At 44.5% G+C, this 70,744-nt stretch overlaps 5 protein-coding genes across 5 annotated transcripts in view; 2 read left to right on the top strand and 3 right to left on the bottom strand.

The window, feature by feature from the left end:
• Positions 1-15,363, bottom strand: part of LOC142790844 (uncharacterized) — a 15,449-nt gene extending 86 nt beyond the window's left edge. Inside the window, exons 1-7 of the mRNA XM_075885374.1 lie at positions 15,222-15,363; positions 11,848-11,898; positions 10,363-10,407; positions 7,284-7,334; positions 4,482-4,544; positions 3,090-3,146; positions 1-119 (exon numbers count right to left, since the gene is read on the bottom strand). The exon at positions 1-119 is cut by the window's left edge and continues 86 nt beyond it. Coding sequence (XP_075741489.1) covers positions 112-119; positions 3,090-3,146; positions 4,482-4,544; positions 7,284-7,334; positions 10,363-10,407; positions 11,848-11,898; positions 15,222-15,297 — 351 coding nt within the window. The 5' untranslated portion in view covers positions 15,298-15,363 and the 3' untranslated portion in view covers positions 1-111. The remainder of the gene's footprint in view (positions 120-3,089; positions 3,147-4,481; positions 4,545-7,283; positions 7,335-10,362; positions 10,408-11,847; positions 11,899-15,221) is intronic.
• A 4,377-nt stretch (positions 15,364-19,740) lies between these two features.
• LOC119167874 (uncharacterized) lies at positions 19,741-34,970 on the bottom strand. Its single transcript, XM_075885373.1, has 6 exons — positions 34,789-34,970; positions 28,845-28,895; positions 27,062-27,112; positions 24,209-24,271; positions 21,999-22,061; positions 19,741-20,003 (listed from the first exon to the last, which is right to left on the bottom strand). The coding sequence occupies exons 1-6, from the start codon at positions 34,865-34,867 to the stop codon at positions 19,996-19,998; spliced, it is 315 nt and encodes a 104-aa protein (XP_075741488.1). The 5' UTR covers positions 34,868-34,970; the 3' UTR covers positions 19,741-19,995.
• Positions 34,971-39,044: 4,074 nt separating this feature from the next.
• On the top strand, positions 39,045-49,707 carry LOC119166803 (thioredoxin-related transmembrane protein 1-like). The gene is made up of 8 exons (XM_037418165.2): positions 39,045-39,216; positions 39,561-39,676; positions 39,786-39,831; positions 41,677-41,805; positions 43,991-44,036; positions 44,607-44,708; positions 46,809-46,934; positions 49,486-49,707. The coding sequence occupies exons 1-8, from the start codon at positions 39,074-39,076 to the stop codon at positions 49,582-49,584; spliced, it is 807 nt and encodes a 268-aa protein (XP_037274062.1). The 5' UTR covers positions 39,045-39,073; the 3' UTR covers positions 49,585-49,707.
• A 13,761-nt stretch (positions 49,708-63,468) lies between these two features.
• LOC119166802 (coiled-coil domain-containing protein 97-like) lies at positions 63,469-67,497 on the bottom strand. The gene is made up of 4 exons (XM_037418164.2): positions 66,734-67,497; positions 65,060-65,178; positions 63,751-63,868; positions 63,469-63,655 (listed from the first exon to the last, which is right to left on the bottom strand). The coding sequence occupies exons 1-4, from the start codon at positions 67,348-67,350 to the stop codon at positions 63,547-63,549; spliced, it is 963 nt and encodes a 320-aa protein (XP_037274061.2). The 5' UTR covers positions 67,351-67,497; the 3' UTR covers positions 63,469-63,546.
• A 341-nt stretch (positions 67,498-67,838) lies between these two features.
• The window catches only part of LOC142790835 (arginine-hydroxylase NDUFAF5, mitochondrial-like), a 12,999-nt gene continuing 10,093 nt past the window's right edge, over positions 67,839-70,744 (top strand). The window contains exons 1-4 of the mRNA XM_075885360.1: positions 67,839-68,198; positions 69,047-69,087; positions 69,687-69,750; positions 69,848-69,895. Coding sequence (XP_075741475.1) covers positions 67,941-68,198; positions 69,047-69,087; positions 69,687-69,750; positions 69,848-69,895 — 411 coding nt within the window. The 5' untranslated portion in view covers positions 67,839-67,940. The remainder of the gene's footprint in view (positions 68,199-69,046; positions 69,088-69,686; positions 69,751-69,847; positions 69,896-70,744) is intronic.

Raw genomic sequence — 70,744 nt, 5'->3', positions numbered from 1 at the left:
AGCTTAATGTCATCGCTCTAGGAGTAAACCACAGGTGTAGATTCTTCTGAGTTTCATCCATGTAAAGTTCTCAAATATTTACAGGGACTTTTCATGCAACTGTTGGGATCCTCAGCGGCCTGAAGAATTGTAAGATTGAAGAATTATTACACATTCACAGTTTTTACATTCGTTTTTGTGGCATACATTTAAGCTTCTGGTTCCCCAACATAATCATCAGCTTAAAGTTTCATTTTCGCCGTTTAAATGCTGGATGCACGTAAAATGAAAGAACTCCCGGGGAGAAGTGACGATGAAGTATTTGCTCATTTTTTTATTTTTTTGGCATCTGCTTTATCTTTTTTTTTTTGCGTAGCAGCAGCTGGTGAAATTCGTAAAACGAAAGAAAGGTAAATTGTATTTTGTGAAACCCTGAAGCAGTCTGCCTATTTATGTACATTGTCATCATAGAATGCTGTTACAGTGACACATTAAGAGCTAGAAGATTATAGTGCGACGAACCACTCTAGAAAGGGATCCCCGACATTTTTCATATATATTCATTATCTCGTCTCTTCGAGTGATACTTGCGTGACTTTAGAGACAACAGGTTGTACAGACATTCGCAGAAACATTACGCTACAAACAATTGCGCCTTCAGTACCGACAACTGCATACCACTGCGTGCTAGCCCTTGTCTTTTGACACCACTGCACCTACGAGGTGTTCTGACATGCTTACAAAAGACCAAACTCCCCTATACTGAGTTTTTAATATTTTACTTGGAAAAATTATCGTAGTACATGGTATGCCGTACACTTGGCCAAAATGCAACCTTTCCGTAGGTTTATTTAGCAAAGCCCTAAGCTTCCACCCTTGATAATCGCTATTGGCTTGATGATACGATTGCGTTATTACTTAATCTTAAAGCAGCAGCAAACAGAGTCGTAATAATACGTTACAATCACAGGCAACGTCATTTAAATGTGACAACTGATCCCGTATAACTTTTATTGGTGCAAGGTTAATACATGAGTTCGTTTTCACATGGAGGCAAACATTCGTTTGTCACATTATGATTCTATCAAAACTGGGTCATGCTGCAAACTTTATCAGATGTGCTGTAGTTAAATGCGTGCACTCTTGTGCTGTTTGTCTATACTTGTTTCATGTGCCAAAACAAGTAAAATTCATAATCACTTCCATGCCTGATGTATGCACGATGTGTGCACTTGCATGCATTATCACGTGCCAGGGTTGTATGTGGTGATCAATTCGTCGTTTTATTCATTTGTAGTACAGTGCGTGCCGTTACTGGGTTTAATGAGAGTGATATAACAAATTACGGTTACTTTTCTATAGGCGCGCCCATACGTGTCACATGAATACATGATAAACTACGATTGTGGACTTCTTTTTAATCAATTCAAACTGTCAAAACTAGCCTACCTTTGCCCTATGAAGCCCACAAGAACTGAATATTTGCATACGTCGATCGGTAACTTGTATAGCGGAGAAATGAATTCATTTCTACCGGAATAAACATGAACAGTAACACAACTTACTTTTCAAGCTTAACATGGGCTCATAAAAACAATAATCGTGCAGTTATTCTGAGTGCATCAAGGCGCCTGTCCTTGCAAGCAGGACTGTTATCCATGACATACCTTAGTGGTTCACTAAGTTCATTAGTTTTGTATTTCTGGCGATGTGATCGCCTAAACATAAGTGATATACCACATGGGTCTCCCTTTCATTATTTATTCAAAATTCCAGTCATGTCCCTATTAAAAAACTTTAATAATAATGATAGAAGAAAGTAGATGAAGGAAGAAGGCAGGGAGGTTAACCAGAAAGACATCCGCTTGGCTACCCTACACTGGAGGTTTAGGGAATTGGACAAGAAAGATGAGGAAGAGGGAAGAGAAGTTGAAGAAAAAGGAAGAGACAGGCAGTAAATCCACTGCAACGTGTACAACTCCACCACAGGTCAAAGGCTTTTACACAAACCCGTCGTTCTCGAAAAGCACAAAAGGGCTTTCACTGCCTTGTGGGCTGTCGAGATATGTGGGTGGTGCTGTAATAGCACCTGCACATGAAGTGACCGATCATCCAGTCACCGCAATACGTTGTGGGTTACTTGTCTCTCTCAGACAAATCGAGGTTGGCGGAAGTAATAATAATTGTTGGGGTTGAAAGTCCCAAACCCACGATACGATTATGGAAGACACCGTATTGGAAGACTCCGGAAATTTCGACCTCCTGGGATTCTTTGACGTGCACCTAAATATAAGCACACGGGTCTCAAGCATTCTCACCCACGAGCCTCAGCAGGGAGGTACAAAAGGGGACACATGCCCCCTTCAAGCCACACCAGTACTTGCACTCACCCAAACTACACCAGTGCTCTCCCCCATCCCAGCATGATGTGAGACTGGTTCGCACCAACTCCCCCACCCCCCCGCCTGAAGAGAAAATCCTGCCTACGACCACGTTTTCGCTTACATTGGAAATGCGGTCACCACGGCCCGAATTTGATCTGGCGATTTGCGGGTCAGTAGCTGTCCTCAATCACGTACTATATAAGCATTGATGTTCATTTGGAACAGGTATACCCGTATGTCGCAAGAAACCTCTGGCCTGTTTGAACGCGTCTTAGTGGAACATTTTTGCGCGTGTGTGCGTGTATCCGTGTTTTTTTCTTCATAATTATTTTTGATCTGTTTCTCTTTCAATCCCCGATTTCCCAACCCCAGCACAGGGTAGCGTATCAGATCCTAGCATCTGGTTAACCTTCCCGCCTTCCTCTTTTCTCTTTCTCTCTCTCTCTCTGGTATCTCTCTCTCCATTGGCACAGTACCATGTTGCTGTGAGCGTGGGCAGACAAGTATGAATTGGCACATACGAAAGCTTGTCACATAATTTTGGCTAAACTGTCACCGTTTTTGTGCCGCCATCTTTTTTTCAGTACAGGCGGACGAAGAACATGTTTATTTATGCTTATTTCAATGTAAGTAAATAAAATAACGCGACAAATCAAATACACCATATTGTGCATCGCCCAGTCATTCATGTAGGCGCCAAACATAACTGTCCATATTGATACTCACTGGAAGTTTGATTCTTCTGACTCTGATTACTCAGCACAGTTTGTGCTATAGTGGCCCCTATAAAAATAGTTGAAACGAGTAAGTTATTTGAATATGACAGCACACGCGACATATATTGCGCGCCGTTTGTAAATGGTTCTCGTAAATGATTTCACACCATCAGAAATATTACACTATCTTATGCCACGCTTCGTCCTTGCAAACACCTGACCCACCTGACCCACCTGACCTACATTTAAATCTAGAGAAACATAACGGGGCCGTTGCTAATTTGATTAACATATACTTCTGAGTCTTCCACTCGAACATACAAGAACAGTTGAATATATTGTGCCGCTGTCCTGAAGTGAACATTCCGTAATTTTCATTCATGTTCGATATGAATAAAATCAAAATACCAGCTATAATGCGGATGTCACTTGATAATGCTTTGTTTTTATTGTCTGCATTATTTCTTTGCTTGATTTAGTTTTCTGCGCACGTGATGTTGCTGACCACATAAGATGTTAGACTTGTTTTCTTAGCTGCAAATTGCTGAGGTTTTCTAGGCAGTGTTGATTTGTTTTGCAGCATTGAGCTTAATCAATCTTGCACGTGCACAATAATTATTCTGTCACTACATCTTCCAAAATAAATGGCAGAAAATGAACAAATAGGAGCATCATGAAAGGGAAAGTACAAATTATACAAAGCCATAATACAGGAACATATTTTTAAAAATAAACAAACAAGACTTGATTGGCAAAAAAATAATAATAAATACGACATGGCAGACGCTGTTTCATGAAGGCTAAAAATGCTACGTTGCTATCATTCAGGATAAATCTACTTACATGAGTTGGGTGCCACGTTAGAATTTCCAAGTATCTTCTACAAGAAGTTTTATTGCCTGAATCACTTTTTTGTTATTTCATTTTATCACACAGTTTGATAACTGCGGACCGGCAACTCAAGTAAAGTTCTCGCGTGCTTTAAAGCTCGCAATAAGAGATTCGTCATTTCTAGTTAATAAGAAAAACGTCACAACGGAAACCCTCCTAAGAAAACCCTCCTAAGAAACCCTCCTAAGAAATATTTATTCAATCACTTCACCACGTTGTTGGTAGGTCAAGATGTTATTACAGATGTCCATAGTACAGAAACTGTAGCCTGAATGAGCCGAAAAAAAGCGATAAAACATAGCGGTGTGTTTCGATAGTGTATGTCTCAAATGTCAAAACATTCTGCCGTGAAGTTATCTATATGCTTTTATGATTCAAAGATCACTTGCAAAGCCCCTTTTACACGGACCAAGTAATGGTCCACAGTATTTTCTAATAACAAAATAAATAATACCTATTAAAAGTTACAGAAGGTTAGCCGTTGTGTTAATAATGTGGTTGTCATACTCACCCGTATTCCCAAGTTGACTTACAACGTTCACTGCTCCATTTGCTCCATGCGCTATAGCTTTTCCTGAAGTCATATACAAAAAAAGATCAACATACGTGCTCCTTTTTCAAAACACCTTTGCAAAAGAATATATATTTTTTAGGCATGCAGTAAAAGAAGCCAAGGTATTTCCGAAGCATTTTACTGCTGAACAAGTTGTTTTTCAAGCGCCAATCATTCCTAACGTAGACCAGAACTTTCGTTTGTATGAGGCAGCAATTTTTGCTGAAGGAAGGAAGGAAAATAGGAGGGAAAGAACGGCAGGGAGGTTAACCAGCCTGTAGGCTGCCGTTTTGCTACCCTGCGCATAGGAGGGGGATGGGGGAGATGAAAGATAGAGAGGAGAGAGGGAAGAGAGATAAACACAGCACATTCGGCAGCACGCGCGTGCACACTCAGTCATAGTCCAGTTTTGTCTTTTGCGGTGTGCGACATTGCTGTTACAGCCGCTTGTTCAAGTTCGTGTCACGTAGGAATTTCAACAGAGCTTTTGTCGCCTTCTGTTGCAATGTCTTCTCTCGGACACTTGACAGAATAGTGTCCACAGCCATTTGGCTGTTGTCGATGCGCGCAAGAACGGATGCCAGTGACTGTCTCTGGATGTCATACAACGGACAGTCGCACAGGATGTGGTGTAGCGTCTCTTCGCAATGACAAGCATCGCAGAGAGCGTTGTCGGCCATTCCTATGACAAAGGAATAAGATTTTGTAAATGCCACTCCTAGTCATAAGCGATGAAGAAGGGTGGCTTCTCTTCGGCCGAGCCCAGTGGGCATGCGGAGTTCGACTGCTGATGCGAAGAACGTGGGATTGTGACTCTCGCCTGAGATGCACTTGTGCGTACATTTACGTGTGGGTTCAGAGAACCAACAAGCATTCTTTAGCGCAACGGAAAGGATGTCGGTCAGAGCGTATAATCATGTAATGGTAACAAGGAACACGCCACCGACCATTCAAAGGGCCCCTAAGCCACCCAGAAGATAAGAAGACCGAGAGCATGGCTCTCTCCCGGCATTTTCAGCTCTTGCGGCACAATTCGTGACGTCTGCTGTTTGTTCACGTGACGTCAAAATGAAACAAGCTTTCAATTGGTTCGTACAAGAGCGATATCTGTTGTGGATGGTTGCCTATCCTGCTTTGGCATGCGCACGATTGCCGTTCTGCCTTGTCTCGCAGGACCATCGTGCGAGATAAACTGATTTCAGTTCGTTTTTTTTTTTCAATTGCGACTTATTGTGTGGAGATAGCAGGGTGTAGTCGAAAAGCACAAAATTCTTGTTGGCTCAACTCAGACACCTGGACATACCACGTGTTTTACGAAGAAATAAGCGGCAAGAAGGAGATAGGAAGGCTAGTGAAAACAGGGGCGTAGGCAGAAATTTCTTGCGGGGGGGGGGGGGGGGGCAGTGAGGACACTTTTTTGAAGTAGTCATTTTAAACGCGATAGTCTTTCTTGGTGACCTTTCACGCAAAAATTTTGGTCTGTCTGTCCATTTGTCTGTTGCTCCAACCTGAACGGTACCAGGCACGTTAAACGGCACCGGAGGAAAACCTAAACGGCCGACCCCATCCGCAGCGCCCACCAATGTTGCTCAAGGTTCAGCGTTCATACTTGTGCGATTGTCAATTGAAAAGCAATTATCGCACATATTTGAGGCACCATAACAACACGTATATATTCTGTATGTGCATCTTTTACTAGAAAAGGCATGCATAAGTTATTCTAAGGGCTGTAGCGTTCATCACGCGGCACTGACCATGTAACGCTTGCACAAAAAGGGAAGTGTTTCCAACGCTTTGCTAAGGCGACCCGGTGGTAGCACCTACCCGTCGCCTTGCGTTCTACAACTTATCACCTCTGAGACGGGCGCGCACGTCTGTCTCAGAGGTGATAAGGTGTAGAACGCAAGAAAACAATACGTAGAAAACAATATGCCCTTCGCTTCTAGGTGCCTTATGTGAGTGCACAATGTGCCTTGTGAGTTCTTCTGACAATTATATGACATTCGAAAAATTCCATTGCCGTAGCCATGGGCGTCGCCGTTTTTTGCCGTCAAATTCACCATCCAAAGTGACGCTGACACCAACGGCCACCTTTTGCGTCTCATGAAACATCTGAAGCTTTCGCCTTGATAATCTGCGTACGGTTGCAGCATACGAAAATTGGCAGCCGTGGCCGTAGGGGTCGGTATGTAATGGCGGTACCCATAAGTAGTGTCTACATTCTAAAAAAATATCGCTTAAAAAGGCTGTCTTTCTGTCCCACAACAATAATCGTCATCAGGCTTGTGTGCGCTTCCTTTCTTGAAAACTCGGTGCTGGCCGCTTTTCTATCGAGAATGCAATGTAACCCTGATAATGGGCGTGTCGATCGTGACCGGAATGTACCGGGCGCGGGGCGATAGCGCAAGCATGGAACGCAATATAGATGAGGATTATTGTTGTGGGACAAAAAGACACCCTTTTTACTAGCTCTTTTTTTAGAGTGTATAAGTAAAGAGCATGTCATATTGCCAAGAGTGTTTCATTTTGGTGCGCTCAGTTTAAACCAACGCCTCCTTTCTTTATTTCAATGCCAATGCAAACGCCAGTGCATGCATGCACGGCTTACTTGAAATTAGTGACACAAACACGATGCTGCCTTGAATTGTAGGCCTGGATGAAATCAGTTACTTGCAACGAAGCGAGGCCCTTCCTTTCTTATTCTTTCGTCAACTTATGTAGGTGCTTACCATGCATTTAAGCAGCATTCTATGTACTCACCCACACCTCTCACCCTGGGCATTTTCACACGTGGGACCTTCACTTTCGGAACTGAAATATCAATGAGACATACGTCATGTAAACACTGTGCTTACAAATTCTTGCCCGTAAAAATCATGGAGCGCTGAATGGGCAGCATTATTTCATTTATTCGGATGTGCGTTCCTCCGTTGTCAACCTTTATATATTTATTTATAGTCATGAGACGTCATATCGGCAAGGAGCTGGGTCATCATACGGCTACGACTAAGACTTGAGCTCTTCGATCGGTTCCCCTTCTCGCGAAGCCATTTAAAGTTGATATCAACTTAAGAATGTACGGCTGTCCATCAGTAAAATGCGCGTCTAACTAACCGCATTCATTGCAATGATGCTATGGTTTAGAAAATCCAATTAATGCAACACGGATGCGCTTGAGGCCCCACTCGCTGCATAAAGACTAACGTTTAAAAGATCATCTAAAAATCGCACGATCTCCCACTAAAGGGAACCATGAGTAGCATGCAAAACAGCAAATGGGCCGACTTAAAGTTCCGTTCATCGCGGGCACCTTGCCCGATGTTAACGCGTCTTTGCAAGTGCGGCACACCATGAATTCACTGCAGCTTCTGTTGCTGGTACTCGTCCCTCCCGAACTCTTGTTGAAGCACGCCACAAGGTTTCATCGCCACGCCACGCGGGAGCAGGTGGGTTCACCGTGCGTCTTCTCGTTCCTTGACGCTGTCACGAGAGTAAGGGGGAGAGGCCACAGCCTCTTATCCAGCCCCTCACACAGCCCGATTCGCTCGCAGGATTTCAAGCTGTACGGTTGTGCCCTCGCGATCTCCGACATCAGCGTAGCTCCCGCCGACTGGTTCGCTCTCCGCGGTCTCCTGGCGCCGTGCAGGTCTCGCATTGTGGCGCCCCGCCCTTGGACTGCTTCGACCGGATCCCCACTGTCCTATCTCCTTCTTTTTCTCTCTCGTTGGCTGGCTTCTTCTCCGTATATTTTCCTTCTATTCTTTTTATCCCTCCTTCCCCCCACCCCTATAAGGCACTGCGCCGTGTCGCCTGAAGGCAGACAGAAATTAGGATCCTTTTTCCTCTTCATTCTAACCACTACCACCACCACCACACAGCCCGGAAAGCGCTAGCTCGCGAGTGGGTGCTGGCAGTGCTTGGACCGGCTGTTGCGCCTGCGCAGTAAGGGTGGTCACGCCGCACACCGGATTGAACTCGCCATAAGCTGATACACATCTAAATATTACCAGTGACTATTGTGCCAGTATATACACAGCATCAGCTACGGACGGACGGGTGGACGAGTGCGCGGACGCATGGACGGGCGGACTAGCGAGCCAGTTCACGCAACTCAAGCGCTAGCCCACTATGGTAACACGTCACTCCCGGCCGCATCCAGGCTTTCTGCTTTAGAATGACTGTCAGTTGGGCGGGTTGGTAAAGGCTTTCTCCGACAGCTGTGCGCCATGTGACGTCACTGCTGCTAGGGCATGCGCAGCGCGGCTCTCGATAGGTTACGCGAGACGGATCAAGCTCGGCCAGTGTAGCTCACGCTGCAAAACTTTGATAAAGACCGACAGCCGTCAAAGCGATTTTCCTCTGATGTTTGTTCCTTCGAAAAGAAGCTATTTTTGTACTGCGAGTCATGGTAGTCACCTTAGCGTCGAAAAGAAGCTATTTTTGTACTACAAGTCGTGGTAGTCAACTTAGCGTCACCTTCGCACCTGGATGCAATCGAAGTTTGCTATTGTGCCGACCTTGACGTGTATACCATAATTGGCAGATACGCGGAAGGTTAATCGGGAAGGAAATGGCTATTCGGCAGAAGCAAGTTGCAACACGGCACTGTAGCGCTGAGGCATTTGGAAAAAGCGCAGCTCAGCCTTGTGGGTGTAGGTTGTACTCATTGTTAGGTCACAATGGACAAATAGGTCACTTTAGTTTAGAGCGCAGCATAGACAGAGAGATAAAATGAAGAAAATAAAGATGGAAAGCGAGGGTAAAAATACATAGACACGGAAAGAGAGAAATAGAAATAGGAAGTGGTAAGAAAGACACAAAAAAACTAAATGACAGAAAAAAAGAAAGAGATGAAGACAGGTAATATCTCATTATGGTTTATTGGGCGAGTTGGAGATACATGATTGTTTTGAAATGAGAGCGTGTTATTTAAACGTGGACAGAAAGACAGGGACTAGCGCTCGTCCCTGTCTTTCTGTCCCCGTTTAAGTAGTGCGCTCTCATTTCAAAACTGTCATCAAGACAGGAAGAGAAAATTAAACATAAAATAAGAGGGCTAACTAGCTCCGCACTTCCTAAAATACGAAGCTGTTTTTTGTTTTTTTGTTTTTTGACGAACAGGCTGACTACACGGAACCTTGGCCACATACAGCTTCAACATAAAAAAACAAAACAAAAAAGTTATAGCTGGCTCATCTCTCTGCTGATATCGTGCTGTTTTGCAGTACAAGGACGCGAGTAGAATTTGAAAAAAAAAAGGATTCCACAACAGCTTTGTCAAAAAAACCGGCGTGGTTGGTAAAAAATTATACATTATGCTAATTGAAACTCAATGCCTCCACTGCTTACGTCAGAAAACCAGACATAATGAAATTGTGGGCTTGGAGCAACTTATAGCGTCGCACACCGAAGAAGGCTAAAAAAAAAGGCAGCCTCACGGCTTGTGCAATGAGCTTTATTGCTGTAAAAGCGATATCTGTGCTACGCCAAGCAACCCCGCAGCCAGGCTTTTTTTTTTTGGCGGGGGGGGGGGGGGGCGCATTTGTTAAACGCTTTGAGCAACGGCTATTTTTATCATTATCCTCGGTAAAACACCCCCTCCTACCGAATTTGGGGGGGGGGGGGAGTTGCCCCCTCCCCCTGGCTACGGATCCGACGCCAAGCTTATTTGCGCACCTTCTACAAATCACTGAAATCAACGCTATGCTACTTTGAAATAGCTTTGGCTAAAGTCATTTACCCGCAGTGCATTAGGACCATTCTTTCTATTCTTTAGTCAATTCAACACTATATATAGTATACGCTTATCGCGCATGAAATTGAGACTATATGCACTCACCTTTGACTCTCTTCATACCCACACGTGATAGCTTCATTTTGGAAACTGAAAATATTGGTGAAGCGTGCGTACCATAAATGCTCTATTCACGAAAACTCGCACTTCTAAACCATTCAGCATGGTACAGACAACAGTATTCGTCTGTTCGGATATGCATTTCCTTTTGTTCTTCGTACCTGCATATTTTCTATATTTATCTTTCATTTTGAGACATATGGAGTTGTAACTGTTATATCAACATGGAGGACTGTCGTTATAGCTACGACTAAGAAATATTGGGTATACTTCAATAACAGCGGTAGCACAAAAAAGAATGGGACACAAGACTGCAACACGGAGACACACACACACACAGTGCTTTATATGTGTCTCTTTGTTTGCTTTCCTGTGTCCCATTGCTACTGTTGTTTTTCAAATGTGCCGTACCAACAAGCCCGCCTTGCAAATTTAATAAAAATCCAGCTTCTCGATCAGTTCCCCTTCTTCTCATACATTCATTGTCACCTCAATTTACAGTGCTGCAAACGATCATTTATCGAACACTTTTATGTGAATAAATTCCTCAATATACCTATCTTTCAACATTTCAACATTTAATCGTTATACTTTACCAATAGTACTCCTTTATTTTTTTAGGCGTAATTCTCCAGATACCTAAAGCTAAAAGGCTAAACTAACCACAATAAAACCATTCAGTGTCAAGCAACGGCCAAATATTCACAGAATAATTATTTTAAATAAATTTTGTTATGCAGGTAAAAATATATGACAGCACAAATGACGTTGGAAGGCAAGAGACTTAGAAATGGCACGCACAGAAAGGGGGTGGGGCAGTTGTCAGTCAGTTGTTCTTTTCAAGAAAAATGAACAAATATAGAACTACGGATATATATAAAGAAGTGCAATGCACAGCAAAGCTACACGTAGAGATGAAGACGTACGTCCTATTTTTCTAAAACATGCACTTAGGCACGTGACCAGAAACTCTGGCTGCCTGGAAAAATGGCAGGCATGAAACAGCAATGTCATTATTTCCCTCTGCGAGCGTACGTCTTTCTTCTTGGCATTACTACAAGGGGGTGGAACGTTAGCGTAACAATTTAACAGTAAACAGAAAGCGAACGCTTAACGCATACTTATTAACAAAAAAGCGCAGTTTGCCTAGCTCAAATAAAACATACATGGTGTAACGATGCCACAAATATTCTGTGGTTAAACACTCAAAATGTTCTCATCTAGTTCCTACCATATAGACATGATTTCTTCAAAAACAGAGATTGGACAAAATACGTTCGTGCGACACCTTAGTTCGCTTTTGTTGTTGTTTTTTCGGTGCACTTCCAAAGGCTTTCTTTCGCCGACACGGAAGAGGCGATGTGGGGTCCTCGTTGTCAACACACCTAAAAATTTTAGATGAAATTTCACGGCGGTGGGGATAGCGAAAATTTTGCTTAAAATACCATGAACGTGTAAAACTGCACTCACCACGAAGTTTTGCACCCTTCGATAGCTTAACTTTGGGTACCTTTATGCGCACTGTAAAGAAACAAATATCGGGATTAAGAGTAAAAGTAACATAACATAAGTAGATGATGAACTGTATTTTATGGAATCACACTTCTATTAGTAACTTATGGAATTCAACATTCCAAACTGCCGTATGATTATGAGATACACAGTTTTAGAGGGCTCCGTAAATTTCGACTACATGGGGTAACTTAATGAGCACCAATGCCGGCACAGGGACATTCGCCTTCATTAAAATGCAGCTGCCGCGGCTGGGATCCGATTCCTCGACCCACAAATCAGCAATCGAGCCCCATAACCCATACACCACCACGGCAGGTACGGAATAAACTTTGAGCACTCCATAATTGAAATACGTTGCGCTTTTGAAGTTTCGATCACACTTTTGCGTGTTTAGAAAAATATGTTTAAAGATTTAGAGTATACTTGGCACTCTATTATGGGAAGGCATGAAGTTCATAGGAACCGTAAACTGGTCAGAACATGTATTGAGATAGCCCCACCAACGGAAACTTTGTCTATTGTGTTTTTTAAAGCGATCCCTGTTTCTCCCTTTAAGCATGAATTTACATTTTTATTTGTTCACTCAGCACAACTTTTCGCGCCTCGCGCGGCAGTAATTTTAAACACACTTGATGGAGATCGCCTGACTTTTTACTGGTGTACACTGTTAGCTCTCTATGTTAGCCTTGAACTGCAGTACCGTTTATTAAGTAATTTTTGAACTTAAAATATACCAATATTCTTCGTTTGTAGTGAGAATAACAGTGAAAGCACCCTCTCTTGTATTATCCGACGCTCAGTAAAGGGAGCATAAACGTTGTTAGCTGAAAGCCTAGTGGAACCTGCCGTAGAGTTTCCTATATATACTCTTGGGGCAACTCAGGCGTTAGCTTGTATGGGAGCTGCAACGCATGACGCTCCAGCGAGCACGGGAATCATGATGGGCAGTACACGTATTTGTCTTCAATTTGTACTTTCGGCTCCGTTTGGCTTCGCCTGGCTTGGAGACGCTTTGCACGAGGCGACAATCGGTAAGGTTTAGCAATTACGCTTCACCACTGTAACCTTTTAGGCTCACCAATTCAAATCAAGTCACGAAGCTCAAATTGGTTTGCTCTTTTATTCGAAATATTATCCAAACGCGGCAATAAACAAATCCACAAGTCCATTCGAAGCCCGCAAGCACGAGGACTAGGCAAATTTGTGTACTATCCATCATTCCTATGGTGGCTGAACGATCGCAGCGTCAGAGTTCATTCGATCGAAGCGCCATAGTTAGTTTTAGGAAGTTCTATGGAATCTGCCGATGAATTACAGACGTGCTAGGAGTACCTCATGGCTTCTTCGAACTAAACCCCGAGGCCACGAGCATCTGCCTTTCGAGGTGTTAAAAGGACCTATACCTGACGGTGAGTATTCGGGAAACTTAGTCCACCGCTTTGAAGCATAGAGCACTTTAGGGGTTCGGTTTATCGTGTTCTGACGTATTCTTTTTTTTCTATATTTTCTTATATTATAGGTGACTTTTTCAACTGAAATACGAGTGTTTCTAACGAATTTCCACAGATGCATATTCGTATAGGTCACCTACGTCAGCAAAGTATGCTATAGCCTATTAAATAGGCCAGTATACCACGCAAGAAGTTCAATAAGGCCTCGACTGATTTTCTGTCGGCAGGCGAAAAATTTGGTCGGACTTTTTGTTTAGCGTTCGCGCCTGATGCACTCAGTAGTGGTACCTGCCCAGATCTTGTGGCGCATGCGCATCTGAGTAGTTTTGCGCGATGGTGCACAAGTAAACGATAGTTTAAACAGCTTCGTTCTTACAGGTGTAGAAGTGTACGACTATTCCTCTGTCTGTTGTTGTCGTCACGCCTTACATTTTTAAATATGCAAGAAACACAGCGTTTCGCGGATGCACCGCCTCTTGAAATCGATAGCTATGGTTGTTGATGCTTTTAATTCAAACCATTTTATACCGACTCAAGTTCTTTTTGCAGGCAATCCTGTGTTTGCTCGGAAAGTATTGATACAAGAGATTCAGTTTGACCGCTTTTTTCCTTGCTAAGGATTTTTTAAAATCTTTATTCGTTTGTAGTACATACCACAGGCCTTCAACTATAGCTAGTATAGAAAACAATAAATAGAAAGAAAACACTTCCTCCGATAAAGCGCTTCTTTTTAACATCGACGTCTTGCAGCACGTCACTGCAACGCTAGTCTGTTAAAATTCTGATTAGGCGCTTCTATAAGTGGTTTCACCTTTATTGATGGTTTATTACTCATTGAAACAACTGAGGTACATGAACCCATAACAGATATGAGAACGGTGCCGGCTAAAGACCAAAACGCAGAAGAGCTTGATTCGGGCTTGTTCTGCTGGAGTTGTGCTCACAGCGTATTTAATGGCTTTCATATAAATATAACTTCACAAATTACTACAGCAAAAGCTCGTTTATTCGCAATTGAAGGGGACTACGAAATTTTTATAATTAAGTGTAATAGTTCCAATTAGCGGGTGGATGCTGGAATGGGCAGAAATAGCACCACGCTGCGCAGAAAGAATCTAAAGAAGCCCCTGTGGGTGTTCTGTTGTGAACTAGGTGATATAACGCATTTGTGGCAGGTGATGTCGTATATCTGCCGTATATCTAAATATTACGTCCATAGAGCTCTAACATGAAGCAGGACTAGTTAACCAGTCAATGGTATGCCAGAAACAGGCGCCGACGTGCATTCATGGGAGCAGTGAGCCTTAATGTGAATATATGACGCTATTTTTGTTCTAAAACACGTTGACTGACATGGCATAGTTAACGCAACCAAAATTTATTGTAATCAGTAATTTGCTTTTGCTTGTTTTTTTGTCGTGACTCAATGAGCATCGTTTACAGCACTGCATGCCAGGAGCTCCAGTACAGTGTCAGAGTTCTCATCTTCTGAGAAAGGCTGCTGTTTTGTTGTTTTGCATCACTAGGGATGTTGGTTTGGTTTTGAAACGCCCTGTGATCACTTTGAGCCGGCTTCTGCGGGAAGCAATGCAAACGAGCGGCTCCAATTTGAATTAATCGTCTGAATACGTACGCGTTCGAATTATCAGCCGTTTTCACCACTAGAAATACACAGGGCTGTGCCGAGAACAGGGTGGCACTTCAAATCAACTGCAAGTTTGAACGCGTTCAAATTAACCATGTTTTACTGTAGTACTTTTTTGAAGTTTGAACGCAGTAAAGGGAAACCCAAGCGGACCTGCTTCGCTGCAGTTGGAGCACTTCTAAAGATTGACGTATCTATCAGGTGCCAAAATATGGCATAAAGAGTGTACTCACTTCCTCCAGCAAGCTGTACTTCCAGGCATACGAAGGCGACGGCGACCACAGCAAGGGCAAGAAGGGCTATCCTCATTGCTCCTTGCTTTTCGAGAAGGATCGGGCAGTATTTTCGCGAACGATTTACGCATGGCGCTGCGAAGGCAGCTTGACGGCAATAGACAGTATGATTACATATACATGGGCGTCCACGATGTTTCGCTGGAAACAGCACGAGTATTGTTCTTTCGTCACGTGCTATACAAAATATGTTCTATGAGCAGGTGGAACAATAACAATTGAATATCAATCAAAACTTCTAACTCGGACTTCCTTTCGAAGTTCTTAAAAGTTCTTCAACTGAACCTCCTAGCGGCTGGAAATCCTCCCCGTCAGCTCACTGATCCTTCGATACACCTAGCACGGCTGAGAGGTAGGCGAATTGCTTCAAATTTAGGGTTGAGAAAAGCATGAAAAGACAGCCACAAAAGAAAGCCACTCGGGCGGCGCCCGCATACCATTCGCACATTCTGCGCCGCGTGCTCTAGTGAGATAGGTGACCGCTAGACAGCCGCGCCTGTTTACAGCACTTAGAGTAACTGCATATGATGCCTTTAGGTAGCAGAGTAGCGCATTCATTTTCCAACGCCGCTAGCAACCAAGCACAGGGGAGAAGCCAGTGCACAGGCCGCACCGCCGAAAGCCGTCGCCGTTCACCTGGAATCTGTCAAGTGACCGTCGTGCGCTCTGTAGCTCGTTAGCTACGAACTGGTGCTTTTGTTTGGTTTAAATAAATGTCCTTAAGCTTCGACAGCAAAGTATTGGCGTGGATTTGGCACTATTTTGGAAAAACATACTAAAATATTCAATGCTTTAGAGTTAGGGCATTTCCACGCCCTACCCGCACAGCCACAACGCACGTGCCGAAATCCTTGCCGCACCCAAGCGGAGAGTGCGTCGCCGATTCGCTAATTTGCCCCCCGCTTGGGTGTGGGTGTCCCCGCACGTGCGTTGCGGCAGGCAGCGCGTAGAAAGTCCCTTAGCAGGACGCTTCTTTAATCTCGGAAGACCTATATTTTGTGCTTGGGAGTTGTCGCTTATTTTTCATAGGTGCCGCGGCTTCATATGGGGCAGCGGCGGTGCATGATATTCGGTACTGCACTATGACTTTGCACTTTGCGTCACCGGACAAACTAAAAAAATGCTTTTGAATTTCTAAGGCACCGTCTCTAAAGAAGGTGTTCGTTCGTTCATAGCCGGTTGCTGACACACCAGACACGTCGACTGGCGATCGGCGACGCGCTTCGTCGATCCACGATAGGCCTAAGCAAGTCGCCTGCAAAAACAGAGCGCGGCTTCGCAGCGTAACTATGGTTGCTAACAAGGCGAAATCGCGGACCTATGCGCTACTCTGCTCCCGTAGGGAGCATATAGAATTACTGTAACAACACTCGCGTTTGGCACACGTCTTTTCTCTTCTCTGGGAGTTCACTCAATCAACACCAACGTTGGTGAACACAATTCGTTACCGCTCCGCAGCATGAATAGCCCAGAAGCCAAGGCGGCAGCGCGGTGGGCTCACCACCAAGACCTTGCGATGAGAGCCCGGAGGCCGAGGCGAAGGGAACTTGCCGTCAAGCAAACCAAGAGCTGCAGGCCAGAATCAGAAGCAAAGCGAGTGCAACATCAAGCAAACCCTTTATATGATGGTTGAAGATAATGTACAGAGGATTCATGGGTTACCAAACCATCTCCGAGCAAGCTCTTCAAACATCATTCCCTTTGTGGACACTGCGGTGGTTTTTAGATGCGAAGCAGGTCTTTGACTAGCCTGTGTAGCGCTGTCCCGTACGTCCACATGAACCCTTTGCCGCAGTTGTTGGAACGATGCCAAGTATGTGGTGGTAGTGGTTAGAACAGAAAAAAGGTGCCTAATTTCTGCAGCCCGGTAGGGAGCATGGTGCAGCGCCTCCAAGTAGGTCAACACGCAGCTGTGCGTTGACGTCACTTTCTCTCTCACCCGCAGCAACTACCAGCCTCTTCGCCCACTCGCAACACACTTTTCCCTCGCTTCACCCTCTTCACCACCCGCAACGCTCGACCGCACCCATGGTGGTTATTTGCGATGAAACTTACACGAAACCCAACCCACCTCCCGTGCCTTGGTGTTTCAAAGAAACGTTTAATTGATCAAACACTGCATCGTGTTTCGCTTCAAGCCGTTCTTCCAGCACCCGCGTCGACGCCCGTCTCAACCGGATCAACACCGTGCGCACCGCTGCTGCTTTGCATGTCATCAGGGTTCCCTTCAGGGAGATGGTCCATAATTTTTTTTAACACAAAAGTGTTCTATGCCGGAGTTCACAATGGCTCCGCTGACGTATTTCTGTCAAGGTTATGCGTTGTAGAATGTGCCCTAACAGAATACAAAGAGAAAGAAACGAGAAGAAAAAGTTTTGTCGCTGGACGTCGAACCTACGACCTCTCACTCCCCAGTGCAAACCTCGGCCACAGAGCGTAAGTTGTCCAGCTTCTTAACGGCTAGCTATTCATATACATCATCTATACCGTTTGTGGTCCTCAGAGCTTTCAGCAACTCCTCAGAGCTCAGCAACTCCTCAGAGCCGTTTGTGGTCCTCGGAGCTCAGCAACTCCAGTCCGTTTTCACCATCAGTAGTGAAACGGCGTGAAGGGCGCACTTTGAGTGCCCTTAAAGGTCGTCCCACGTACTATGCGTTGCGATGTGCGTGCGTCTCCATGGGGCGTGGTCAAAGTGCATATAGGTGTTCTCTAGAGTAGTGGCTCACTCACGTGCGAGCTTATTTCAGGATTCTGGTGCTTTGTACCTTTTCTGTTTCCCCCACAAGTTTGCTTTGAAGTTACACGGGTCAAGTCAGTTGACCTAAAAACCGAAAAACTTCACCACCTTTTAATACAAAAAGGCCACGACATCGTCTTTCAATGGTTACCTGGGCATTGTGGTATAAACGGAAATGATACTGCAGATCATGCTGCTCGCACGTCACGTTAAGAAGCAAACAGCGTTCCAATTCCGCTTTCAAGAGCGGACGCGGCGAGGCAGATTCGTCAACCGGCCCGCAGTCTCACACTGGCTGAGTGGAACACACCAAGCATACGACGTACAAGACTGCACGAGCTTGACCCTTCACTACAACTCCGGCCTCCACCCGGCCTACATCGACGTGAAGCTCTGCTTCTCTATCGCCTTTGGCTGGGAGTTGCTTTCACGAAAGCTTACACCACGTTAATCGGAATTACTGACAGTGCGGTGTGCGATGTTTGCGGCACCGATGAAAATATCGGTCACCTGCTGTGCCACTGTCCTAGATTTGCCTCAGACAGACAAGTACTTGCCAACGCAATGCGGCGACTGGATGATCGGCCTCTTTCTGTGCAGGTGCTATTACAGCAACGTCCACATCCCTCGGCAGCCCACAAGGCAGTGAAAGCCCTGCTGTGTTTCCTTAGAAAGACAGGCTTGTGTGAACGCCTCTGACATGCGGTGGAGTTCTACATGCTGCAGTGAAATTACTGTCAGTCTCTCTTTTTTTTTTTTTTGCCTCTCTTCCCTCTTTCCCATCTTTCTAGTACCCTTTCCTAATCCCCCATTATAGGGTAGCCAACCGGATGTCTTTCTGGTTAACCTCCCTGTCTTCTCCATTTTGTTGCTTCCTCCTCCTCCTACAGCGGTCGAAAAGAGCATGAATGTCATTTCTCTCGCTATCACGGCGGCGTTTTCGAAAGGAGCACGCTGCTCGCTCACGGAAAAGTAAGAATTGTGACAGTTCTTCACGCTCGCCTTTTGTATACTTGTGCGTTCGTTCTGTGCACATTTCTTAGTGTTTGAGCAGCGTAGTTTAAGTGTCCAACCTTGACAGTTGGTAGTCCACACAGGTTTTGTGTACGCTCATTTCGTGCGTGCTTTCTGCTTGAGGTGTACGCTGCAAGTTTAGAGCGTCCTGCATTCCTTCATCCTTGTGGCGAAACAATGCAAAATAACCACTCAACTGTATACCTCTGCGATGACACCGTTCCCTCTCGTGTTATACCGATTCCTACAAAGAAAGATCAGCCACGTTTTTTTTTCTGGTTACACTTTGATATGTTTACAATGCTACAAACATACTTACAATGGCTTTACCTTTTCATCGATACCCACGACATTTATGGTGTCACCTGCAAGTCTTAGAAGGTTTGGCAGCGTCCTTGATTTTGTCATACGTTTGTGTTTTGTATGTGTGTGTGTGTCACTTCGTAGCCTTATAAGCGGAACGCCACAATATTGTGTGAAAAAATTATTTATTTCCTCGTCGAAAATGCGCTTTTGAATCTTTTTCGACAAATACCAAAGGACAAAGGCTGCCGTTGTCTATATTACAGAACACTTGTGTGTAGTAAACATGACTTACAAAATGTTTCAGCGTTCTTCAGCGTTGTATACGTCTTCAAACAGCAAAATGCATGCGCAGCAGTAGTTCAGTGGTGTATACTTAGAGGAAAACAAATTGACAGCCTTCAATTTAGTTTAATGACATTTATTTGCTCAAAAATTTTCTTCTCATTCAGTACCAAGTGAACTATTAACCAAGCCTTGTTTTTATTTAACAGTCAAATATTGAATTTGATGGTAAGAATGCCAAAATATCTTTAGTTGCCCCTGTGCTTGAGCTTTATGTCATTGCTTCATAAATAAATCGCAGGTGTAGTCTTCTTCATTCATAGAAAGATAGGAAATATTACCAGAGACCTTGCATATATTGAGGTGCGCATGACATCAGCGGCCTGAAAATGTGGAACATAAAAGTTCTGTTACATTTTCCGCAGCATATTTAGTTCGGTGTTTGCATATTCATTCTTCTGGCATGCATTTAAGCCCCTGTTTCTGCAACATATTCATAAGCTTACAAATTCAGTTCCGCTGTTTAAAATCTGGGTACCCGTAAAATGAAACAAGTTTTGTGAAGGGGTGTAGACAAGATTTATTAATTTATTTGTTTATTTGGCATTTACTTCATCAGTCTCGGCCTAGCAGCAACTAGTGTAATCAGTAAAACAAGATTCAAGTAAACAGTACTTTGTAAAATAAGAGGCAGTCAGTATATTTAATTATTATACATTTTCAAAATGAAACGTTGTTACAATCACATATTGACAGCTAAAACACTAATTGTACGATGGATCACTCTTGAAAAGAAACTATTTTTTTTTAACTTGATCTTTTCTGTGCAAGTAATACTAGCGTAATGAACACCACATCTTGCAAGCCTGTGACTTTCAAATCATTGGTTATACAACATGGTCTGTCATATCTACCAAAAACAAAACGAGCAGCCGTATTTCAAAGTTTTAATATTCTCCTTGGGAGAATCACTGTCGCACAGTTGTGGATAATCCATGCTGGGGTGAAATGCAACGTTTCGGTGAAGGTATTTAGTATAACTGACAAAGCCTCCACCATTCAGATTTTCTAACAACTTGTAGTACGACTGTACTACTTCATCTTCTCAGCAGCAAAGAAAACAATATTAGTACATCAGTAAAGTCATTTGAATGAGATAAATAGAATAAGTCGTCCTTCCGAGGCTATTAGCGGCCACAAATCTGAAATGAGCACCTCTAATTAGATTGAGGCAAACCTTCTGTTATTCACATTATGATTCCATTATGCATCAAAGTTTATCAGATAAGCTATAGTAAATTAGATACAGTATGTTGATATTTTGTCGCATCCCTCTCTTGCGCCAAAACAACAAACCTTATTCATAATCAGTTGTATATATCCTATGATCATCGGCGATTGTTGCGTGCAGTGACCAATTTAAAATTTTATGTTTGCAAGACAATGCATGTTGTTGGAAGTGTCAATGATAGAGATACAACAAAATACAGCCATTTAAGTATAAGCATGCATATACATGTCATGTAAATACATGAAAAATTACAATTCTAGATTTTCTTTAGCAATTTCGAGTGATCAAAACTAGCAGACAATATCTATAGCTATAGAGCCTTTGAAGACGAATGTTTTAGAAGACGAATGTTTTTCACACATTGATACGTAATCTAGAGGGTATATACAAGCACATCGCAATGATTAAGTGCAAAGACAAATTCTTCTCACTGGGAGGAAACGCGAGGAGTACAATAAACTGAATTCTGATTTTAACATTCTATTATAAAAACTTAAATCTGGTGGTTATTCTGAGCACATTAGGCGCCTTGTAAGTCTGTCCTTTCAAGCACGACTACTATAAATAAAGTACCTTAGGTATAAGCTATTAGGCTGTCTGTCTCTCATTTATTTATTTTTTTAATTCTGGTGATATGAAAAACAACAGAAACTTATATAATATGCCTCCTTATGTTATTTGCAACAATTTAACACTTCTTTGTAAAGGTATATTACATACACATGATGATACAGAAACGCATATTACACAAGGGTACAGAAACTACCAGCTAAGCCTCCCGTTTCTCCCGAAATGAATTCCTAGTCAACTTCTTGTCTTCTTTCACGAACATCAGAAATGGTGTACTCACGCATGGCAGAGGTTGCAGCTTTCTCTTAACATTGGCAGATACCTATCATATTGTAATTGCGCATGATTTTTGCGAAAATTTAGCTTTGTAGTGACGCCGTGCATATTTTTCAGCACAGACAAAAGCAGAACTTATTTATTTGCCTATATTTCTACTTATTTGATCAAAAGTGAGGCAAATTCACTATATTGCGCACCGACCAAACATGACTGCCCGAACCTATGTAAAAGTACTCACTGGCAGTTTCGTCGTCCGTCTGACCATTCTGATTGCCCAGTACCGTTTGCGCTATATTGGCCCCTGTGGAAACATTTAACACGGATAAGTTATTCGAATACGACTCTACTGGCTACATATACTGTATATACGCTCTTGGTAAACTGCTTTCAGCATGAATTTCACCCCATAAAATGTATTAAATTGTCTCATTTCGCTATTCCTCTATGCCAACACCGGGCTCACGTGACTTACAAGTAAACCTACGGGAATACGGCGCGGCTGTTGCAAAGTTTATACACGGTATACATTTTGATATAGTCATCCACTCGACCATACGTGCGGGATTGAAATGATATAATGCTTCTGCCCTTCAGTGAACATTCAGTGGCGGTTTCTGAACGTTCGCTCGTGATCAATATGATCAAAATCAAAATGCCGGCTGCGACGGCTGCATTTCTGATGGAGGTGGAAATGCCGTAGGCCCGTGTGCTCAGATTTGGGTGCACGTTAAAGAACCCCAGGTGGTCTAAATTTCGGGAGCCCTCTACTACAGTGTCTCTCATAATCATATGGTATGGTGGTTTTGGGACGTTAAACCCCACATATCAATCAATCATCAAATCAAAATACCAAATAGTGCAGATGTAACTTTTTAGAGCTCTTTTTCTTCATCGGTGTTAGTCCTTTTCGTACATGTGATGTTGGTGTCCAGTCAAGCTATCAAGCTTTCCTTGTAAGCTGCACATTTCAAAAGTTGTATGTATAGCGTGTCCCTATCTTTCAGCATTGGCTTCAATTGTTATTGCGTATATGCACTGTAGAATCTGTATATACATGTACCGCAATTATCAATACAACGCAAAAAAGTAAGTCATCATGAAATAAAAAAAAATAAGACAGCTTTGCACTAATGGTGCCAAGCCTGAACGAAGTGCGGAGCAGAGCAGCTTATCTAGGTTTTCTGGGAGGAGGGGGGGGGGGGTCTCTTTCTCTTATTTATTTTTGTTTTCTATTTTCAAGTATCTTTTTTCTTTTTTATTTTTATCTATTTCTAGCTTTCCTCCTATTTCGCCTTTTCCCCTTTTTTCTATTTCTCGCTTGCTTCGTTTTTTTTTCAATTTTATATGGGTGATTTTACTTAAAGTGATGCGCATCTGACATCATCATCAAGGCGCTCCGAAAGCAAGAGGAAGACTATACCCCACGGTGCGAGTGCGCATTCATGCAGATGTTTGTCCTGTACGTGGTATAACCAGTGTTTCGTCAAGCGATGACGCCAGCATACAACAGCCTCGCCCTCTAAAGTGATCTGCACTTATTATGAGATGCCCAGAGACCTAACATGCAATAATAACACCGTAGTTCTGGTAGATAAAACCGCCGTTGAAATTATTGAAATAAAAACGTGGGGACATAAATTCAATAATTGATAAAGCGAAATCGAAGAAGTGTGAAATAATGAATACGACTGGCACACGATATTACAAAACTGAAAATGCAGCCCCGCCGCAATAGTTTAGCGGTTAAGGTACTCTACTGCTGACCCGCAGGTCGAGGGATCGAATCCCAGCTGCGACGGCTGCATTTCCGAAGGAGGCGGAAATTTTGTAGGCCTGTGTGCTCAGATTTGGGTGCACGGTAAAGAACGTCAGGTGGTCGAAATTTTCGGAGCCCTCCACTACGGCGTCTCACATAATCATATGGTGATTTCGGGACGTTAAACCCCACAAATCAATCAAAACTGAAAATGCTTCATTGTCTTAATGCAGCGTCATTGCGGTGAATGAGCTAAATCTATTTTTTTTAGAATTTCTTATTTCAGAAGTTTTATGTTTTTAATGAGTACCATTTCGCTAGAAATCCTGCTTGTCAACGTGCTCGGGCAAGTGATGTTTTTGCGTGCTTTCATCTCTCAAGGTGACAATTGGTAATGCCTTGGTGATAATAATATATTGCAGCAAGAACTTCCTTTTGAGAAATGGTGCGATCACGCAAAAGCATTGTTTGTAGTTATATCACTTCACCACGCCAATCGCCGCAAGGGTCAAGCAGTCACTACAAGCGTACACAGTGAAGATGCGGTAGACTCATAAAGCAACAAAATATAGTAGAGTATTTCAACAGCGCACATCTTTGTCGACAAAAATATCCAGCTGGAAAAATTTAACACGGATTACAAAAGACCGGAAAGTAAGCCATTATAACAGCAATGCAATGACCGTACTCACCTGTAGTTCCGAGTGAACTTACAACATTTGTTGTCCCAAGTGCGGCATGCCCTAAAGTTTTTCCTAGAAGCACATGTACAAACAGACATCAACTAAAGCACTTTTTTTTCAAATCTTCATTGCAAGAAAGTATATTAAACATGCCGTATGAGAAGCCACGGTATTTCAGGAGCATTTTGTTACTGAAGTTGATTTTTGTAGTGCTCGTCATTCCTAACATAGCCGAAAATTATCATCGTTTGTAGAAGACATGCAGTCACTTTTTGGCGGTGTGACCAGCCTCAGTTGTCCTGTGGCTATGGTGCTCAACAGCTGACCCGAAGGACTCACCCCCGTATTTAAGAACGTCCCTTCACTCTTCACTTTCACTTGAGAAAGCCGATGGGAGCGCCATCTCCAAGAACCGCAAGTCACTGCATATCGCGGATAATCTGCTGCGATTCCAGAGTAGCGCAGCGTCATTTTCAGCCGAGCAGTGGCGCACTGCTCACCTCTGTCAAGTGAAGGGTGAAAGTCGAGTCGAGGAACGTTTGTGAAAACGGTGGTCAATCTAGCACCATAGTCACAGGACCATAACATCAGCCACGGCTGCATTTTAATAGAGGTGAAATGCTTGAGGTCCGTGTAATCAAATTTCGGTGCCCGTTGAAGGGACGTACAATAACGTTATAGCTACGTACAATAAATTGTTATGACACCTGTTTTAAGAGAAAGCTTACTGGTCAGAGTGTTTAATCACGAAACTGTAATGCGGGAAATGCTGTGAAACATTTATAACTATTTTTTTTCTATCTGTGGTGACTGTGAAGTCGTTCACACGCAACACGTGCTGCAAACAGAGCGGTTTAAGCGCTAGGGAGAGGTTCGTGTTTGTGCGTCACGGTGTGTTGAGCATGCGTGCCCAGCATGCAAATATATAAATAATATAAATAATATAATGATATAAATGTTATAGATAATGTAGGTAATATAAATAAGAGAACTGGAAGGGATAATAATATAAATATTCTAATTTCGAGCTCTAACTTTGGTGCGCATGAAATCATTAGGTTATACGCAGCAATGTGAACGACTCCATAATCCAGTTTGAAGGCTTTCCCGCTATAGGCTGTGCAACATTCCGGTTTGTTTGTTTTTTAACTCTTAAATATGATTTGAACCTATAAATCTTACTCAGATCACAAAAAGGCTGTTTAAATATGTCACTACAATTCACGGCCTTTTCATTTACCCCATAATATAATCACAAGGTTGGGCCAGTAATCGGTTCACTTAAAGAACCCCAGGGCGGTAGAAATTTCCGGATACCTCCACTTCGCTGAACCTCGTAATGAAATTGTGGTTTCGGGCTGTAAAACCACAAATATTATCCTTACATTATGGTGGGATGCTGCTTATCGAATGCAACAAACGACCTCGACAGATACCGGCTTGTCCTTGTCGAGTGTTTGCCGAGATTGTTAACTCGTCATCAGTTTCGACGAAACCAAGTCTGCGCTGGCGCTTTGTGGCAACGCGCTATTCTAGATTGTATGCTAGTCTTATCGTCCACTGCTCACATTTTACTGATTTCATTCATAATGTGGAAGGACCGTCACTCAGAACCACTATAAGCATGAAAAGCAAGCAAAGGCGTTTGCATCGAAAAAGACACATGGCTACAAAATACCGCCCTGCAATCGTTTGTGCTTGCGGGTATAGCGCCGACAGGGTAACTAAAGTTAAGATTGTATCCATGCTCCGGACACGGTTAAGAGAGTGAATTGATCTGGTTCATAGAACACCACCTGGGCAAATAAGGGCCTCTAAACTACACCGAGTTCAATGGTGCTCACCATTCGTGTGCTATGACACATCTAAGGCTTTCACCTTGACGATCTGTTTATGATCACATTATAAAAGTAATTGATAGCGTCAGCAGGAGGGCCCGGTAGATGGTTATATTATACGTCATTATATGGAACGTGCATTGTATGCGATGTTCGTTCTATTTCGCAGGTCAACTTTCAACTCTACTTAAACATGACTTTCTCCTTCCTAAAACCAATGTCGCACAAGTAATCTTACTCATGAGCAGGGCCGATCGGAATTGGACTGCCGGATCAAGCGTCGTTTTACAGTAACATTTAATCGCGTTGAGACCCGATCGGAATCAAGACTATCGTGATCTGAGCATCAAGGCGTTGCTCCCAAACCACAATTTGACTGACATCAAGGCCAAACTTAATCCGGATCAATTTATAGTGTGCAGCGATGATTTTGGATCGCGATCAAGAAACATGATCCGCATCGGCCCTGATCGCTATCAATAGTGCCCGTGTGATACCAGTATAAGGAATTTAGGTTTTTTTGTTCTGCTTTACTTTTCTAACTGCGATGTTTTTCAACGCAACGCCGCCAGTAAGAGCGTGAATATAGGTTCTGCACAACCTTTGCCAAAAATCGTCGCAAATACCAAAGCGCTTGTGCATCTACGTCAACTAACCGCCACCACGAACATGGGCAGGATCTTTTCTTTGGGGGGGGGGGGGGGGTAGCAGCGAACTGGTGTGGCATCGCGGCTGTGTGAGGTGGCGAGTATACTGTGTAGCTTGCGATGGGGGAGACAAGTGCTGATGTCACCGTAGAAGGGCAAGTTCCTTTACATGACCGCAAAGGTTGCTTACACCAGCGGTACAAATGCGAAGAGACCGCGGTCGTTTAGGTAATGGCGTCACACATTAAACAGCGCGAGAAAAGGCAGCCACTGCTGGTGATATGGACTTTGCTTTCGCATGCTGTTGAAGTCCAAAGTGTCTCGCTGCCCACTCTGAATTAGAGGAGGAAAAAACGTGGTGCAACCTATATACTCACCCAGATGTTTTGTCCTGGGGATGCGTACACGGGCTTTCCTCATTTTGGGACCTGCAATATCAGTGACACATTCGTGACGTAAATACTGTACTCGCAAAATTATCCATTAACAATGATCGAGCACTGAGCAGGCAACACTATCCACAGGTTCAATCCTTCCTTTCGTTGTCCCTCTTTGCATATTCATTCAGAGTCATATGACAGAGCCATATGACCTTTGGGTCACTTCAACTTATAGCGCGGCACCCGTTCACAATTTCAACACTTTCTCCAAGTATTAATGACTCATTGAAGTTTCATACCATTTAAGATCGAAAACTTTCATCATTATATTTCATGTATAGGTGCTGTTGGGACCCAAAGTTTGCCCCATCCCACCACTGCCACCGGTTGTGGCGAATGGTATCTGGCGGGTCCCGTCATTCGGATCCGGCGGGGGTGTCATCTTTGGAGGAGATGGCGGCAGCAGTCTCGAGCAACAAAACGTTCATGTCTGCGTACAGCCAGAGTCCTTGAAGGACTCTGGCTGTACTGGAGCATTGAAGGACTCTGGTACAGCTAAAGACATGTCCCACATGGTCTGATGCGAACCGCTCCAGCAGTGCAATCCCGTGCTGCAGCCGCCTCGCGCGCCCGACCACAAATGTCGCAGGTGCATAAGCACCTTTCAGGTAAATGGAGGTTCCAGCACCCCTCCAAATGCTGATCCCTGGGGAAAACTTTCTGACTGACAGGTCTGTGCAAAGTGGCGTCTGTCATAGTGAACTTCTGGACAAAACGTAACAGCACTTCTTGCAAACGTTGTTTAGGAACTACGTATGACCCAGTAGAGGCTGTCAATATCTATGACGTCATGGCGTTTGGTGCGAAAATTCCGAGGTGGCGTCGCCACCCGAATTTTCTTTTCGCGCGTGTTTTCGCTGGTCTTTTCGTAGTAAGAGTGGGGTTTTCGGCATCGTGAAAGAATCACTTTACAATACGTGAAGAAATTGTTTTTTTTTTATGTATAGTGGCGCTTTAAAGGGGCCCTGCATCTCACATTACATGTGCTGTTTTTTTTTTTCTTACTTACTGTGGGTCTCGATGTGATCTGCACCACCAGTGACAGCAACGAGAGCAAAACGTTTGATTATTTGATTTGTTGCAGCGTCACATCTCAACAATTTCTGGTAGTGGAAGCGATGTACGTATTATACTGGGTGCGCAGGTGACTGATTGGGAATAAATAATACATTGCGCATGATTACGGTGTACTGACTATATACGGAAGTGTAATTCATGCCTTCTACACCTACAAAAAAATACACACAAATGCACGTCATAGTTTTATATTTGATTTACAACCGACAAAGACAGCTGTCCAGAATCACGGCGAAGGCCCCCATGCAGAGCCATCGGCAACTGGGGCCAATATTGTATTTCACTTGAGCATATTGGATGAAACGTCATGGCGACGGCGATAACGACGCGCTTGTTTAGAATATATACCACGGATGTATAAAGAAAAGGTGTGTGAATCTAAGGGCTAGTTTCCTTTGTTGAATGCAATATTAATCTACTTGAGCAAATTTCAATACAGCGCGCGACTACGCTGACACAAGAGAAGAAGGGACAAACCACAGCGCTGCGGTTTGTCCCTTTTTCTCTTGTGTCTGCGTAGTCGCGCGCTGTATTGAAACATGTTCAAGTACCATCACCAACTGCCCTGGATTTCGGCCCTTCTAAAGATGTTAATGATTTTTGTTAGATTTCATTATTAGCGAACTTGTGCAGTTGCACTCACCGCGAACTTTCACTCCGCTCCTGAGTTTTACCTTGGGTACCTTCAAATGCACTGAAAAGGATTAAAAATTGTGATTAGCAAAAAGAGCCGAAAGAGGCAGCATGTGTCTCACTTCGTTTTACACCGAGAACCCCGTAGGTTAAATGTGGAAGGCTTTTGACCTCAGTTTGCTTTTATCCTTATTTATACGAAGTAAGTACGGCAGACAGCCTACGCATCTGACATGTTAATTATGAATGAACTACTGAGTTGCATTAATAAACAGTAATCTCACCGGCTAATTTCAAAAAGAAAGCTTTTTTTTAGGCGGAGATGTTTTTCCGCTTATATCTGACACCCTCACAAGCACAGATAGAAATATATGAAAAGAAAAATGCAAGGAAGGTAACCTGGTGGAGGTAACCGGTTTGCTATCCGACACACGGGCGAATAAATAGGGATCGGAAAGAGGACAGAGAGATAAAATAAAAGCGAGAAAAACACTCACACCCACATGGACACGCACTCAAAACGTTTAAGCTTCAAAAACCCTAACGTCGATAAAATGGCTACTAATGTGGGAACATCCTTTGAATTGCAGGTCTTCCCACAAGCGCATCCAGTGTTGGGGTTAAGGTGCTAAGCCCAAGAAGTCAAATCCGAGCTTCATAGTTTTTAGGGGAGAAGCACCTTAACTCGACGCAATGTTCCTCGTCCATAATCCGCCGTTCGGCGTCTACAGCTGATGTAGCGCAGGTGCATGAGACTAAACAAAAACATTTGTGAACAACAAAAATGTTAACAAAAACTGTTAGCCGCGCAACAAAAATAAATGAATAACGGGTCGTGATACCGTCAAAACAATGACATTCAACTATCCATCAATCTAAGCATATCAGGGGGGAAAAGTTAACAATAACAAAACAAAAGTCTGTTAATTAACTACAACAAATTATAGAAGGCCACAGGACCATAGAAGCGGCAAAACAGCAACTCGAAGTTATTTCAAAGGTAAAGGCGCAGTAAACGGCGACCTTCGGAGTCAAGACCATGCCACTACATGTCGCAAACGAATAGCGGCTAGTATTACTCTTAATCGCAATGCACGTGATCAGGAGACGTCGGTGTCAGGTCGAAGCTATTCGACAACGATAGAGAGCAGAATTCTCGGTTTTACACCAAGCTTGTAAGACTGGTTTTGGGTACAGAGCTGATGAGCTAGACGTGGGCGGTGTTGATGTCTTGGCGCTGACACACTCGGTTTCTCGTATTACGCGGAAGAAATCTAAAATTTCCGGCTGTGCCATACTGGGTTAAAAAAAAACAAACAGGTCATCCGGCTCATTATGCTCTACCTGACCTATACCTCCTTCCCCTGCCCCTTTTTTTTTAATGCGGGGAAGTGATTATAAATGAAAAAGAAGAGAAAAGTGAGCCCCGTAACTGTCTCTCAGGGGGAGGACACCTCAACAGTAGCTCACGAGGGATGGGGGTAGAGAAGGATAGCGGAGCATTTAAATAAAAGGATAGCGGAGCACTTCTAAAGGCCTGACCCCACGTATCCATATTGCAGCGCGTCGGTGCGTCCCGGACGTGACCACTCTCTTCATTTGGGAGAGGGCACGGTGCTGCGTCAAGACGCTATGCGCTGACGTTCTGCAACGGATGCGTGGACTCAGGCCTTTAGTCGCACGATGTCGCGCTTCGGCGTCGGCGCTGTTCACACCCCCACTGCGCATGCTCGCGTCTCGTGCCGGCCCAGAAACACATCCGCAAACATGTCGCTCCTCTCCCTCTCTCTCTCGCCTTGCAAGGCTGACGCAGGCAGCGTCTGCAAGTTTCAACTGCTCGCGCTGTACAACCGTTCACTGGCCACCCCGTATTTGAAGGCCAGGATCGCGCGTTCGGAATTCAGTCAAGGGCGTCTTTACTTGGCTTTCGCTTGACGTTGAAGGCCACGCTTTTCCTTCATTCAGTAATTAAGAATAATAAAGACGAAGTGACAGTTAGGCGATCCCAAATATACCCAATAACACAACATTCACGCGATAACCCTCCCCCCCCCCCCCCTCTGCAATCCTTTTACTCAAGTTCCCCCGTGAGAACATACGGGCGGAAATTTTGCACTCCCTTTTTGCTCTTCCTCTTCAATTCTTCGAAGGGTAATAGGTTTCTTTTTACAGCGAAAGCTGCTTGGAGAAATAAAAAAAACCATCCGGCAGCGGTGTCATAACGGGCCTCCATTGGCTGCGTTATCAATTACATCATTCGCAGCGACGTACCCAAGCACCCGCGCCATTGGCTGCGTTGCGAGTTAGCTCGCGGTGTCAAACGCTTGCAAGTGAACGCGGTGTTGCGGCGTCAATGTGATGATTGCGGAAGCGCGTTCGCCGGGGCAAACGCCCTCTACCGGCGGGAGTTTCTCTAGCGGCACTTTGGCTTTGGCTGCGACGTCTGTGACCGCCTGTTGTTCGAGAACAACCACTGCGGTTAACGCATTGCGAAACGCAAATTACCGCTTATTACACTCTTCCATGACCGTCATCGCGCGAGGCACAATGTGCGGCATGTGAAAAAACACTCTGGTAAACCCAACCCACACGTGTGCCTAATCTCATTAGGAAGCATGAACATGTAACCAATAATTGTGAAAGGCTTCAGTGCAGTATCAGGTTGAACCCACTGCTGAACACCGGGGCCGAACGCTTCATAGTTTTGTAGCGGTGCACAGTGTTTTATTGAAGTCTGTGTAAAACTGCGTCTAGCAATTGTATAAATTGTACTGACGCAATTTCAAAGATTTTAGTGTACAAATGTAAAAAGCTTATTTAACCAGTATACGCAGACACTATAGTGTCTGCGTATATGGTGTCTTCGTATACTGGTTAAAGAAACTTTCCTTTGCCAAACGCCACAAGCATTGTCTACCAGAGGTGGATACTCGTCTGCATGCGTCATTGGGTAATGTCACGAATGATTTACGGCCACACGGAATGATCCCCGGTGCCTCACTCACTCGTCAGTATTCCCGTCGTGGAGATACGTGGATTTTAGGGGTGAAACTCCTTATGGTCTGGCGCAGTCCCGCATCGCTCCGGCCTAGCAAGCCCAGCATATATCCACAGACAGCCATATATTTATTTATTATTTATAATACCTCAAGGGCCCCAGTCAAGGGGTGTTACATGAGGAGGTAGACATTCACAAACAGATGATTTGTTCGATGGCTTCTTTGAAATGGGCGATGCTGGAGTGGTTCACGATGTCAGCAGGAAGATCGTTCCATTCTGTTGATGTTTGCACAAAAAATGAAGAGTGATGGGCAGTGGTATATGCACGGGGTGGATAAACCGCTTTCGAATGGCTGATACGGCATGAAAGACGATGGGCTGGAACGATAACATGGTTTAGGTGCAATGCATGATAAAATGTGTGAAACAAACACAGTCTTGAAATTTTGCGGCGTGAAGCTAAGTTAACCATGTTAGCTTGAGATTTTAGTTTGGTGACGCTGCTAAGATAGGAATAGTCAGAATAAATTAATCTGGCTGCACGATTTTGGATAGTTTCAAGCGTTTTAATAAGAGTTATTTGATGGGGATCCCAGATGGCACATGCGTATTCTAGCTTCGGGCGGATTAGTGTTAGATAGGTTAAACGTTTAACAGAAGGTGGGGCTAGACGTAAGTTTCTTCGGAGATAGCCAAGCACGCGGTTGGCGTCATTAGTGATGTTCATAATGTGGGATGACCAGGTCAGATCTGAAGTTAGAGTGATACCGAGGTATTTACATGAATCAGCTGCTGTTATTTCAGAATCAAATAGGAAGTATTTACTGGAGGAATAGGATTGACGGCGATGGAAGGAAATGACACAAGTTTTCTTTATGTTAAGGGACATAAGCCATTTTTCGCACCATGATTGAATCAAACAAAGATCAGACTGTAGGATGACAGGGTCGTTAGAATTGTGAATAGGACGATAAATGACACAGCCGTCTGCGAACAGACGAATGTTAGACGCTAAGTTATTGGGGAGGTCGTTAATATAATATATAGATAGATAAACACAGACAAACGGATGGTACACCATCTCCCACTAAAAGGAACCACGAAGAGATTCGAAGCAGCACTGGTGTTCACTTGTGTACCATCTGTTGTTTCCAAGTATGTGTCATTTGTGTGAGGAGTTGTGTATATGTCGTGTGCCGCTTATGTAACCCCCCCCCCCCTCACATTTTTGTGTATTGTCGCGTGTGTTCCGCTAAGTGAACACCCAGCGCTGCTAGGAGAGTGCAATGGAACGAGCGCTCACAGCGTTATATATACGAGCTCACAGCTGTGGCGGAGAGATAATCGGGAGAGGAGAAACGAAGTGGAGCAACACCGACTAAATGACTAAATTTAGTCGGTGTTGAGTGGAGACAGCGCTCTGCCCTCTACTCCCGCTCACTCGAGGGGAGAAGCAGAGTTGGTGTATGTAAATGTGTATGCGCAGCTCCCATGCAAAACATGCCATGCAAAAGCTGCTTCGCACCTAAAAAACCCAGGGGGTTGAAATTCCCGGAGCCCTCCGCTACGGCCTCTCTCGTAATCGTATTGTGATTTTGAGACGTAAAAGTTCGCATATTATTATTATTATTATTATTATTATTATTATTATTATTATTATTATTATTATTATTATTATTATTATTATTATTATTATTATTATTATTATTATTATTATTATTATTATTATTATTATTATTCGGGCGATTGGGGATGTTCACTGAAACTGTGCTGAAAAATCGTGCTACGTTACAGCTTTATTTCCAGAGTGCCCTGGAGCCATGGAGTAATTTCTTTTCCACTTAGCACCATCCCAGTTAAAAGAATGGGCATAAAACACCGACACGAGGGAGAAGTTGGGACACCGCAATGTTGCATCTGCTCTTTTGCATCCGTACTTTCGCACCCAGTCTTCTGACACGAACGCATACCAACTAAATCAGCGCTACGATATTCTAAACGTTCTCCCGCAGCTCTCTCATGCAATACACGTTGTTTAAACACACCATATAGAACCGTCAAAACTGCAACATAAACTGTGTTTACATGCTTGAAAAAGAAACGGCAATGTGCGAGCATCACAGTGCATGCGAGGTTCTCTTTCAGTATTTCGACGTGTTTCTACGACGTTTGTGCTCACCTTGAGAGCATGTCAAGTGAGTGAGTTAGTAAAACAACTTTATTAGACCACAATAGACACGAGTAATCTCAACGTGACCTGGATAGGCCCGTAAATTTCTCTCCATGCTCACTTTTACTGAGTGCATTACTTTAGCAAAAGTATATATATTGTCAAAATGCCGAAACCTAATCCTGTGTAGTTTCCTTATGTATTCTTAAAATGAACTGGCAGCTCTTGTTGCTTCTAATCACACAACGTTTTACGACAAGTGCGGTCGAGGACGTTGAAGCGTCAGAGAGAGCACGAAGTTTTAAAAATTCGGAGCTAGCCATGAAAAGGAACTCGAGCAGGGCAGGATGGGTGGAAGATTACTGAGGAAGACCTTCATCCTAAAGTGGGCAGAAATATATGGATGGTGATTATGATGATTATGATGACGACGGTATGATGAAATACTCGATAATATGTGGGAAGCTCCTTATGGTCTATGGCAATCCCACGTCCCACGTGGCGTAGCCAGCCTAGCCTATCCACCGACAGACATGCGGGCGGATGTACGGACGGACGGACGGACGGAAGGACGGACGAGCAGGGGCGCGGGCGGTCGGACGGATTAACGGACGGACGGACGCTTCTACCCACTTTGTGGGTATGCAGTGATTTTTTGTTTTGACATCGGTTCGACATTAGACGGCAGTATTTTGCATTCGATACGTATGCCGAAAGTTCAATATTCGCACTGCCCTACCGTAAAGACTTGCAAGAATCCACACATTAACAGCATTATACTCACATTTTCCTTCAGCGAGGTGCAATTCCAGGCATACGATCACTACAGCAACAAAAGCAAGAGCAATAAAGGCGATCCTCATTGCTTCTTGGCTCGCAAAAGAGAGCGCACAGTAGCTTTGAGCAACGCTTCATCAGCTGTGTACATAAGTCAACAATACTACATAATAAGTAACGTGGGCAGTGTTCTTTTGTTGGGCTATAGAAAAATGGGTTATGTGAGCAGGTGGAGTAATAACAATGGAACATGTATCATTCATAACTACAACAACAGGTGGCGAAAAGTCGTCCCCATTGATCCTCCAGCCACACCGACGCAGCCAACAATAAAAAAAGAGAGAGAGAAACGAAACTGCCAGACCACATCAGTGTGCATGTATGTGCCACTACAGTCCAAGGTTCTACTCTACTGCACATCATAACTAAATCTAAAAGAGCGGCCTTAAACACATAACCTTTTTAAACACTCTCGAAGCAACTTCTACAGATAAACTTGCATGGCACTCAGTACGCCATAAATCACCGTTAATTTATCCTGAGGTAGGGAAGCACGCACTGTTTCACTAGTAGCCTTCGTCGTTCGTCTGAGAGGCGTGATGCCTGCTACGCACATTTGAGGCGTTGTGTGCACCGAGTTGGTGCTGCGGCTGACGACCATGAAGAAATATGTCCAAGCCTTTCGTTGGAAGCGTTCAACTGCCCACACGTTACGCAATTCGCAGTGCGTGACGACAGGTACGTTGTTATTTTACTCGTCTGAAACGCTCCATTACGCATATTAACGTGATATCCTAGCCTGCATGTAGCCTGCATGCAGGCTTAAGGTTAGTTTGCAACGCATTTTCAACACAAGGGTCCTTCTGTGGTAGATTACTGGTCTGCCTCGCAAACGCCCTGGTTGTGAATCTTGTTCAATCCTGTTTTTTTTTTTGTTTTTTTTCGCACGACAGCGATTATGGACACCGACGGCGGACAACTACGTCGCCAAAATCGCGCCTTGTTACAATCTCATAACAGTTTTTACTATAAAACGATGCAGTTCGATAACTAATGCATTGCATTCCAGTCATCGCTCACCTTATACAAGATATTAAGATTGACAACGCGCGAGGAAGAACTCCAAACTGTTCAAACTACGCGCATTGAACTCTGTCAACTCTGTCTATTATGATTTTTTTTTCGGAATATTGTATTCTTCGAACGCCCTATGAGAAATAGAACAGCCTACAGAGGTATACTCAGTGGATAATTTCACGAAAGAAAGAAAAAAGGGGAGGAGGGAATGAAACATTTATTTGGAGTTTCTAACTAAAAGATCAGCGAGCATTTACACGCCGGCGCGATACGTGTTGCCATCTATGAGCGACTGTAACAGGCTTCGCTCTTTTTTACTCTCAGTTCCCGCTACCGTGGCGGCATCTGGCAACGCTAAAGCAAACCTTTGTATGTCGTCGTGCAAAGGTCGAAATGTGTGCATTGTATTAATTGTTAGTTGCAACGTTCTTGCGGTGCGCACCCTCGAATTTCTAATGACGACTCATGCTCTGAAGGTTTCCCAAACCAAAAGAATAAAAAGAAAAAAAAGTTTTGTGAGGGCAAGAGAATGCTGCATACAAATGCTCGCGTTTGTACACCACTCCGTCGCCGGGGGTTGTGGCGTGCCCCTGTAATCCAGCTACTTGGAGGCTTGCACTAGTGGACGGGTTGAGGCTGGGAGTCCTGTCCCATGTTGACTTATGTCGATCGGGTGTCCGCGCTAAGCTGGGCGTCGATATGGTGGCCCCAGGGGAACCCGAGGGCGACCAGGTCGCCTAAGGAGGAGCGAAACGGCCCAGGGCGGAAACGCAGCAGGCAAAAGCTCCCGCGCTCTGCAGTAGCGGGATAGCACCTGTGAATGGGTGGCATGGAGCAGCCCAGCCGATACATTTGGACCTAGTGCTTTTTTTTTCTTAACACACATTTTACAACAGTTTAAAATAAACCTTCCGTCTTTTTTATGGCTACACATAGGGGTACATTCACAGTGTCACCGGCATGTCTTGTTAAACCCCTGAGCTTTTTATCACGTCATTTTTATTGTTTCCTTTTTATATGGCATAAACTGTTCAGGCGAAACCTCAGAGTTAACATTTCATTTGCCCGAATTTTGATTAATTTGAATTTTAATTAACATTTGATTTGCCTGATTTGCCTTTAGTTTACTGAATACATCACTCTCATTCAACATACGTACATTGAATGACGACGAATTACCGTCCAATTGCTTGTAGTATTCAGTATCCATACGCTAATAATTATGTGTACGAATGCCACTGCCACTGTGTGTCTTCTGAAGTTCTTCATCATTTATGAGCTTTATGTCTTCAGTTTTAGAATAAATTACAACTGTAGATTTTTATTGCGAACTTCATTCACAGCAGGTTTGATCATATTCGCATACATAATACACGGACTCGTCTGAAAAGTAGGATCATAACACAGTTAAATCATCAATAGCCCCTTTAAAAGCTTTCTACTTTAAATATTATAATTCTTGTTAACTGCATATTTCTTCTCCAATATCTTCTGTCATAATAATCTTATAAAAATCATTTTCAGCTTTCAACGTTTAAGCAATCAAACGCTCACAGAATAATACTGGCCCATGTAGGGTGCAGCGGCCAAAAAAAAAAAAAAGAATTCGTGAATTTAGTTGTTAATTAATCTCCCAGCTTCTTCACCGTTGTTAGCTCGTCTGATTCATCAAATGTATAGCACTATTAAATGCCATTTTGGAGTGCTAAATAATTCTTCTTTTACTTTAAAACAGCATAGATACGCATATCACGATGTTCGCAATGAATAATCTTGGAAAGTAGTCACGCAAATTTGTTATTAATTATGTATTCTGCGCGAAGCATCAAATAATTGTGTGTAGTTTAACAGCAAACTTTTTCATTTGGCCTTACGAAAATTCCACATGTCTTGAAATCCTTCAACCTAGCTTCAATTCCAACAGCTATTTCACTGCTCTTGGCGGCTCGTTCACTTGCTGTTCAATGTTTCCCTATCAGTTGTCAAGTGCTTAGCGGCAACGCGTACTATACTTTAACGAGACTCGACCAGCACAACAATACCTTAAAGGAGACACCTTCACGTCTGTCAGCTCAAACTGTCACTCATGTGGTCGTAGAAGCCCTTAATTATTCATGGGGATCAAAGCTCACGTAAGAATCTCTCCCCATTAAGAATACCCGTAGTATTTACATTTCCTCCCAGTAAGTCTATCTTCATAAATGTGCAGTTCATAAATGTGCAGTGTTTCAAAATAGGTACAAAGCATGGGAAACTTCCATTCGCAGGCAGCTCCTGGCACATAAATAATGCGTATTTCATATTGCCAGTCGTCCATATATATATCCTTGTCGGTCATTGAATGCTGCCAGCCCATTACGCAAAGCACAGCAATATCAATGTCATCACAGTTTGAACAAGACATATATCAGGTTTGTCACAGCTAGGTACCGCTCTTCTCCCAGAATAATGAATGATATGTCTTGTTGAATACGTACTTGAGCGTATGTCATATTCGTTGCGAAGACCTTAAAGATCCCAAGAACCTTTTCCTCATGATGGCTCGAGGACAGCAAAATTAAAAATCACGCGTCTCACAATGCGAATTATGTAATTAGTGGGCAGTTAAATCTTTCAAGCAATTACATAAGCCACCGCAAATTATGTCTTGCAAAGTGCGCAGCCAGATTCTTTTTTTTATTTCTATGGGGGGGGGGGGGGTAATTATACTTTTTGTGCTTGTATAAATGGAATGGGACAACTTTGTTTTTGTCCTGCACGAGGCGCTTAGCTAATAAAGACTTCAGTTGTGAGTGAAGCGCATGCCCTGTGCTCGTCTTGTCCGTCGTATTTCTTCTAGCGCTGCTCCCTTTAATTTCATTATGAAGCCAAACTAGCACCAGCTAGCCTACCAAACTATCTGTGATTCTACCAAGGTCGCCGTTAATCCTGTCGTGCACTCGAAGAACAACGCGGCCTTTGAGAACTTCTACAGTAATTTTTGGTCTTTGAGGCCTCGACAAAAATTTGTGTTTACGTTATTGCCTAAAAGATGGCGCGACACGTCAGAATTACTTTTTGTTTTTCTTTTCCCACTTTTCTTTTTGAGGCCAGGACACTGAGTGTGTTCCCCCGTTGCAAAGGGGCCGGCCGCCATCACATCATCATCATCATCAATAGCGACACCTTCAGGCCGTTACGAAAGGCATTCATTCCATCCGCGCTCGTGGTTCAAAATGGCGATCATGACAGCGCGGTCGGTGTGGCTCGCCGTGGCTCTGCTAGTGTCGAGCGCACACGTCAGCGTGGTCGGTGAACTTGTCGAGCTCGACGAGAACTCGTGGACCAAGCTTCTCGAAGGAGAATGGATGGTCGAATTGTGAGTGAACTCCAGCGTCGAACTTTACTTTTATTCAGCTGTCCTATTATCGCCGGGATATCTGATTGAGAGGGCTGGTTTTCACAGTGGGGTGGGGTTACTGTAACGCGTTCTCGTTTTAAACAAGTGTGCTTGGTCAGCGATGCTTCCATACGCTAACGCACGCTTAGATCCCGATCTTACCGCTTCTGCGCCTTCGCACGCTTTCCGCCGTTTTCGCTTGCACCGTCACGTACACAGCGTTTCGAAAGCGCCGAAAACGTGTGCCTCGTTCTGCCAACGTCGCGAGCGTTGTCGCGAGAAACGGTGCGTTTTTTTCCTCACATTGTGCGATTATCTTTCAGCTTCGCGCCCTGGTGTCCGGCGTGCAAGGCGCTGGGTCCCGTGTGGAACGACTTCTCGAAGTGGAGCAAAGACTTGGGCGTCAAAGTTGCCCACGTCGACGTCACTACGAACCCAGGTGAACGTCGAGGGTCGATGAAACCTATGCACGCGGGGGGGCGATTGTCACCGTGGTACACCGACCTTTCGAGCTGACGTCGAGTCGTTCTTGTTTCTTTCAATTCCAGGTCTCAGCGGGAGGTTCATGGTTACGGCGCTACCGACAATCTATCAGTGAGTTTTGCTCGAACAAGCTTTGACAACGCGTTGCCAAAGAAAACCGCAGCCTGTATAGTTCGTACCGGCGTATTTGCGACGAGCTTGAGTAATACTTGGCATACTCGTTTGCAAATCAGCCTTGCACCTGCGCCACGCGGGCGCGGAAAACTGCAATAACTACCTAATGTCTTAAGCTTGAACATCTACGTTCTGCAATAAGGAAAAATGAATCGGCATTTACCCTAAGACTATTCGTTACTTGATGACCCGCAGTTCGCGGGATCAAATCCCGGCTGTGGTGACTGAATTTTCGATGGAGGCGAGAATGCCGTAGGCCCGTGTGCTGAGATTTGGGTGCACGTTAAAGAACCGCGGGTGATCAAAATTTTCGGAGCCCTTCACTACGGCGTCTCTCATAATGGGGTGGTTTGGAGACGTTAAACCCCTCAAATCAATTATTCGTTACTTGACACCTTCGATAGAAGCCATTCGACTGAGGAATGCATGCTCTCGACACAAAAGCGTGCTCATTGCAGTACATATTAGCATATTAGCTATTGCATATTAGCTTAACATGGGTGTTGCATGGCCACAGAAAACTGCATTAACTGCCTAATGCCTTAAGGTTTAATAGCATCTACACAGTGCAACTTGGCCAAATCAAATGGCATTCGCTAAAATGGCATCATCACCTAACTCTTTCGCTAAAACCCAATGGACTGATAGATGCATACTCTCGAAACCAAAGCTTGCACAGTGCAGTGCACAAAAAAGATTTTTAAGGGAATCTACAGTGTCAAAAACATTCTATACGTGACTTTTAGTAAATCCCAGATTCCAGTTGCACTATGGCGAGATACACTGCAAGGTTTGCAACGGCTTCTACATGACTGGGCCATGGGGCATTCCATGCTCTGCATTCAGTTTGCAATGACAAAGGATCAGTTGCAATATTGTAAAAGCCAGGAAAAAGCTCAAGCTATAGTGCCTAGAATATTCTAGGCACTGTAGCTCTTGCTAATGGCCTCATAGTATTGGGAGGCCTAGACAGCATGTCTGCATGGTGCAACTCATACATGTTGCAACTTATGATTCAACAGCCGCGCAAGGTATACACATCATCAGAAAAGGATCGTGAAGCACAACACTTTGTAGGTTGCTGGTTTGTGCGGGTCACAGTGCCATAGATTTATAAATTTCCCCCAACCCAAATATACAGTCCGAAACCTTTCTCAACCTTCCGTCCATTCTCATGTGATACTGAAAGCTTAACTAATTAAGTTTACTTACCGCATCATAGATGGCACATATTGTATCTAGAAAAAAAAACACTTGCATTATTTACCTGCAATGGCACTTGTCCTACGGTGCTCAACCGCTGCCACTGTTTTGCATTGTTGAGCAGGGTCCGACAACAAACCGCAAAAGGTTGTGGAGCATTCCTTGGCAGAACAGTAGCACATTGACCACATTTATCTATGTAGCTACGAACGTCTTTGTGATCTTGTGCTCATTTTGCTGATTTCATATGGTATACAATTTTCATAGCACGACAGAGCATGATGAAGGTGGATGACAGATGAAGGCGAGAATAACTGGAAATCCATGTCATCATGACAGAAATGACAAGGTGGCACAAAGGTTTTTTTTCTGTCCTTGCTGTATACAAAAGTGTGCACGACGTGGAAGTGCGTGTATGTCAGAGACAAAGCACTCCAAATGACACGGCACTAGGGTTGTTAGTATCGTGACACTAATGACTCTGGTCCTGTGATGCGCATGTCATGAAACTTCTGTGCTCATTGTTTTTTTTTTCCCTATCTTTTACAACATGTTTGTTTGTATTGTTTCAACACATAGCGTCAAAGATGGCGAGTTTAGGCAGTACCGTGGCACGCGGGACAAGGAGTCCTTCATCAACTTTATCGAGGAGAAGAAATGGCAGAGCATTGAGCCAGTCTCTGCATGGAAGAGCCCGCAGTCCATACAGTGAGTCCAGCAACTCTGGCACTCTTTTTTTTTGCAAGAGTCGTTTGCCGTGAATTGATTATTTTAAGCCTCTCCGGATGCCAGTGTTCCATGCTGGGCGTTTGCCACACCTCGGTTTTGCAGTTTCAGTTTGTTTTATCCAATGGTGCTATTTTATTCCATTACAACTGAAATAAAAAAATTGTATGCTCTGCCGACAGAATCGTGGCATGGCTGTCATTCACGTGTGAGAGACAGTCGTGCTAGTTGGTTTAGGCAGGAGCCATAATCACTTTTTCTTGGCTATTTATTGTAAATGCTATGCATATTAGTAGTTAAAGTTTCTTCATTACTACCTCAAACATAACGTTTGGCTGAGCTGTGGTGTCAGAATCCCAGAAGTAATGTACCCCGATGGGCAAATTTTTGACCGACTGCACAAGTGCGTGTCTGTATTAGAGAGCCAAGAAGTGCGTGGTGTCACGAAATTGAGGCAGTGTTATTAATGGATGAAGTCTTTATGCAAATTCTCTGTGGGAGAGACAATGATGGCTTTAGGCAGAGTTGGAAGCCGTCGTTAGGTCAACGGGTTTCTACCTAAAAAATACTTGAGTGACTACTTTATGTGTTAAGAGCAAGAAGCTTTAACTCTATTTCTATGGTATTAAATCTTTTCAGCTTGACGAAAAAGTATCAACTATTTTCAACGTGAAGTGTTTCGCATTGATCGCACTTCAAGTGCTTAAGTTCATGTCTTCAGAGATGCAATGTTTTGTGCTGGACGCGGCCAAGAGGGGTGTTGAGCGCATCTAGATGGCTTACAGTGTTATGCGGGCATGTTTAACAGTGATCAAGGTTAATCCAAGTTAGGCTAAACTGGACGATATGCTGCAACAGGGTCACTTTTAGTTGTTGTCTCGCCCCAGGTTGTGATTTAGTTTATGTCTGTGTGCCAAATTCAGTCGGGACAAGTGTGGACTGTGTAGCAGTTGCATAGTCTAGTCCTAATCTGCCTCACTGATCGAGGTCGAGAGTTCCGGCATAACAGTGGTATGGGTCCCAGAATTTTGAAAAAAAGGTTAAAGGCTCCTTATTTTTGCCTACAAGTGGTTTAAATGACAGCGGTAAAACGAAGAGTATTGATTTCCACGATGGAGCTCATTAAAATGTTTGCTTCAGTGACATTCCTTCTTCTGGCTCTGTGAATCACTTTGGGCTCCATGCTACTATAAGCCTTATCCTTTTTGGGGCCCAGGTGATTTTGCATGTTGCAATTGTCAAAGCGAGTTGTTGTACGCTTCACATTGATCTTGCACATGACAGCGTCAGTTCTGTTTAGTCAACTCTTACTGAATGCTGAAAATTTAAAAAATAAACGTGCAGTTGCAAAGAAAAGTTTGGAGACCAATTAGTGCGACAAAGAATCACGTTGTGTTCTTCTCAGTTGTCTTCTCGAGCTCTTCTCATCATTTTACGATCCTTTTGTTTGCTATGTTTTTCTAGTCAACATGATAAACTGTCTGGCTCAGAAGCCAGCCCTTTTGAATTAATGTAGGAGTAGGCCAGTGTGAGGTAGCCTAGAGTGCAATCCAGGTTGCAGCAGTAAGTGGGCACATTTAAGGCCAAAAACATTACCACGAAAATTTATTCGACGAGCGAGTCAACGTACATCACCTTTGCGTGAACAGTCGATTGTGCAGGCAAATTTCATGCACGTGACGGCGTCGGCGAGCGAACTACACTGTTGATGGCGTGAGGCCGTCTACTTGTACCAAAAATGCCGCGCAGGCAGTGGTACGCAATGTAAGAATGAAATGTGTTGTTGCATAATGAAAAGGAAGTTGTTTATCATTGCCTTGCAGCCCTTCTTTATATTCACAAATGGAAACATCTTGTTGTTTCTTAGTTAAGCACACATGACTTGTGCGGAGAGGAGTTTCGCGGCACATTGACATGTGGAAACGATCGGCAGTACATACATCACTCATGTGCAACCTGTTCTGATGCTTTGAGCAGAGCCCTTCCGGGCAATAGGCAACGGTTTCCAAATCTGAAAAAGCGCACGAAAACAACCGGGTGACACGTTGAAGCAAACGTCCTATTTTGTCGCTATCGCGTGCATTTTTGCGCTGATGGGGTTTGGCCTTTATAATCATTCCAGTAACTACACTTTACCATTCTTGCTTACTTTCTTTTTTTCTTCCAGGATGTCTCTGGTGGCGCAGTTCTTCAAGCTGTCCATGAGTCTGAGGGTATGTGCGGGCCTGCAGCTTTCTTTACAATGTTCTATGTAGAAATCTTGAGTGGTAGTTTCTCACTACCACTCAAGAGAGACGTATATAACAGCTGCATCTGACTGATACTTACCGACAGAGTAGAACTCTCGAGGCGTACAAAAAAAGCTGTAAACTTAAATTGTGCATCGAGCCGTGGAAACCGTGTAACCTTAAGAAACCAGCTGAGAGCAGAGTGGGTAAAGGAGCAGACCGGTGTTAAAGGGACCTCGCAACACTCTTCCAATGGCATAGAATGGTTTCACTGAAGGATTTCATTGCTTCGCAAATCGACCATCGCAAAAATTTCTAGAGTTAGACAAGTTCGAACAGTGTTAGAGATTTGTCGCATGCTGCAATTGCTTTCTCTCTTCTCCTGTCCTAACACGCATGCTTAAAGCTCAGCAGGGGGAGTGGGGTGGGAGGCACGGGTGAAAGAAGCTAAGTCACGTGCGATTAGTGACCGGCGTTTTTCTTTATTTTGAAAAAATCAGTTTAAAAGTGTCTTTTTAACATACTATGTCACATTTTAGCATGCTTTTTTTTTAGGCTTTGCACACGACGTTGGTTGACTACTATGGCATTCCATACTGGGGCTCGTACATACTCTTTGCCCTGGGAACAATCGTCATTGGCGCCGTTTTGGGTCTGGTGAGTCATACGTTTCTTTCCTGAAATAGGTGTCGTTGATGATCCTTGGAAGAAGATAAAGTAACACATCATTGATTCGAACTCTGTTATATCGAAATCCTACTTAATTCAAAGGATTTCCGCTGTCTCATATTTTGCCCGTGTAAGTTTAAGTAGATAATATTGGCATGTTCCTTTCTCAAGTTTTGTTATCGCCCCAATACACTACCCAATTCTCAGCGCAAACCGCGCCTGCAGTTTTCGAGAAGCTTCAGGACTGTAGTAGATTATTTCGATAAGATCACGCCTACTCTGCGAACTGTGCACATTATTCTGGAACCTACGTCACCGCTAGCGATAACGCTAGAACATTCGATGGCAAGTGTATAAATGCCCACGTGCTTCGCCGCTTGTCAGTTAATCGACGCTGCATGCGCTGCTATCAGTGCAAGTGCGCTACCGTAACCCGACTTTCCCTTTAGCCGGCACAGGTTCGCCCAAATAAACAGTTTTATCTGACCATTCCGTCACCTGCCTTCAACCACGTCACGACCCCGTGACAATATAAAGGGGCGGTCAGCCCAGTCTGGTCAATTCGAAAACTCTGGGTTATCTGACAATTTATGAACCCAATTTCACCGCTAATTTGCAGAAACTACGGCCCTTAGGAGCCACAAAACAGTGCAATGTAACTATACTAATGTGTGACAGATAAAGCACCCAAGCCTTGCTGCTTCCAGCACAAAAAATAGATCAGTTTTGGGCTCAGTTAAAATTGTGCCTGTGGGAAAGAGAACCTGCTTCACTGCAACACAGGAGCGACACACGGGCAGAATGTCGCATGCATCTCACAACGTCAGCGCGTCTTCATTTGCCCATTCTTTCTGCAAATATAAAGAAATTAATGAAGGACAGTCCGACTGAATTCGTGATGTATGCGAACCTACATTTTGCAGTTGCCCCAGCGATTTGCCCACTTGCACTGCTGGCAAAATTCTTGCCTGGCTACTTCGAAAACTCTGTATGAAAACTTCAATGAGTGTTTTCCCACCAAAACACACCACAAATTCATCACATTGGCCATTATGAAATTTTTTATTTCACCAGTTAGAATGGCCAAATGGTCACACCATGGTCGTGCACTTACGCTGTGAAGTGCAGCGGATGTGCTGTCTGCGCGTCACCAGTATGTTGTAGTGAAGCATGCCTTTTCCACAGGCATCCATTTCAGCTGATCACGAGACCTTTTTTTTTTCTCTTTCTTTTTGCTTTAAAGCATGTTTTTGCCACAAGCATGCTGTTTTTGACATCGCAAAAGAGAAACCTAATATAAAGATCTTTTTACTCTTGTTGCACCCAGATGCATATGATTAGTTCAGCCTTGCTTGTTCTTGTGTTACCCCTTCCTTTTTAGTGTAGTTTTGTCTTTGTAATTACAGTTCTGTGATTTTGTACATTATTTATATATCGTTATTTACTTTTTCATACATTTTATTGGTTTATTGTTCGTGTTAGTTTTCATGTATGTACACTATTACCCCCCCCCCCCCCCCATGTAATGCCTTCGGGCCTTTAGGGCACATGGATAAATAAATTGGTGCGGTACTGAATATTTAGGGCATCAGTATACTGTGTCATTGTATTTTATTAAGCTAGTTTAGCCTAACAAGTGCTTATGTTTATTATGAAGTAAAATGAACATAGGAGCATCTACGACTCCCATATAAGTTGGCATTGTCTGAACATCTGTGTTCTCATTGTTATGGATGATTGTTGAATAAAAGCTTGCATTTTTAACTCAATTGAATTTCAAGCCATGAGTGTGAGACACATACCTTTATTGAGAAATTGTCAGGCCAGACTTTTGCACATCTCCCTCAAAGGCTTGCACATCTGCTTGCTTGGTTTCTTGCCTATCAAAGTAGAGTATGGTCGGGCCGATGTTGCAAGAATATTGACCCAAACCTGCAGAAGATGATGTTCGGCGAAACATGCCTTACAGTCGAAAGTTCGATTGGAAGCACGTGTCAAAAGCTCAGTCAAATTGCATCAATAAAGTGTCCAGTCATGCAGATTTGTGAAAGTTCATTGTATCTTTTTTTTAATCATCAATGTTTGCAGTTGATCGTGTGCATCATAGACACAGTATTCCCTCCAAAGCTACCCTCGTACAAACCTGTGAAGAAGTCAGAGTCCGACAACGAAGAGGAGGACGAGAGAAGCGAGTCTGAAGCCGGGAACAAGTCGGTGAGTTAAAGCTCAACTTTTGGTGGGCCTTCTCATGCACTTGTCATTAGTTTGAATCAAGGAATGCTTCATTTCACATTATAAACAATGTTGATACACATTCCATCATGGACTTGATCTTGTGTAGGGAAGCTTTCGATATATTGACCAAGGAAGCGAGTGTTTTCAAAAAGCTTTCTTCTAGGGGTATTCAAGCGGTGCCATGTTTATATGATTTTGGCAATGTCCCCTTTCCCTCTACTAGTTGAAATTACAAATTACCCACAAACTGGAGGAGAGGGGGGGGGGGGTGCTGGGAACAGGACCATAATTGAAGATAGTGAGAACGAAATTTTCTTGGTAGAAAAACATCCAGTGCATCTGGAAGTCTTGGAAGGCTTCTCGTCTGTGGAGTGGCAAATTATGACAATGGCTCACAAACATGCAATGGCAACGCATTCAGATTGCGGGAAGCATATCATGGAAGCACCTCTTGTCATGTGCCAACACAACCGCTCTAATCAACATACATAGGCCTCAGAGACCTTAATTTTGCTGACTATGTCGTCACAGGTATAATCTTGGAACGCGGGCCTCGTAGGTCATGCTTTCGCTCTGAGAACCCTGAAAATCGCCATGAGTGCCTTGCACTTAGTTCAAAGTGCTCAAGCACTTGTTGCATGGACGAAGCTGTGTAGCATCAGTGGAGATGATATTTTAGTGTATCGCTTGGAAATTTGTAATCAGCTGCAAAATTAGAGGAGGTGCTCGCTTGTGTAGGGCAGTTTACGTGCTCTTTCGCAGTATAATTCTTTTGTAGATGTTTTCTTTCCTGCTTCGTCAAGTTGGCATCACTACTTTCATGATAATTAAATCAAAGTTTAACTAATCAAGTTTAACTTAGAACTACTAATCGGCAGCGTTTTTTGACCATGCTGAAAACAGGGGTGGAAGCGCTGTGCCGATTGCGCCATTCTGCACCAATCTGACCTGCTGTGCCAAGTTGTGCCTAAATGACAATTTGCGCGTGCGATGCCAAATTTAGCCGAGTTTTATGATCGACCGAGCAAAACGCGTTGGGTACACTAAGGACGCAGCCGCAACCATATACGTGGAGTTTGGTCACGTCGTGTTTCGATTCACGCATGGTGCGAGCACCGTGCCTGAACTTAACACCATTCATGAATCTTGTGCCACATGAACAAAATGCGTGAACCTTGTTAAGGTGGCGCTTGTGGCCAGACCTCATTATGCGAGTTTACCTTTTAACAGCGAAGCTGCTAGAAGGCAGAGGTGTTGCAAAAATCTCGCCAAGCAACCGCCAAGCGCAGCACGTGTTCTTCATGGGAAACTGTCGAACCATAAAAACTGAAAAAAATAAAAATCTGTTTCTTTGCCGAAGCGATGAATGCAATTTTGGCAAATAGTAATTAATACCACATGCGCTTCTTTTATTCTATTTTTGTTACTGCCCTATTATATGTGTAACACTGCCTTATGCAAACCTTGCTCGAATGACTGGAAATCGTCTAGATAATCTTCTATTGAGATTACATGCACAATGCGTACATTAGAGTTCTGGAACTTGCACAACCACTAGCGATAACACTGGAATCTTCAAGAATGTGCTGGCATACTTCAGTGCTTGGCAGATTATTGACGGCCGATGCTCTATTTTTTCTGCTATCAGTCTACTCAGTCCACAGCGTGCATTGCTTGTAGAGTGACGCTTCATTTTCTGGACTCGGGTTCGCCCAAATAAAAAGTTCAGTCATGAAAACGGCAACTGTTGTCTTCGTCAACGTCACGACCCCGTTAACATGCGAACTAAGGCTGACCGCTAACTCTTTTAGATCCGAAATCGCGTAACTTCACAAAACACTGGTGTAAGAGAAAAAGTGAGGTTGCTCCAAGGAGAAATGCTCTTTTCATGCGATGTCTTACCTTTGAGAGCGCGCAACGTATAGGAGGGTCTATAAATCATGCCATGCGCTGATGCTACCGTGCCCTTAGAATCAAAATTCACAGTTTCTTCTCTAGTGACCCCTGCTGAAGCCCGCTTCCACCCTTGTGAAGACCAACAGCCACTTAGATCATGAGTTTCTGTAGGCTGACATTATTCTTGCAGGGGCTCTCTTCTTGCAGAGCTTTTCAATGGAAAGGAGCATCTGCTTTATGAACTTGCACTAGATTTCAAACACTGATGTTTATGCCTTGCCTTCGTAGTGTATTTGGAGGCGTCACACGTATTTACAACAACGCAGAACAGCACCCAGGAAGCCTTCTTTGAAAAACGTTGCCACTTCAGTGCTCCTGTTCGTGCCATTTTGCATGCTCATGCAGCCAGCAATGCCTGCGTGAAAACCACTCTCGGTCCCACCTCACTCTTTGAAACCGAAACTGTTACTTGGTGCTATGAAACCATCTCGGCATATTGAACTGTTGTGCGCTCAAGCAAACACGGTTTCTAGCCATGACAAGTCTGTCGTTAGCTGCCGATTTCAACAGAAGGAATGCAAAATCTCTGTGCCAGTACTCCTGTTACACTTAAATTTTACGGGGTCAATTGCAGGACGACGACGTGATCCTGGACGACACGCCCGAGCAACAGGGCGAGGGTGACGGCTCGGAGCTCAGGAAGCGCAACCCTGAGCCTGTAGCAGCAAAGTGAGCCTCCACAGACTCACAGATTTTTCGACGACGATTAGTGACCACCAAATAATAATATGAACTGTCTTGGCGGAAGGTGCAGAAGAGCTTCGAGGAAAATTCCTGTTACACGTTGAGACTTCAAGCGCCGGGTTTCGTCGCGCAATAGGGGGTGCTCAGGGGGGGGGGGTGCTCAGGGGGGGGGGGGGGGTGATGATATTGCGAGTTTGAAAATGCTTCGAACACTGGTGACCAACGCACAAACCAAGCTTTATTTTTATTTTTTGAACTCTGTCTGCGTGTTCAATCTTTCACCTCTAAAGGAGAAACTGCTTACAATGGTTGGCCTTGCTGTTGGTTGTGTTGCTCTCAACTTGGTACAGTTTGAAGTGGTTGCCAACCCAGCCTCATTGAAAGGGCAGGGAATAGGTGATAACGAAACAAACTTTATTATTATTATTGTTATTTTTTATTACCTGCACCTTCTGTCTTTTCTAAAGCAGCTTTTATTGTGGAAGCCAAAAGAATGTGGGGTCGCTTCATGCTTCTGGTTTGCACTTTGCTTCGGTATTTCTTTTGCCATTTAGCTGAATACTTTGTTATGGCTTTCTGCACCTTTAAAGATTGCAGTGTGGCTTATCCTGTGACAAACATAGTTTAATTAAAATAAGGATATCAGGCTCGTGAAATTTTCACAGAGGAAGCACCATTTGCGGTCACCGGCGGAGAGCGCGTGCCGACGGCATCAAAAAAAGATATTGCTCGTCTATGATCAATATTTTCTACCTGTGTATGAGACTCGTCCGGCCAACCAATTTTTAACAGACCGTATCTGTTGCTTCGTTGCTTACTGAAGCCAGCAGCGAAATTTTCTCATCGGGATTTCCAAACATTTTTGAGCTACGAAGGGTACAGCACAAACTTGTCAAGTGATTCGCAATTGAACGTGCGGGGGCCTTTAAAAAGTTTTTGACAGACAACACGCCTCTTCGATGTGGTCTGTTACAGTCTCACTGTCAAAACGCAATCTTCGTGTTTTCTGCTTACTTAACGGAAACTATGTTCTCAGGAGAGTGCCTTAAAAAATATCTTCCTTTCACATTTCTTGTCTGTGTGCTTTGATGCCCACGTTTGATCTCTGCATTTTTCGCTCTCTCAAGTCTGTTGCTTCGTAGTTGTAAAAAACGTTTAGTGTCGTGCTGGACAAGTGCATAGTGTCATGCGCGTACATCATCCTATACGCATCCAGCACACCCAGGATTGGTCTTCTTTGTGTTTAGAAAAAAAAATCTTGCAGCAGAGGCCGACTTAGAAAAGAAATGGAGGCCTTTCTCGCCAGTAAGTCTACTTACCTGATGTTGTGGAGTGCTTAAAAACTTACAGAACGTGTGTGCCGGCAAGTTGGGTTTGCGCTTCAAGTTGTGTTCACACGATTGGCCAAATCGCAACCTGAACCCACGGATTGCATGTCACTTGACTGTATGTCACCGGTTCTCACAGTGATCCTTTGGCGAGTGTGAAGCGGTTCGTAAAAATACCCGAGTCATACATGATGTCTTAATGGAGAAATATGGAAACCCTCCTCCCACTTCGTGTTAATGCTGATGGTGCTCGCTTTTCAACTGTGCCACCCTGAAAGTCTTGTCTTCTAAGATAACTATTTAGTCTTGCCAGGCTCGGCTTAACACGATTGCTACATCAGATGCAACGCAGTCTTTTCTGAAGAGCGTGGCGCATCTGGCTTGCATGGTGCTCATATGTTATGTCTCCCCCTTCAGATTTTAGTTGACAATAGGCCAAAACAATGCAGGTCTCAAAAAAGCAACATGGGCAGGTTATCTGTCGGAGTTCCTGTCGACTAACCTCAAAGAAGTACCGACACAAAAATGTTCAGCTTGAGTCTTTGTATCTTTGAATCAGATAAAGGGCCAAGTCCTCAAAAGCCCTAAAGATGTACTGTTAAATTTGACTGCACCCTGAGAAATTACTGAAAGTTTTTTTTTAAGTAGTTTCGGTTTGTACTGTACACCAACGTCACAGCACATTATGACATCATATTACGATGACTTAAAACCCCAGCAATTTTTCTCAGATTCCGTTTCAAACACAACGGTGCTGGCATCAGAGTCCCTGAATCCAATACCAATGACTGCAGCCCGATGTTGCAATGGTGTTTTCAATAGGTGCACCATGCAAGAATAGGCTTTTATGTCAAGAAATATCAACATTTACAGAGCTTTGCACTTGTTCAGAGCTGTCTTGGTGTTAATGAGATTTGTGTGGCAAAGTGAATTCACATTGCGAAATTATTGTCGGTGCCCCTTTGAGCAAGGAAACTGTTTAGTTCACATAGCACGCACGTCATGTCGTTAGCCTCGGTAATGCGAGGATGTCTCTGATGTCGGTTTCCTGGCTGAGGAGTGAGGTGTGCAAAACAGTAGTTGCCCATCGAAGGAGGTACACAAGATAATTGTGATAAAAATGAGACCTTCATTCTCGCAAGGGTTTGTTCCAGCAGTATATTTCATGTCTAGAATATAATTCATTGCCTGCGATTCGGTAAGGTTGCTGGAGGCTTTATGGTCCGAAGTCTTCTAGAAGCCTGGAGTATCGCTTGCTAGGAAATGCAGTGCGCACTGCAGTATCCAAGTCTGAGCAAATGTTGCCAAAAGACTTCAAAATTGGCAGTGTCACTCTGACATCTGGGTTGCGATTTAAGCTGTTTCATAATGTAACTCATCTAAACATGAACCTAGCAACTTGAAGTTAACAACAATGTTCTCAAACAGCTTGGTTTTGAAGGGTCAGTGGACATGCTCCGACTTTGTTTTTACACCTCCAAAAAAAGCTCGGCAATTTGTTGAGTAGACCGCAGCTATCGCGTTTTCCGAATAATACAGCGCGGCGCAGAGCCTCCATTACAGAAAACAATTCCCGTGCTCCTTTCCTACACGTGACCAATCCTCCTTTCACACGCAGTGACGCAAAGATTGGTGACTTGACGTTGCGCGTGTCCGTCGATTGCTCTAAACCAGTCACGACGGCGGGCTGCGCCTTGCTGTGAGAAAGAAGGGTGGCGAGGCCACGCGAGAATTTGAAACCGCTGGAACCGATGCTCTAACCGCTGTAATATCCTTAACATAGCACGCACTCATCAAATTCTTGTCAAAGCATGTTCACACAGCAAAAGTGCACATACCGTATATACTCGTGTAAGGGCCGCACTTTTTTTTCGAAAATTTTGCTAGGTGCGGCCCTTACACGAATCAGGCCGATTTAGTACAGGCAGTACAGGCCAAAGGTCTGTACTGTTTATGCAACAGTAGCAGAGTGCAAGAGTCACAAATGACATGCCAGAAATGTTTTTATTCGGATTCCATTTCGCTGTCCTCGTTCTCGGAGGAGCTCGCCTCGGCGTCCGCGTCTTCCCAGAGACGGTCATCTTCGGTGCCGTTCATGGAGTTCGAAATTCCCGTTACCTTGAAGCTTTTAGCAACTACTTCTACTGACATGGCACGCCACGCATTCAAAATCCATTCACACACCTGTTGGAGCGACGCCCGCTTCAGCCGTCCTGTAGGGGTCTTCTCGTGGACGCCTCCAGCCATCCATTCAGAGTAACATCGGCGAAATTCCACTTTGAATGGTCTGTTGACGCATACGTCGAGCGGCTGCAGCACACTCGTCAGGCCACCGGGAATGACGGCCAAGTCCGTACGAGTTGCGGCAACTCGGTTCTTGACGCGGTCGGTCAAGTGGCCCCTAAAGCTGTCCAAAACAAGGAGGGCTTTCCGTTGTAACAGCCCTCCAGGTCTGTTTGCCCAGACGGTCTTAATCCAGTCAACGACCAGTTCCTCGGACATCCAGCCCTTCTCTTGCGCACGTACGACGATTCCCTGAGGGAACTTCTCTTTTGGGAGAGTCTTCCTTTTAAATACGACGTACGGCGGAAGCCTCCTGCCGTCTGCCGTGATGCACAACATCACAGTGCACCTTTGGCGTTCTGCACCAGTCGTGCGCACAGACACACTTTTCGCACCTTTTAAATCCACTGTGGTGCTTTCCGGTGCATCGAACCACACAGGTGTCTGGTCCGCATTCCCAATTTGGGACAGGTCGTATTCATGCTCCCTCCTGAGAGCATTCACGAAGCGATGAAACTTAATGACGTGGTCTTCGTACTCGCGCGGCAGTTTTTGGCAAATCGTCGTTCGGCGCCGAATAGAAAGCTGGTTACGGTTCATAAACCGCGTAGCCCAGCCCCGACTTGCCTTGAATTGTGCCGGGGGTATTTCCATGTGGCGAGCGATGCTGAGGGCTTTGACGCGTATCATGTCAGTCGATACGGCGTAGCCGTCCCTTCGTGTGTCGACGACGTAGTTGACGAGCTCGCTTTCGAGTTGCGGGTACTTGCACTTTTTCCCGCGAAACGCCTTTCGGCTCCTGTTAGTAGCGGCGAGGGCATCTTTCTGATTCATCCAGTAACGCACGCGCTTCTCATCGACGTCGTACTTTCGTCCAGCTTCCCGTGCTCCTCGGCATAGTCAATCACTTGCAGCTTAAATGCTGCAGTGAATGATCTCAGATGCCGGCCCATCGTCCGTCACGTGCGCTGGCTTCTGCAGGGTTCACTACAACCAACAAAGTGACACCGACGACACCGATCTGAAGTCGCGCTGCCAACGTATCGACACGATGCTAGGAACGATGCCAACAAAGAGGCCGCACAAGGCAAATATGGCGGCGCGCTGTCAACCAGTGGTGGTAACTTTTGGGGGGCCTAAGTCGCCAGAACGCTTCCTAAAAGTCGTCAATTTCAGCCAAAAGTCGCTAAGTGATGATGATGATGACGTTTTTCCTGAGTTTTTAGTTTTCGACTGGATAAAGCACGTTAAGGGATTATTTTTAAACAATGATTTAAATAAATTTCTGCTGTGGTGAATAAAGTGAACAGTCAAAATAAAATAATCATTTCTAGTGTCGGACTGCGCTGTTCAGTTTTGGTCTGGACAAGCAACTCTGGGTCTGCCGGGAGACGTGGATTGCGCGGAATAAACTTCTAGGTCTGAACCACAGATCGGAACATGGAGGAAGGAAAGACAGGAGGGAGCGTTGCGCAACTCGATTGAAGCCCACCAAGTCGGCCCAACAAGTGACCAAAACGTCAGCGCTCGCGGTAGGTTTTAGTTCTCTCGGCGCTGTTCCGTCTTTGAAACACCTCCGTGAGCCGGCCAGTCTGCGCCGAACCAGTTCATTTCGATTAAAAGCTACCGGGCGCCGTATTTCGAGGTATCGGCAAGTCTCGTTTATTGCGTGATCTCACGGCAAAAGGGCCGACTTTGTTGGCTTCAAAACGGGTTGGCTTGCCAAGGCTGGGTGCGTGACGTCATGCTCCCTCCTGTTATTTCCTTCCCCCATGATCTAGCCACCATACCCATGGGTCGGAACCCAGCGCAGCACTCTGCCGGAAATTAAGTTTTCTCTCTCTCTCTCTCCGCGAAGCAGGGGAACGCGTGGTGTGCATAAATTTTGTGCATGCACGCCACGCACGCTTTTTCTGCCTCATGAAGGTACTGCAATTCCACCAAAGAGCCCATACTTCGTCAATTAGCTTTCAACAATAACCTACTGCGTGCACAGCTGCTATCTAACGTTTGATGTAATATGTTACTACAATGCTAGGAACGAGTGAAACCTAAAATTATTTTATTGGACACATTGCACTCAAGAAGATCGTTTGACCAAGTATCGTCTCGTAGGGAAGAAGCATGAAGAACAAGCAAATTGAAACAGTGCCGGCCAAGATGACAAGATTTAAAACATCTGAAATGTTTTAAATATTTTCATTTTGGCCGGCGCTCTTTCATTTCGATCGTTCTTCACATTTCACTCAAGTCACTAAAGTCTATATGTCAAGCAATAGTTCCACCTCACCAGTCCACACCTCCTCGTCTGCAGACTCTCCACTGCTTTGCGCACGTGCACTACTTCTTGGCGCGAACGCTGAGGAGTACGCTTGCATGGTTCCAACTTTTCTTGTCACTGTGTCAGGCAGGTCATAGGTGTGGCAGCACTTTCCAAGACGGCGAAGTCCGCTACGAACACTTAAGACCGCATTTGTGCTGGCAGTGCTGAGAGAATTTCTGAGTTTTGTCTTAACCACGCTTAGTTGGCTAAAAACTCTTTCCACTTCTGCGTTTGAGTGCGGCAAGGAGAGCACATCAACTGCGAGCTGCGCGACCTCGTGAAACGGGTTCGAGCCAGCTGCATCACGGTACGCAGTGGCCTCGGACCAAAATGCAATGGTGTCGGTGGTGTTGGCCCAGCCCACCAGGGTCAGCTTCTTCCACTGCGCGTTCACGAGATCTATCTCGTTTGGTTGAACACCGAAATGTTCCGCCAGCTCCGTGATAGGCTCCTTGAGTACTCGCAAGCATGCTCCCACAGACAGCCGTGCCATGCCCTGCAATATCTTGAAGTTCGATGGCAGACGTTGCCGGAGCTCATTTGACAGCTTTACTGTGAAATTAACGCATCGCTGGCGCACAAAGTCAACTTCAGGACCAGCTGGTAGCGTGCTCGCCAGTTTCTCGAACTCGTATCCCAGGTATGGCTTGGGGTCCAGGTGACCATCGATAGGCTGGCGCAGCGGATCTATCTTCGCCGTTGGAATGAGCACTTTGCTGCAAACCATCTTAATTAGGAGCGTGAGGTCTTCAAGAAGCTTTGCGGGATCCGCGTCGTTCCTCTCGTAGGCCTTGTTTGTACGCTGAACTTCTCGTAGCATTGGTCGAAGGTAGAGTAGATAAAGCTTATTCAGCGGATCAGAGTACATCTGATACAGGAGCTCTGCGGTGTAGCATCCTTCCGTTGATCTGGCTTGTTCGAAATGTTTCAGCAACATGTCCCATTGATCGTGGACTCTGACGACCGCTGGCTCCAACGATATCCATCTGGTATCGCACACCCTTGGAATTGATAGTGGTTCTTCCCCATCGCAGAGGCTACGGTAAAGTTGACTGTACGCGGCTTTACGCTTTGAAGAATGGGAAAACCACATGTGGGTTTCGCGCACCAAGAAGTCCACATTCCTGGGAAGCGTTCCCTGAACAGCGTGGGAAAGTGCGAGTTGCAAAGAATGGCAAATACACCTTACCATTATCAAGTTCGGGAGTTGCCACTCACGCTTAATTGTCTCGAAAATACCGTTGTTGACACCCGTATTCACCGAGGCGTTGTCAACTCCAATGCCGAGGAGACGCTTCTTGTCAAGTCCCATACGCGTGAGGAGGTTTTCCAATGCCCTGACGATTGTCACAGCTGTGCCATCGTCCAATTCGATAAGCGCAAGAAACGTCGTCACAATGCTCTTCCGAGCAGCACTGAAGTATCGCACCACCACACCCAGTAACTTAGTGATCGAAATATCTGTACCCTCGTCGATTATCAGGCTGTATTTTGAGTCACCGATGTCAGCCACCAAGAGATCCACGAAATGCGGAGATAACACATTCACTATGATCTTCGTGCATTTGCGCCGGTGCATGCGCATGCCTGCTGCACTTTTGCTGTCCATGAACTGTTTCTTGCAGAGTTCTGTCAGGTGGTCAGCGGTGAGGAATGCAGTGTGCTCGCATATAAACAGACAAAGAGCTGCTTCACTTCTGCCGCAGGAAGACTCAGTTGCGGCTGAATACTGCAGTTTCTTCTGCCGAGAAGAACTGGAGTATGGTTCAGATGACTTCTTGTGCTTGGTGGTGGCGGCATGCTTCTTGATATCGCACAGCTTCGCGTAGAATTCGCTCATGCAGTAGGCGCATGATGCTTTTGTTCTTTCGCTCTCCACAGGACGTAGCCAGCCTTTAAACTCGGGCAGTGATTCCCAACTTTTTCGATAATGCTGCTCATACTTTGGAGGCATGATTAAGCTAGAGCGAGCGAGTCGGCACGCTACACCTAGTCCTTGAGTGTACTGGAAATAGAGATGTGTCGCTCAGGAGTGAACGAAATCTTTTGAGCGGCTGTTTTTTCTACAGAACGAGTGATCTGCGGCTCAGTGAGCCATGGTGAAGCAACGCTACCACGTGTTGTAGGTTGAACCGGTTGAACCACTTCGTTTGAGTTCGTGTTCTCTGAAGGGGTACGCTGGGTAGACCCCCGCAGAATCGGCCATGAACATGCCCGGATTTCAGAACCCGAGGAGCGAGAGGGATGGTGTGAGAGATAGGCTTGCCGATGCTCGCGGAAGCACGTGGCGCACAAGTGCGCATTCAGAACTTTTAGCATGGGTATGGTGGCTAGCCACCATAGCATGGGTGTGCATTAGCGAGGGGGGGGGGGAGACATCCAGGCTCCAGCAGTGACGAGCGCAGGCATCGTTTCTTTCGAGCTGCCTGCATAGACAAGGTATTCGAAATTCCAGGAGGAAGGGGCAAAGGCCAGCTTTCCTGTAGCTTCCTCTCCATCCTTGTATTTTCAACGAAGCGAAAAAAAGCGCTTGGTCCGTCTCTTTCACTGTCCGGTGTTCCGCGCAGTTTTTTTTTTTCGCTTCGTCGATCATGTACCAACCAGCCCAAAACAGCCAGGTGGCCACATTGCACGCACGCTAAAGATCGCAGCGGCTCAAGAAGCTCGATCCTGTGTGCCCTGGCCTCATTTTTGAAGCTCGTTCCGAGCATTCCCCAGTTCTCATTAGTTTCCTAATATTCTATGTCTGTTTTAAAGGACCCCTGACACAAAATTTGGAAGCTTGGTGTGCTTGCGACGTTTGAGACTCTTGCATGCACTTCTTAACGATTATTAGGGGTGAGTGCTGCCTGTAAAATATTTCAACTTGGTTTTAAAGCGAAGGTGTGTGCTCATCCGAGTATTCCGGTAAAATCGACATTTTTTGTGGTTTTACGTAGACAAAGGCTCCCCTTGCGTGGTTGCAGAGGTCAAGCAAGTATTGTGGGCATCGGAGATTCCGAGAACGTTTTCGGGGTGAGTACAATTCGCCGACTGGCTCCCGGCGAGGACTATTGTTCGTCACCCCTCTCGCTCTGTTGTCGGGCTGCTCTAAGGTGGTTTTCGCTGCTTACGCCAGGAATGCTCTTCTTTTTCCTGAGGGGAACACGCTCAACGCACCCACATCGTTCTATTCTTCCCCACTCTCGGGTCACCCTATTTGGAAACCGCACGTTCAGCGTCACCGAAGCTTGAGCGCATGTAGTCTCAGGCACTGCCCCGCTGTGCGGCGCTAGTTTCTTATGGTATCTAGGCGGGCGTTTTGAACTGAAACAAAATCGTCCTCAATTAACGATGCTAGCATCAATTATACGATGCGTTAGAACATTTACGATTGAATTTTGGCATTACTAGACGCAAAGCTACGGATTACTGTAAAAAAATGTCGAAAACAAAACTTTTCCTGTCAGTAGTCCTTTAAACATTCAATTTCAACTTTTCAAAGTCTCCAAAAAAGTCGCTAAGACTCCAAAGTGATAAAATTGTCGCTAGCACGACTGAAAAGGCGCTAAATTTAGCGACTTTCTCGCTAAGTTACCACCACTGCTGTCAACAGCGTGGTCGGCGCGTCGGCGGAAGTAGAATAAAAGCGGAAAAGCGTGCAGCGCCATCTGGCTGTAAATGAACTAACTACACTTTTCTGGCGGGACATTTTGAACTTTTGTTTTTTTTTTTTCGAAATATCCGCTTTCAAAGTTGGGGTGCGGCCCTTACACGAGGGCGGCCCTTACACGAGTATATACGGTATTTCTCTTTATAACATGCTTTGGACCTCGGGATTGTTTGCTGGCCCTTTAACTGATCTGGCATTCCACATTTAATGTCCCCAATTGCTTCAGTTGAATATACTGCTTGGGCATAAAAAGATTTATCAACATTGTGAAATTTTCTTGCAGTTGAGCTTATCCTTCACTTTTTAAATGTCCACATCATGCGTGTGCATGTCAGAGACAAGCGCTTTGCGTGGTTTTTATTTTTGTTTGCGTCGCGGCTGCTTGGGCATTCCAGTCAACATTGCAGCAGCAGAGATAACAGTGATAGATCTCTCTTTTACGAGGGGCAGCTAATGAATTTATCATTTGAAACGTTTCATAGGCGACACTGGAAAGCATTGACAAGTGTTCTGGAGACGATCTGTCTGGCTGTAAGATACTATTACTGTTTCTCGCCTTTCTTCCTCGCACATCTGGTGTGACGTGTTTATTTGTTGCTTATTTATTTGCCATGCTCACCGTTGCTTTTCCATTCTTTTCTCACTCGTTTTTTCTGAAGTGTCTTTTTGTCACTTTTGTGTTAGGCTGCCTTTTTCATGTGAATAAAATAAAGTGTGGTTTCTACTTTTATAACCTGCATTGTCCTCTTCTCTATCTACATGATTGAATGTTCGCATTGTCACAAACACTACATTGGTGAAACAGGACAGCCAGTTATTGTTGGAATAGTTGGACATTGCATGGACAAGATGAAGTAAATTACCAAGAGCCGTGGCATTTTAATGTAGCAGGCTTTGGTGACCTCAACCATTACATATTTCAAACTTTCAGTCCTTGTGAAACAAACGTATGAAGAGTTGTGTAATGTGTTACGAGCGTCACTTTCATGAGAAGTGTGTTTCCAGAGCGCTTCTCGCAGGTCAAGGCAAACTACTTCAGCATCCTCTGCATCGCCGTCATAGACACGGTTGGTTGCATCTCGCCTTCTTATGAACGCCGGATCACCATTGTGACCTTTGTTAGATACACCGGATCACCTTTGTTACAATTTCGCCTCTAGAAAAAAAACCAAAAAAATGCCAGAACTGCACGGAACATGCAATGCAGTAATAGCGAAAGTTAGAAGAGCGCTCTTTCAAAGCCTTTTCTAGACTTTCTTTGGGTAACTGCTACAAGCACACTTGCTGGATGCCCACTACGCCATAATCATAAATTTTTGTGCAGTAGGCCAGCACTCACTATGCTATCTTTCGTCTTTCTTCGGAGAAGCGTGATATCCGTTACACACTTGCAAGGAATTTTGTGCCACTTTTTTGCGCACCATTGTCTAACTGTTTTGCTCAATCGTGACTTTTCCCGCAAGAGCACTTTTTTAGTGGTATGACTCTGCCCATGTTCTTAGTCGTTTCCCACCACTAGAGTATTTGCTAGCCCACCTGGGTAAGTTTTGCCATCCTCTTAATAAGCGAATCTACGATTGCACTGTGCCCGTGGCACGAAGCACTTAAAGGACGTTACAAGCGACTTGCTTTGTCAGCTTAAGAAAATTGTTTACACCGAATGGTTGTCTCGCCGAAGACTCTGCTTGTGGGGCGTGTTGAAGCTCGGGCAATGTCATATTGGCAAAAGGCAGTTCAGCATAAACCTCGCAACGAGCCTCTGCAGAGATTCATCCTTGCAGGCTTTTTCTTGATTTCACAAATTAAACAGCTTGTGCACTTCAAAAGCATCAATCCTAACCTTGTTATGAGTTTCTGAGCTCGTAGTTAGCAAAATGCTTCTGGATCGCTAAAATATTTGAGGGAGTATTTGTTTTGCTTCTACAGCTATGATTGGACGAGAGTGCTCTATCTTCGGCTGCGCTGCCAACAGCTTATGAAACGAAGTATAAGCATTTGAAGCCTTGAAGAAACGTCTCCAGCAACACCATGTGTTCCAATTATTTTTCATCTGTCGACATTCATCTTCGAATAACAGCGCGAAAATGAGGAGACACACAGGAATACCCTGCAATCGAAGAAGGACCTTCTGCCATTTTCATCCCATCACTCAAAGCTCGTCAAACGTGCCACTGCACTGACCACCATGAGGATTACTCATGTCGTTCATGTGCCCATCAGGTCGCTTTAAGTTTCATTCTTCAAGTGGACAGGTTGACAAGAGCTGGTTTTCCCGAACAGTTCCTGGCAGAACTGGCAGAAGTTATTCTATGCAAATATAGGCCTACAAGAAAAGAAACCCCAGCGCAAGTTGACAAGACCAAGGCTTCCATCGTCCCCTGCATGCACGGCGTCTCCCACAGCTTAAAGAAAGTGGCGACACGAACGTAAGTGGTATGCTCGGTTCCTATAAAATGGAGCTACCTTGGCAAGCAAGTGAATGTGGCAAGTTCTGGAAAACTTGCATGTCAAAAAAAAAAACATGCAAGTCGCTTCGTCCCCTGCAAAACCGGAGTGGTGTACGAGATTCGGACGTCTCGTGGGCACTTGTACGTCGATCGGGCATGCCGGTATTTTAATGATCGACTACGAGAACATGCCAGCAATCTTAGAACGAAGACAGCCAGCAATTTGGCAATTGATTGCACAAAGTGCGGGTGCAAACCCTTTTTCCAGCAGACACGCATTGTTAGCAGCTATCGAGGTTCCCGAACTCGAGAAATTTACAAAGCTTACAAAATGCATAAGCGGCGTCAGCATATGTCACTGCACCCTCGATAGCATTAACAGACAAGGAGATCAGCTATTTGCACCCATTAATAGACGTGATGTACAGGACACATGTGCCTTCTGAATCCCCCTCCCCTTCCTGCCATGTGTAGAAGCACATTTATTCGTACTTTCACAAATAAGCACATTTGTTGGTAGTTCAGTGCTCTTTCCTGTGTGTTTGTCTCCTCGTTTTTGCGCTGTTTTGTGAAGATAAAGTGGTACCAACAAGCTCGAACCCATACACTTTTAAAACAGCGTCGGTTGTACTTCTTTTTCCTGAAGTACAATTAGTGCTACTTTCTAAATGTTATAACCTTTTGTTCTCTTGTGACCCCTCTTAAATGTAGTCTTCCATACATACCTCTCTCTTGTCACTGTCATTTTTTACAGCATAGCTGTTAAGCTCTATCTTTGGGTAGAATGTCTCACTTAATTTGCACCAGACTTAATTTGAGACATAATTAGTACTATACAAATTAAGTCGGAAGCCCTGCTCAGACAACCCAAGTGTTGTAGCCAACTGCCTTCGTGAATAGGGAAATACTGGGCCTGTCTGTAAAGTAATTAGACTAGATTTGGTAAAAAGAACTTGTAACTCCACCTTGTACGTCTTAAATTCTTGGAAATTGTTTCCTTGGGTGTAGACACGCCCATTTTTCATGCTGCATACTCTCTCTGAAAGTTGGCTGCCATGAGCTCTTTCAGAGTCATGTAACCGGTCTCGCATAAAGGCTGATGCAGCCCGGTACAGCCCTGGTGCAAGCCCTGTTTTTTATTGATGCTACAAGGAAACCTACTCAAGATACGTTGTTTTGTCAAGAAGCCTTTGAAGCTTCACACAGAACCTGAAACAGTCGAGTACTTTGAGCGGACACACTGGTCTTATAAAAAAATACAAATAATTTTTGAGGCAAAGTATATTTTGGCCTGCTAGAAGTAGTTATGCATTCTCTTTATCTTAAGTGTTTCTTGAGATATTACGAAAAATCAACTTCCCCTACTTTGCTACGACCTCGTCATTAAAAATTATAGAAAAATTTAGATAGGCACATTTTAAAACAAATGGAGATCACAGCTAGACCCCTAATTTTAGCTCAATTACAAGAGTTATTGCCATGTCTAATATGAAGGCTGGGAACCCTAGTACTGTTATCTGTTTATAATGAAATAAAATTTGTTGCAAGATATAATTTAGTTTTATTTCATGTTGGAACTCACAAGTTTTCAATTGCAACTAGAATCGTGAAAATTTTGTGAGTTTGCGAGTGAAAATGATCATGAAGCTGACTCGACAGCCCGATAACACAATGGGTACTTATCATTAGAAGGCTTTATTATAACAGCAATAGATTCTCTTTGATGTCTAGATAGCAGAAGAAAGAAATGCTTCAAAAAGTCAATTTTTTTTTGTGAGGTTCTGGACCAGAGGACCAGTGCCTACCCATAAGCATGCTCAAGAGAGCATGTCAAACAATGTTCATGCCAAGCCCTTTATGCATAATTTATTTACATGTCCAGGTAACTGGAGTTTTATCTCGCACTTGAAAAACCTTTTCATGCGACTGTGTCTAAAATCTCCGGCTCTTCAGCATCGAAATACTTTTCCTCCTCGTCGTGCTGCCTCGTCTGGAGGGAGTCGAAGTCCGCGTTGTTGTCAACGGAACTGCAAGGTGAGAAAGTGCATTTCAAACCAATGTGTTGCCACGAAAATCTGTTGCCCGTAACAAGCTTCCATTTTAAAAACGGTCAGTCACTTACTCGTAATCGTAATCCTTGTCTTTCCCAGACAGGAAGCTCTCGTACATAGTGTTCATAAACTCGTTCCTCAGGAGACGCTTTTCCGTCGCAGAAACATGTGGTGCATCATCTTCACACTCTAGATTGGCCATGGAAAGGAATATTTTTGAAAAATGATGAGAAATGTTGCATTTCATTGCATTTAAGTTGTATTTCTTTTCCTTCTCCATCTGCGGTTGTGGAGCAGTGATTATGGTGCTCAGGTGTCAAAGATCGCGGGTTCGATCCCGGCAGCAGCAGTCACATTTGGATGAATGCAAAACGATAGAGGCCTGTGTACTGCATGATGTCAGTGCACGTATAAGAACACCATATGGTTGAAGTTTCCGAAGCCCTCCCCTATGGAGTCTCTTATATAGTGATTTTGGAACGTAAGACCCCAGACATAATTATAATTTCTTGCACTCTATCTCTGCACAGTATGGATACCACAGGCACCACTGTCATTTGTACGCTTTCATTGCCTTACGAACTGCAATGACACATCGGCTAGCCCTCCATCTTTAATGGCTTGTAAGTTTGGCAATCGAGAACGACTACTTTCGACAATGATTTGTAGTTAGTGGACGTTAATGCAGAGCGCTTTTTCCGACTCGGTGGGCACAGTCACAGGACTTACTAACTGATTTCTATAGGTTGAGTCCTTTAGCATGCACCTATGTACAGGGACACTCTTGCATTTATTTGTATTTTATCGAAACACCAGCTGCCTTGTGTGGGCATCATCCCATGACCCTGAAACTGGCACTACAGCCATTTCTCGAGCGACGACGGCGGGCAGATGACAGAATGTCCAGAATATTTTTGGTGCTACTGACCTCGGCACACACAGCTGAAACTGCAGATTATCTGGTCTCGCTATGATCCACGTACAAAGTCGACAATGTGATGAAAGCCCACCTGATCGAGTTGAAACATACTAAAGAAAGGGATCTCGACGTTGACCGAAGTTATTTTTAACATATATAAACATCTCTACCCCGATGGGGAGCTACAACGGTAATATAGTTTTGAAATCAAGGTTCGGTCTTTTGTCTCCCTTGAGTTTGTGCAGAAAGCTAAAATTTCGGCTAGTTGGTTTTGACTGAAGTATATGTTACCAGCGAAAATGAAATCGGGACACGGAAAGGTGCACACAGGACGTTGTTGGACGCTGGGTAATCAACGTCCAGCGGTTGTCCCATGTGTGCCCTTCTTTGTCCATGTACTAAGAGCAGAATGGTTTCTCAAAGGATGTGATTGGTGTGACAAGGTCGCCACCGTTGCCTACCTTCTTCTTCAGAGTCCGAGTCGCTTTCTTCAAATGTGGCCTCCTCGAGGTCCTGCTGCTGTCTTCGAAGGCTCGTGACTTCGTTCCGATCTATGTGCTCCATCAGCAGGCCGGAGAACCTGCAGGGCACGGGTGATTGTTCCAGAATCACTGCTCACACACGGTCACTTCGAGCAATGCCATTCGTGGGGCTCGTACAATCACAACTGAACCAAACAACTGAACCAAGCCAGATGAGCTAAAAAATTTACTCCTCATATGCGCTTACAGTTTAGGCGAGGCTTGGGCATCCTGAGATTGATTTACCATAAAATTCCAAGCAAGCGTCCCTACAACGGGGAAGGATAATGCGACCAGAATTGGGAAGGGGGCGATTGCTCGGTCCCTGACTGGTCATTGGCACTTATTTTAGATCTAAAAATGGGAAGGGGGGGGCACATTCCAAACATTTTACATTCTTGGTTGCTTACCTCATGAATTTTTTTAATGGAAGTGATAGAAAAACAGATGCATCTAGCGTAAAAATTAATATCCCTAGAGAAAGGTAAGATTCTACAATTTTAAATGCACAGTCTTCACAGCACAAGTCGAGAAAGTTTGGCGTTTGCAGTGGCTGCCTAACAGACTAGAATACTCTCACATAAAACATTGTTTGTCACTGCATTGTTGCGTATGGACCACAGCCTCCTTCAAAAAAGTACAGAGGAGGCTTTACGTAAGCATACAGCTTGTGGTATGAAGGTTGCTGTTCCAAGCACCGTCACCTGATGCATGCGTAAGGTTGCCGGGTGTCATGCTTGGAACGTATCCAATGGGGAAACTGGACTTGTTTAAAAGGCGTATTACCAGACCACTGCCTTCACTTCAATAGTCTAACACGTCTCGGACTAGACAAGGCATATGATGAGCCAGCGGATACAAGAGTTTTAGAATTGGGTGCATAGGATTTGCACTGCTTTGAGTACATTGGCTACTTTCGAAACGTAACACGTGTATCGAAGAGCTTGGCATCTGATGCATACGCGATGCTAACAAATGCAAGACTTGTACGTATTCTAAAGCCAAAGAGTCAGCAGATTTAGAATAGGCCACGCAGACGCAGCAATCGTTGGTAAAATACGCTATTCAAGAGGATAGCGTATGATGCGTGCACAGCAGCGACAAACGCTAACACAAAGCTTCGTGGACACTATCTTAAAACCATCTAGTTAGACTTTTTCAGAATAGGGTACACAGACTATTGTGTCAGCCTGTGTCAGCACTGTACATGCATCATACCCACTGCTCCGGGTACCCACTTGAAGTGATGAAAAAAGCAAATCTTACTCAAGGGACGCTATCTCTGCGTACATTTCTTATTACTATACTATATACTATTAGCCTTAGAATAGGGCACCCAAATCTTTGCACAAGCTATCTTTTGCGTTTGCTGACATCGCGCATGCGTCATAGACAATCCTCTTGGGCGCCTACATTAGGTTACCGAAATAGCCAGTCGTACTACTGAAAACTAGTAGTAATAGTAAACGGTCATAATAGCAGGCAAACTGCCTACTACCTCAACTACTGTTTACTATTGCAAGAGCGCCAGTTTCGGCGCTTGAAGCGCACACGGATCGTTTTCCTTTGCCTATTTACTTAGGAAGCATCTTTAATGTTTTTTGCAGCGCTCACGTTAGAGTCGAGAAGTCCATCTTGTCGAGGTCTAGCTTCTCTTTTTCCGTCATGTAGCGGCCGATCATCTGTTCGAACAGTAGCGGATTTCTTCGCCGCATTTCTTTGTCACTGAAGTACTCGCCGCCTGTCTTGAGTCTTTCGAGGGCCTCGTATCGCCTATTCTTGGTTTGCACGCTGAGCGCTCGCGAGCTGCCCCTGCGACTGCGTCTCTCGATCTCCGTGACGTGAAAGTCGACCTCGTAGTCGACTCTCCTAAGCGCCTCGAAGTAGGCGGCGTCTTCTTTGTACAAGAACTTGGCGTAACGCTGCAGGAACAGCGGCACGTTGCCGTCTAACGTCTTCTCGGCGATCTCTCGCTTCTCCTCGTAACTCAGGTCGGGTTCCCCGCGTTGCTGGTGCTTAAAGAACCCTTCCGATGCCGCGACGGTGTCGAGGATTTGACGTCGCTGCTCGGCGGCGACGTCGTCCACGACTTCGGATTCTGCGGTCGCTCCGTCAATCGTTGACTCGGCGTTAGCGACGTTAGTTTCCATCGCTTCATCTCCAACTTCTTCGACTGCCGCAGCGCTACTGTCCAACTTGGCGTCGTCCGCGCGCTGCGCGTCGCAATCCATAGCTGTCGTACAACCACCCTCGCGCAATGACGTCTAATTCCGTGCCGTGGGTGCTCGAAGTGCCGTAGTTAACGACGGAGACGAGCTGTTTTTCGATCTGCAGATTGTGTCTACAATCGTGTTTGAAGACATGCGAGCTGCCATATTTGTTTCTCTTCGCTGTTGGCGCTGTCCATGCAACTGGTCTAAAAAAACGAGAACTTCGGAGCGTAACTAACTTTAGTAGCTGTACTTTAGTACTCAAACCGGGCCAGCTTTCATTTTATTTGGACGCTATAAATACAATAATGGCAACAATTACATTGCTATGTCCTTACTCATGACTTGCTGCGCAACTTATTTAAGTACAAAAAGTTGTACAGCAGAAATAGGTATAAATTACCCTATAAACACAAAATAGGTATGCGTGTTGTGCAGTTTTGTCGACATTACGAATTTCTTCAACTTACCGTACTCAACTGCTTCAGTGGAATTCCGAAACCAAAACTTCTCAAAAAAAAAAAAAGTCTTATGCACGCTTTGCAAAGGTGGCGTGTGCCCTAATGTTTGAGCTCTCGTTGCGATCGTAGTTCGTATCTTTTAAGCGCAGAATGCTCGTCTCCGAATTCAAACTGTGTCGGATGCTGTGTCGGAGGGTTCCCGGAGTGTGGATAGCACGAACTGGCCAGACTGCGAGGTGTGGCGAACCCTCGAACACCGCCGGACCCAGTGATGGCTCGAGGTGTTTCTACTCGTCTCTGCCCCCGGGTCATCAAATGAACGTTTTCGACAGAAAGGCGAAGACGCGCCACAAGACCCTGGCGGCCCTGGACAAGGACGTCGAAGTGTACGACTACCTCAAAGACGAGGTGGGACCCAATAGGCCGCCGGTGATTCTACAGCGGCAGGTGTAAAGCTTGCTACGGTTGTTTAGTTCAACACGCTGCTTGGGTGTGCTTCACTGCCACGCATCGCGAATCCGCATGCTCTACCCAGCCAACTGATTTCTTTGCATCGATTTAAGCCCAAGTAGTCACACTGTGCTGTCGCAGAAATCTATGCGCGATTCACCGATCTGTGAACGGTGACGTTGTCGCCTGGCAACTTAATGTACGCACGTTTTCATAACGAGGTAACTGGTTTCTTCTCGCAGGCACATTTCTAGCGGTTTGTTTAATTGCTCACGCCATTGTGTCTCTGTGGAGTATAATGAATGCGCATGAGCAGTGAAGTTACAGGTGCGAGTTTCGAGTACTACGCAACTCTCGTCACCCCTAGAGCGTTTACATGCAACAGGCTGAACTGCACAATCACCTGAATCTTACCTCGATGCCGTCAGACTAATCACCGCATCAAGGAATATGGCGGTAACGAGGAACCAGCGTTGATGACTTACAAATCATGACAACATTGGAGGAACACTACTCCAACAACAGACGAAGCATAAGAATGAACAGCATTGGAATAGGATCATTATAACGACGCCAGGGAGAGAAAATGGTTTTTCTCATACTTTTATGTTGCCCCTGCTTATTCCCAAAGCACCTCTCTTATTGCGAAAAGGCACTTCGTAAACAAGAAAACACGTAAAAAGTAAAATTCAGGTGGCCATGCTAACTTGCTAAGGCGTCATGAACTGCACTGTTTGTCGACAGTTCTGAACTTGTACTGGTTTGCACGTTAACGTGCATTATTTATCTCTCTCTGTCTCTTTCAGGTTGGTTATCGGTTGGCTGATCGGGTCTATGACATTAAGAGGTAAGATTTTTGCACATTCAAAAAACACTAATAATCCTGTTGATGTGTACACGTGCACATTCATCAGAACATCTGTACAATGAATGCTTCCACAATAAAATTGCGTGTTCTATAAAAAACATGTTATGAAGGGAAAGAGAACCTCATTCCAAAACGTGTAAGTATCTACAGCTTGCACAGCATGTCATAAACACAGGTTTTTAATGTTCTGGTGCTTCAACATGGTAGTTTGATGATATTTTCAGCATTTTCTGGCAGTCGTTAACTTTCTTCAAAGCGGCACTGACACAGCAAGATCATTATTGTCCTCTGTGCATGAATAGCTAAGGAACATGCACGTGATTTACTAATGGCATTAACCTGGCAACTCAAAATTTGATTGCCGTCATGTTGATACTCTAGCATGGCGGTTTCTGCGATGTCAGTACGAACAATCTGTTGACATAAACGATTTTGATGGAGCCATTGCCAATTGACTTAAATACTACTGCGGTTGACCCGCACAGAACAACCCCTCAATTGCCCAACTTCTTGTTTTCTAGATAGATCATGTGAAATTTACAGATTCTAATCGATATGTCATTGTTGGTGCGTTTCAGAAAGTTCCCAAGAGCTGTGGAGCTGGGCTGCGGTCGAGGCCACGTGTCGCATCATTTGGACTCTGTGAGCTTGCGTTATCCATGAGGGACCAAATGGGAGTTGGGTGCTCCTCTGTAGTACGTGAACATTTTCCTTAGGGGTGCCAATTTCTTACATTCAGGAAGCCGTGGAATCCCTCGTCCTGTGCGACGCGTCTCGAGAGTGCCTCGTAAGTTTTGCTCGTTTTCATTCGTTTTCCGAGCATAACATCCTGCATATGACATTAGACTGCTATATGAACTACAGTCCACGCAGCCTACAGACAATATATCTGTAGACATTATACTAGGAAACCTGAAAGAAGATCGGTCTGTGGAGGATACTAGATTCAAGAAATGTGCTGTGCCCACTATACGTTACGCTGTGTTGAAGTTACGTAGTGTGTAAATGATTAGATAAACTTTTTAACAATAGCTTTGATGCTTTCATTGCTCTAACGAAGAGATCAGTGTTATTGCACGGACAAGGCCTAAGGGGAATTTTGAGTGAAAAAAACAAAGCCAAACAAAAAACAAGACTTACACACAAAGGAGAAGACAAGACAAGTGACACTTTTTTCAACCAGACTTGTCTTGTCGTTCTTATGAATGTCTTGTTTTGTTTTGTTGTTTTTTCCTCTCTGCTCAAAATTTTTGTTAGCAATGCACCATCTCAACTAAATTCAAATTTTGTTAACATAGCGTAGCACCGAATTTCTACTTCATTTTGTTTACATTTTTGACCTGCTAACACTTATGTTTATTATCTTTGCAGTGTATACAAAGGCATTCTTTTACTTGCACATTACTAATCCAACAGTGTTCAGTGCAGTGGCAGCCACACTTCATTCTGTGCACTTCTCAGTACAAAATGAGCCTAGGAGCTATTATTTATTATGTAAGGATTCAATTTGGTCATTTGTGGACATTTTTGCATCAGCATAACCAGCATTGACGTCTGATTAGTCACTGCAACGAGAGAAAAACACCATTTCGACAACAGACAAATAGTGAAACGAAGCATTGAAATAGACCCGCTC

Source organism: Rhipicephalus microplus, unplaced genomic scaffold (assembly GCF_043290135.1).
Source record: "Rhipicephalus microplus isolate Deutch F79 unplaced genomic scaffold, USDA_Rmic scaffold_132, whole genome shotgun sequence".
NCBI lineage: Eukaryota > Metazoa > Arthropoda > Arachnida > Ixodida > Ixodidae > Rhipicephalus > Rhipicephalus microplus.
Note: the sequence above shows the minus strand (reverse complement) of the source record. Positions and strands in the feature narration are given on the sequence as shown.

Excerpts from the sequence above, each read along its gene's own strand:
- LOC119167874 (XM_075885373.1), bottom strand. The coding sequence starts at position 34,867 with ATGAGGATCGCCTTTATTGCTCTTGCTTTTGTTGCTGTAGTGATCGTA. Across the intron at positions 28,896-34,788 it reads GCACCTCGCTGAAGGAAAAT|TGCATTTGAAGGTACCCAAG; the intron begins GTGAGTATAATG and ends AATCCTTTTCAG. Across the intron at positions 22,062-24,208 it reads AAGTTCACTCGGAACTACAG|GGGCCAATATAGCGCAAACG; the intron begins GTGAGTACGGTC and ends ATGTTTCCACAG.
- LOC119166802 (XM_037418164.2), bottom strand. The coding sequence starts at position 67,350 with ATGGATTGCGACGCGCAGCGCGCGGACGACGCCAAGTTGGACAGTAGC. Across the intron at positions 65,179-66,733 it reads ATGGACTTCTCGACTCTAAC|GTTCTCCGGCCTGCTGATGG; the intron begins GTGAGCGCTGCA and ends CGTGCCCTGCAG. Across the intron at positions 63,869-65,059 it reads CTCGGACTCTGAAGAAGAAG|AGTGTGAAGATGATGCACCA; the intron begins GTAGGCAACGGT and ends TGGCCAATCTAG.
- LOC119166803 (XM_037418165.2), top strand. The coding sequence starts at position 39,074 with ATGGCGATCATGACAGCGCGGTCGGTGTGGCTCGCCGTGGCTCTGCTA. Across the intron at positions 39,217-39,560 it reads GGAGAATGGATGGTCGAATT|CTTCGCGCCCTGGTGTCCGG; the intron begins GTGAGTGAACTC and ends ATTATCTTTCAG. Across the intron at positions 39,677-39,785 it reads CGACGTCACTACGAACCCAG|GTCTCAGCGGGAGGTTCATG; the intron begins GTGAACGTCGAG and ends TTTCAATTCCAG.